The sequence below is a fragment of the Portunus trituberculatus genome, chromosome 47 (assembly GCF_017591435.1).
Source record: "Portunus trituberculatus isolate SZX2019 chromosome 47, ASM1759143v1, whole genome shotgun sequence".
NCBI lineage: Eukaryota > Metazoa > Arthropoda > Malacostraca > Decapoda > Portunidae > Portunus > Portunus trituberculatus.
The window spans coordinates 20,017,120-20,089,208 of NC_059301.1; the positions used below are offsets into that span (position 1 = coordinate 20,017,120).

A 72,089-nucleotide genomic window follows, 5' to 3' on the forward strand; every position below is an offset into this window, starting at 1 on the left:
AACAAAAGAAGAAACACACGCACCAAATTTGTTTGGAAGAGTCTTCCTAAACATTTTTTTTCTTTATTGGTACGATCACGAAGAACTAATTTCTAAAGCAAACATACATTGACTGGTCATCATAACAACCTAATACTAACAAAGACATTATTTTAATCCATCTTTCTCTCCCTTCACATTGCGCCTCACATTTTACTGTAGTTTCACCCAGCTCACATTATTATTATTATTATTATTATTATTATTATTATTATTATCTGCTATTACTATTGATTATTATTATTATTATTATTATTATTATTATTATTATTATTATTATTATTATTATTATTGTTATCACTGCTTTTACTATTGCTATTGTTATTATTATTACTATTACTATTATTTTTATTATTATTATTATTATTATTATTATTATTATTATTATTATTATTATTATTATTATTATTATTATTATTATTTATTGTACTGAATTCGGAGAGAATCAGATATAGAATATTGAAGAAGTATACCTCTAATTATACAATACTTTCTTAATACTAAATTTTCTTTTTATTTTGAGAGGTAACTTAAAAAAACAGTGCAGACAGACCGTTCTGTAGCGTCTCTCTCTCTCTCTCTCTCTCTCTCTCTCTCTCTCTCTCTCTCTCTCTCTCTCTCTCTCTCTCTCTCTCTCTCTCATACTTAGAATAGGAGAGACTATACATGAATTTAGGGGAGGGAGGTATAAGACAAGACGAAACAGAAATAAGGGGAGGAAAGGAAAAGGGGGAGGAAGAAACGTATTATGAAGTAGAATCAGGAGCTAATAACGTTAGAAGGAGACTACATGAGGCAAAGAAGTGAGGAAGGGTGAAAGAGGATAGAAATACTGAGGAAAGGTATAGAGAATGAAATAGTAGCAAGGATATGAATGCGTGAAAGATTATAATTTTACTGTGTATCTTAATATTACTATAAGACCCACGAAAGTTGAAAATCTCGCAGGTTCACTTCACTTGAAGGCCTTGACGACTGCTGGTATAGCAGCTGTAGAGTTCCATTTGTCTGTGCTGTCTGTAGCGTTGGAGGTAACTACAGTTCGCCATCTTTGCAGAAAAGTTTGTCAAGTAGGCATTGTATGTAGTATATGTGGTTAATGCGCATTATTTAAAACACTGAGTTTGGAACAGTCACATATAGTTTAGAAGCATGTTCCACAGCCTAACACTTCGCGGAACATAAGTGTTAGCAGGTAAATTACATAGACAGTGACTCTCTTGGACTCTTACACGAGGACCCATGCACGTTGAAGTTTGTATACTCGTGAATAGTAGAATTTACTTCATATTCTTTCAGAATGCTTCATCGACTTGTGTAGTTGCCTTGGATTCTTTTCATGCATTTGAATTATCTCTCTCTGTGTAGTCCTTATAGAGAATACGATTATATTTGTTTTGTACTTGTTTTATAGTGTGTTGCCTGTTACAGCAGGGTACAGGGTTCTATCCTGTCACCCACTCTCTTCCTATTATTCGTTAATGATCTTCCTAATCACATTTCTTGCTCTATCGACTCCTACACTGATGATACCACCCTACACCTTTCCACGTCTTTTCATAGACGTCCAGCCCTTCAGGAAGTTAACAGTTCTCGCAGGAACGCCACAGATCGCTTAACTTCTGCTTCTAAAATTGCTGATTGTGGCAGAGAAAACTAAAAATTCAACTTTTCCATCTATCAACTCGACACAACCTTCCAGACAACTATCTTCTCTTCAATGACACTCAACTGCCCTTCTCTTCTACGCTGAATATCCTCGGTCTGTCCTTTACTCATAATCTAAACTGGAAACTTCACAATTCATCTATGAAGGCGTTCTAAGGCGTCTCCACCAGTTTTGTCACCCCCCCCCCAGGCCCCAACTGCTAACTCTGTACAAAGGCCTTATCCGCCCATGTAGGGGTAATTTTCGCGTCTTTGGGAGGTTCCACTCACACAGTTTTATTAGTTATGGTGGAATCAAGTGCTTTTCATCTTATCAACTCCCCGATCCTCTGACTGACTGTCTTCAGCCTCTTTCTCACCGCCGGAATGTTGCATCTCTTGCTTTCTTCTAACGCTATTTCCATGCTAACTGCTCTTCTATCTTGCTAACTGCATGCCTCCCCTCCCCATGCGGCCTCACTGCACAAGGGTTTCTTCTTCCTCTCACAGCTATTCTGTTCAACATGCTTATGCAAGAGTTAACCAGTACTCTCAATCATTCATACCTTTCTCTGGTAAACTATGGAATTCCCTGCCTGCTTCTGTATTTTCAGCTTTCTTATGACGATTTAATTTAAGAGGGAGGTTTCAAGACATTTAGCCATTTATTTCGGTCAACTCTTTCAGACCTGCAAAGGGACTGGCAACTTTTTTTTTTCCTCCCTCTTACATATAGCTAATTAGCTGGAAAATTTCAAGTGGAATAGAGAAGCTGGAGAAGTATACCTATATCAGGAATTAATATTGTATAACCGGAAATTAAAACTACTTACAGGACTAATGGAAGCATCTGTGGAGAAATTAAATGAGATGAGGATGGAGATAAAGGCTGATATCATGGGATGTGAGACATGACCTCTAGAGGCAATCAAGATTTATACGACACGGGTACCTTGTGAAGAGTGATAGAGGAAAAGTAACGAGAAAAGACCACTCAAAATGGAGATAGAGAGAAGAAAAATGAGAGGAGAACCCAAGATGAAAGGATTGCTTATCAGTGAATATGAGAAAAATAGGTGCGAGTTGCTCGATTAACAGATCCCATACCTGTATATAAACACTAATTATAATAATGTAAATATCAAAGAAGATAATGCACAAAACTTCCAGTATCTAGAGCATATTTAAAGTAATAGAAATATGGCGCCAAGATATTTGAGAATGTAGCACTCAATTTAAAAGTAGCCCAGCGAGATTGAAGGGGTCATGGTGTAGGCAAGGTCGAGGTCCCCCCTGGCAGCAGGTGCTCTGTTAAGCCAGCCGTGGCCCACCAGATGGCAGTGGCAGCAGTTCCACCTTGCCGGAAACACACAGATGACTAAACTCTGGCAGATGCCTGAGTAAACCTTTATATTCTACGCCTCAGGTGATTCCAGGTAGGGCATAGGGTCGTGTGTGGTGAGGGTAAGGGCTGAAGCGTGTTGGTGACTGAGGAATGCTGCTCGAAAACGAACAAGAGTTCTTACTGACGGGCTATACTGGGGAGAGGATTGGAGCTGCCATTTTGGCCAGTCAGACGATGTCAACATTGTCCTATTACTTGTCGTTTCAAACATTTTCTGACACACCCAAGTATGCTATTGTAACAAGCTAGAGCCACATGAACAAAGCGAGAGATAGGTAAGTCGCCGCACTGGTGTTTAGATGTTGCAATCCGGTGTGTTCCAGTACTGGCCTGGATCACCCCATGCAAAGAGTTGACGTAATGTATGGACATCATGTCATTACTGATGCCCCAAACTTTCCAGGGCTTATCCAGCTTCGAGCTGTGCGTGTATTCATAACTGTGTTTTTGGCAGATATGAGGTAGACTTCCTTATAGGCAGTAATGATCTTGTACACTTGTTCTGGAGGGTTTACGTGGGTGTAAAGAAGGAGAACTGTGCAATGTCATTCATCTCAATTTTTTCTAATGATTTTATCCAAGATAACTTGCCTTAAAACTTAGATTTTACGAAAACTTGAATTAAAAACTGCCTGAGAGAAGTTTGACCTCCTTTGACATCTCTTTGGAAGAAACTAGCTTGCCATGATGTAACCATTTTTTGACAAGGGGCATGGCTATTATTTTAGAAGAGTATCATAATGCTCTGCACATAAAGAAGTCTTGTTTTTTATTACTTTCTTGAAGTTTTGTCACAAATTATTGCTATTCGTTGAGAATTTTTGTTAGGTGATGTGTGTAGTTTAGGTTAGTTTAAGTAAGGTTAGGGTATATTAAGTTAGGTTAGGCAGGGTTAGATTAGGATTGCTTTTCCACCCATAAGTCTCTCTGTGAGGAATTCCTGACGTTTTAGTGAGAAGAAGCAAAATAAAGTATGACGTGTTATGTGCATAACCGTATATGACAAAAAAAAAATAAGTAAATAATTTAAATGAACAAAAAGAAATAATGAGTATCTTAGGTACTCAAAGCAAATTTTGGTTAGTCCTTTTATAAAAAATTTACTGGAGCATGATAACCACAACTTAACATGTATGATTTAACAGAGGCTGTAGCTATTCCTCTGACTCAACCTTGTTAGTGCCATTGCTACCATATTGATGTTACTTTTATGAATATATATATATATATATATATATATATATATATATATATATATATATATATATATATATATATATATATATATGTAATTATTCATCATAAATTCATGCTGTTGATAAGATTAGTATGTTGCACTAACCATGGCTGATATTTGATTATTATCTGGCAGTGGTACTAAGGATGGATAGAAATTTGTTTCTGGTTAGTGAAATTTTTATTTCCAATCTTTGTTTTGTATATTCTCAAATTGGATTTTGGTTAGTGGGGATTCACAAGTTCCAAGGACAAACACAAAAGAGCATTCACAGCCTGCCCTCTAGAGATATTTCTTTTCATTCATGCATCTCTACTTGCATTTAACAAAGTTTTATGTGAGAAAAATTCACACGTGAGTAGCAGAGCTGGTGTAATTGGTTGGTTAGCGACTTGCACTAGAGGCCAGAGGGTGGGGGGTGCAAATGTCTTCCCACACTTTCCTTGCCTGTAATTAACCTTTTCTTCCATCTGATTCTAAAGTTGATCATGAGGTGGCTAATTATCAGCTTAAATCATAGACTTTGGGTGTGTGTCTGAGAAGCAGTGAGCATGTTTAGGTTGACAGACTCAGAGAAGCTCTAGCCTTAATGGTGTACATATAACCTTGTGTATAATATCTATCTCCTGGTTTCCCTTCAGTAAGATTCAAAACAGATGAATATACAGTATCTGATATAGTAGAAAAAACATTTACATTTAAACTTAACATTCAAGATTCCATAATTTTACGTCTTTGTGCTTGATATTCGTATTCCACATCATCATGCTGACAGCCGTATAATTGCTGCCAGACACAAGACTCATTCCCCTTCTTCCTCTACTGAGACGAAAATATATTTTATTCACAAATACAAAAAAATTCAGAGACCAATGTTGTAAAAGGAGGAAATTCTTTAAAAATGCTTTTGGCTTTTTTCACTGTTATTAATCCTTACTGAGGAATGAGTCAAACAGGACTGTGCAGATACACTGCCACTTCACATCAGTTTGGCATTCATTCTTTTTTTGTGTGTAGTCTGGTGACTAAACATGAAAAAAATAAATAGAAATACTGTGATATGTTCGACAGCTATAGGTATTCATAAACCAAGAAATCTGGTTGTGGAGAATATATATATATATATATATATATATATATATATATATATATATATATATATATATATATATATATATATATATATATATATATATATATATATATATATATATATATATATATATATATATATATATATATATATATATATATATATATATATATATATATATATATATATATATGTGTGTGTGTGTGTGTGTGTGTGTGTGTGTGTGTGTGTGTGTGTGTGTGTGTGTGTGTGTGTGGAGGTAAACCATGATAAGAGGTAAAAGTTTTTCTTAGATTCATTTCTGCATTTTTTGATAATATTGCTTATATTGAATGTTGACCTTTGTTAGCTATTTACTTGTCAAAGTTTATAGATTTATTAATTTATATCTTTCTGCTCTTAGTCTCGGCACAATGTCGAGCATAAAACAGGTGATCAACGATGCGGTGGAGAAAGGTAAGGAGGTATATGAAAAAGGTATGTAATCCCCTTATTTTGGATGCCTCGCAAGCCACGCACATTTGTACCAGTTTATTACTGCCTTGCCAACATTCTCAGACCAGCTTCCTCTCTCAGCTGTGATAAGTGAGTAGTAATGGTTGAGAAACCCTTGAATTATGGAATTTTTTAGTAAGGTATTTACCTTGTAATCCTTAGCTTTTTGGCATTTGAAATGGTATCAATAGTATAATTGAGAATTTTTGGTAATGTATTTTCTTGGGCAGGCTTTAGGCTATAATTTTGAGAGAATCTATTCAATATTAGAAAAGGATAGCATTTATTATTGATTCCTATTGTTGATAAGTCTGTACATTAGAAAGAGAAACATTGAAAGAAAAATGAAAAAGAAATAACGAGATATCTAGTATAAGGCAAACCCAGTTTTGAAGTTTTTATCTGATGATAATGATCAGGTAATGCTTCCAAAAGAAAAAATCTACAAAGATGATGTTAGAAAAAACTAATTATACATAGGAACACATTTAGACTCTTAATTTTTCTAGTTCATGAGAATACAATTTGTTCAGTTATCATCAGCTGTGTGTTAGAGAGACAAAAGCAGACTGAGAGGATGCCCCGTCTGTCTGAAAAGAGGGAAAGGAGCTGAGGAGGAGTCTGTGGCATGGCAGTGGCAAAAATTTTCCTCCTTTATTGCTAATAAGCACTGTGGCCACTACACAGGATATCCATGCTGCTCACTTGTGTGAGGGAAACGAGGCAGGTGTGCATTACTAACAGATTTGACAACAGATGTGCTTAGCATTTTTACCAAAAGGCTGAAGACCTGTCTCATATAGTTTTTTTTTTTTTCCCAATTTATTTTTATCTATCATAGATACTTTACCATTCATTTATGACCTCCATTACTCTCTCTCTCTCTCTCTCTCTCTCTCTCTCTCTCTCTCTCTCTCTCTCTCTCTCTCTCTCTCTCTCTCTCTCTCTCTCTCTCACACACACACACACACACACACACACACACACACACACACACACACACACACACACGGTAGCTCAGTGGTTAGAGCGCTGGCTTCACAAGCCAGAGGATCGGGGTTCAATTCCCCGGCTGAGTGGAGATATTTGGGTGTGTCTCCTTTCACGTGTAGCCCTTTTTACCTAGCAGTGAGTAGGTACGGGATGTAAATTGAGGAGTTGTGACCTTGTTGTCCCGGTGTGTGGTGTGGGCCTGGTCTCAGGCCTATCCAAATATCGGAAATAATGAGCTCTGAGCTCGCTCCGTAGTGTAACGTCTGGCTGTTTCGTCATAGACTGCAGCAGATCAAACAGTGAAACACACACACATTTATGTTTCTGCACAGAAAATGGGTGAATGAGAAGTGTGACAAATTTAGAGAGCAATAAGAAGGACCATATTAGCATAAAGCTCTGGCCCTATAAACTACAACTAGGTAAATACACACTGCGTAGTGTAGTGGTTAGCACGCTCGACTCACAATCGAGAGGGCCGGGTTTGAATCGGCTAGGCAAATGGTCAAACCTCTTAATGTGTGGCCCCTGTTCACTTAGCAGTAAATAGGTACGAGATGTAACTCGAAGGGTTGTGGCCTCGCTTTCCTGGTGTATGTTGTGTGTTGATGTGGTTTCAGTCCTACCCGAAGATCGGTCTATGAGCTCTGAGCTCGCTCCATAATGGGGAAGACTGGCTGGATGACCAGCAGGTGACCAAGGTGAATTACACACACACACACACACACACACACACACACACACACACACACACACACACACACACACACACACACACACACACACACACACACACACACTGCTTGCAACTTGAGTGATAACTTCATAGCCTGTCACTAATGAGTGTTAGTCTTGCTCCCTATTGAAAATGTGAAAATTTTTACTGATGTGTACCTGGTTATTGTCTTCTTTGAGCAAGAGGATGGCATGTGTGGTATATGAAAGATCACAATCTTTCTCATATATTGAATAATTTCAGCTCATAAGTATCACTAGGAGTGTGAAGCTGACAGTCACTAACCGAGCATATGATTTTCTATACAAGCATACACACCATACCAAACCTTTTATTTACACCATTTTTTAAATTAATTTCTAAGGAATCTTGGAAAAATGGGAGGTACCAATTGTAAACTGATAGGCGAGCCAAGGAAATGAATAATTAGTATTGATATATTAGGTGAACCAAGCAAATGAATATTAGTTAGTTATAAATCACATATTGATGCTTGATTTCAGTTATTTGTGGACTTGATGCATGCAGGGGATATGTATGATTTTTTTTTTAATAAAATGGACAAAAGCATGTATATTTAGAGACAAGACATAAGCATGACTCAAGTTTTGCACATTACAACTAGGTAAACACACACACACACACACACACACACACACACACACACACACACACACACACCTGTGCATACATATACAAGTAGGCAACATGAGTAGCAGGACAGTCAAAACTTTCCTTTGGTCTTACATACTGCAGGAAATAAAAGGAATTGAGTATCTGCAAGCACTTAATATTGAAAGCAGTATTTGTTTAACACACACACACACACACATTAAATTAATTCCACCCCAGCTGACTACCTTCACTGCTTGCCTTCGTACCTGATAGGTGTGGCTGTTGTGGGTTTAATGGAGGCCCACCCTGGTGTCCCCTTATCAGGAGTCGTCAGCCAAGGTGCCCAGTGATGCCATGCTTTTGCCACAAACTATACTGCGTCATTTGAATGGAAATAATTGTGTTTTTCATGCCTCTTGTGTGTTTTATACTAACATGATAAAATTGCATGCTGAAATTGTGGAGGTTGTGAATGTTTGAGAGAGAGAGAAAAATTTGAAGGGTGTGTGTGTGTGTGTGTGTGTGTGTGTGTGTGTGTGTGTGTGTGAGAAGAGAGAGAGAGAGAGAGAGATGATGATGATGGTGATTTTTTTAACACATGCAGTATACTCTTGACATGACAGAAAAGGTTGCTCTAATCATTGCCATACATTATGTCTCTCTCTCTCTCTCTCTCTCTCTCTCTCTCTCTCTCTCTCTCTCTCTCTCTCTCTCTCTCTCTCTCTCTCTCTCTCTCTCTCTCTCTCCAGTATTTTTCTCCTGCTCCAAAAATGGGAAAGAAAACAGTGTAGCTTAAAGATTCATAGTTTCCTCATTAATCATGCTTTCACATCCATATTATGTTTGCAACTCTTCATTCCTATCATGTGGGTTGTATGTCCTTAGGATATACTTTGTGGATAAGAATATAGTTGGTAGCTAATATTCTGGAGTAGAAGGATTGTATCTATGATAAAGTAGTGCTATGACTATTCAGAAAATAGAGCAAAATGCATAGACCTCTCTTGTGTAGTGTGTGCTGTGTGCTCTTAATGTCCTGATGGGTATTATTTTGAAAAGAAAGAAAAAATAAATGTATGAATTATGATGATATAACTTAGTCTGGCTTGAATGATGGTATGTATTCCATCAAAAGTAACACCTAAGTATATATTGGTAACCAGACTCCCATATTCTGCATTGTGGTTTTGGTGTGGTTGTACTAATATGCGTGGGTTGATGTAGGTTGTCCATTGTTGGTAGAATTGATATCTTTATAACCATATAGTACTTGTAAGTTGATGAATCCTTCTCAATAGTGACATAGAATAAGTAATAAGTGATTCCTTTTAATGTGTCTTTCATTTCCCAGTACGTCAGCCTAACCCTATAAGGCTGCGGGACCTAATACGACAGATCCGGTCAGCCAAAACTGCAGCAGAGGAGCGAGCAGTGGTAAACAGAGAGTGTGCATACATTCGGCTTACTTTCAGGGAAGAGGATTCTGTGTGGAGATGTCGCAATGTTGCCAAACTTCTGTATATACACATGCTGGGGTGAGTTGATCCATTCAAGCTTTAACTTGTGTGAAGGAATTCAGGTATATAATTTAGTGTGAAATTTTATAATATTAAATGAATAAAAAGCTAGTGCTAAACATATTTATTAGAAAATGTTTGATCATATGCAAAAATTTCACTTTTTCACTGATGGTCATCATCTTCGTCTTCCTCTTCGGCTCACTAGAGGAAGCTTTTACAGGGGCACAGGGCTTAGGCGGCATTGTAAGATCTAAACGAATCACTACTTAAACAAAAAAGTTATTGCGAACATAACACTAAGATACAGTATGCGAGACAGTCAACAGCATGGACGAGACTGGCAAGATACAACCCAGACCCATGGAATAGAATGTCGACCTATGAGGCATTCAAAATGGGTCTGATATGCGCATCCGTGGCGTCAGCAGGTTCACAAGTAGTCAGAGTGGGGACGTTGGTTCAGTTAGCAAACTGATTGGTAGGTATTCATGTGCTTCTCTCTCTCTCATTCTCTCTCTGTTTCACAACTCACAATGCTGAGTTGTGCAGTGCGTGACTGTTTTAATTATCAGTAGTATATAATATGTAGTATGTGATAAATGAAAACCACCATTTTTTTTTTTTTTTTTTTTTTTTTTTTTTTTCCTGGTAATTTTGCACCTTAAGACATTAGTAAATTTCTGATGTTTAGTTATTGAGAAGTAAATTTCTGATGTCTAATTATTGAGAGGTCCCTGTTCAGTTACTTGTGTAGATATAAATTGCCTCTGTTATATATATATATATATATATATATATATATATATATATATATATATATATATATATATATATATATATAATGTAAAAATTAAATGATAATAATGATAATAGTAATAATAATAATAATGAAGACAGCAACACTATATTAATAATAATAATAATAAGAGCAAAAGTTTAATATTAGTAATAATGATAATAATAATAATAATTAATAACAGCAAGTGTTGAGATCATTAAATATGATAATGATACAATGGTCAAAGAAAGAAAGAGAGTGCTCTTACAATTGAGAGAGAGAGAGAGAGAGAGAGAGAGAGAGAGAGAGAGAGAGAGAGAGACTTGCTGGCAAGTAGAAAATGTGGGGCAGTAATAGGAGGCAGAGAAGCCTTCACAAAACTTGTCTCCTGTGCCAGATAAGTATGATTTGCTCAGTGGGGAGAGGGAGAGCGTGAGGTTTCCGTGCAAGAAAGACAGGTCCTGGGAGGAAGCTCCCCTGTTGGTGAACCCCCTGACGTCACTAGCCCCAGCTCTTTTCCCCTTAGAGCTGCACATAGCTTGACCTTCTATTCTATGGGCCATGGATACAACAAGGGAATTGGGTGAGGCTGCATATGTATACGAACAATACATGTATAGTGCTTTACGTACATTGTCGTCGTTATAACACACCAACTTTCCGAATTACTGTACATACAGCATTAATAAGTGATGCCACAGACCCCGTGATATAGCAAAAAATCCACAGAACATATCTACGAGTATGTATAAAAACAGCAAAATAGTGAAGCCGCGAAAGTTGAACAGCGAAATAGCGAGGGAACACTGTATATATATATATATATATATATATATATATATATATATATATATATATATATATATATATATATATATATATATATATATGCATTTATGTATGTATGTATGTATATACAGTCAGTACGGAAAGTCAGTTTGTCAAACTGGCGGTGAACAGGCTTTTTGTGTTTTTTACTTTACCTCTAAGGATACCATCAAAATGCAACGCAATATGTTAGTTAGTTTTCTGTGGCAACACTGGTACCTTAGCAACACTGAGAGATTGCATAGTAACACTCAGTGTGCCTATGGCATTTGTAAGGAGAGGTTGTGCACTTGTTGCTCCCGCATGACATCACGTGTTTGTGACTATTTTAGTGTGCTTTGTGCTTATTTTTCTGTTTTATTAATGGCGAGGAGGGTTACTACACATGATGACATGACGGCAGTGATAACCATCTATAAGGCTGACCATCCAGTGAAGGAGATAGCTACACAGACTGGCTGTTCCTTATCTGAATTGTTCCAAGTCTGAAACCATTTCTCCCAAAGGAAACAATATATATAATTTTGATCCATTCCAAGACCATAGATTTTTGCCCTAGTGAATAAGAAGTTAACTTTGTATGATCAATGTTATTTATCTTTTAGTGGCAAGCTACATGGCACACATACAGTACAGTCAGCACCCAACGTCTTGGTGCCTGAGAGACCATGCCATCACTTTGGGTGTGAAACAAAACACCCTCAAAAATAAGGGATCGAATTCACCAGTACTCATGGCGGGAAAAATTGTTATGAGGATTCTGAAGGTCCTGAAGCATTAAGTGGATAATGAACCTTGCATCATTATTACAGAATTAAAAGAAAAGAACCCAAGTATCCCTCAGGATGTCTCATTGTGTACCATTCAGAAACACCTTCAAGATAACCTAAAATTCAAGTATTGTGCACCACCAAGGAAGCTTATTTTAACAGTTTCACAAGAGAAGAAAAGCCATTTATTTTGCCACAAATACTGGCATCTGGAGAAGTGGAAAACTTTCTTGTGGTCAGATGAGGCAACATTCATGGTGACTGGTAACCAAGGATGGAAAATGAGATTATTTCCTGACTCAGATGCTTACTTCCCTAAGTACACGTAGGGAACAGTAAAACACCAAAGTAGTGTGATGGTGTGTGGGGCATTTGGGTATCATAGGACTAGGACTTTAGTAGTACTGCCAAAGAATCTCTCTATTAACAAGGAATGGTATCTAGAGCTTGCTGACCATCAGGAGAATTGTTTCACTAAATGCTAAAGTTAAATATTCATGCAGGATGGTGCACCGGCTCTCACTGCCAAACTAATTAAAAACTGATTAGAATGGGTTGACATTGACTACATCAAAGACTGCACAGGAAATGGTCTGGATCTTAATCCAATTGAGGACATCTGGAGCTTGATGAAATGTCAATTACGGGGCTGTGATACCTCTACAGTGGATAAGCTCATCACCCATATCCATGACATCTGTAGGAACCTGGAATCTTTTCTCCTAGAAAACCTAGATTTATGAGTTCCAAAACATCTTCAGAGCTACCTTAAGAGGAAAAGCAACCCAGCAAAGTATTGGAGTTGATATAAGTACCATAAAAATGGATATTTTCAAGACTTCAAACATTATGAAACAAAAACAAAACCATGCCATCACTTTCGATGCTAACTGTAGATGATGGTGTGGGAGGTTAAGGGAGGCTTGGCATTATGTAGGTACTAATACAGATGCTTATTTCTGGGTGGATTTTGTATTTGAGGCTGTTACAGGTATGGGCACCTGACTAACACACAGCAGTCCAGAAGGTTTACAATAGAAGTTACAAACACTGTGTGGGCAACACAGTGTATTATTAGTCCACCCAGATGCAGAATAACAAGGATGGAGTGTACGAGAGTGTAGCAGTGCAAGACACTACCATCAACTGAGAGAGATGCTGAGGCGAGCAGGAAAACATAGAGTGCAGGCACAAGGCACATACATAAACATAATAGTCCCAATATAACAATTTTAATAATAATAATACTGATAATAATAATGAAGATATGTGATTGGGTACCATCCCAAGGCTTCACCAGCAATGTAAATAATTTCAATCCGTTCCAAGACCTCAAATTTTTACCTAAGTGAATAAGAATTGAACTAAGTAAAATCAGTATTATTTACCTTTAGGTGGCGAGCTTCATAGCAAGTGTCACTTAACCAGGCATTAAGGATATACTGGGTTTTGGCAGCACTATCACTAGCATAGTCACTTAGTCCTGTGTGGATTATGAATTTATATGCCAGGAGTATTATCCCATATTATTATAAAATGCTTTTAACGAAATAAACCATGAGTATAATTTGGTGGTGGTTGGTAACAGTGTTTGTTTACCATCACATCAGCTGATTGAACTACACAATTCAGACCACGCAGCCTCATCATTCCACCACAGGCAACATGGAGAATTTTACAAAGAAAACTAGCCCTATTACTTCTGCAGAGCATGATTTATTGGTAGACTTGGTGAGCCAGGAAAAGTGTCTCTAAATAAAAAGCACAGATGGCTATATAGTGGCTTTAACACAGGAGAGAATCACCACCTTCTGAAAATGTGCAGGTTATGGAAAGGGGACAGTGGAGCATTTATCTACATAAATGGGTACTTATCAAGCAATAAAGACATACAACTGATTGTAAGCTAAGTAATATTCTGACAGAAAACTTGGGAGATGGAGATGCAGTGATTGAAGCTTGGCAGCGGCAATTTTGTTGACAGTTGTTGTTTCTCAGACCTGTTCTTTTGCTGAGGCTTTGTTATTATCGATGCACCACTGACAAGTTTCGTGGATTCCACCCCCTGGATTTGGTTCCGATCACAATTTTTGTAAAGTAGGCTATTTGAATGCTAACCTATATATTTTTATGTTTCTAGAGTCAATTAGTTCACAAAAAAAACCCTACTAATAATGAGTATTTAGGCAAAATTTATGTAGAGGTAATGACAAAGACACCTTCACAACAAAGATAAATTCTGCTTGATCGTTGCCTTCCCAAGCTGTGAGAAGGCAGCATTCACTCTTAAGAATATTAATTTCTCCTGGACGGTACCCTTCAACTGACAAAGGTGGAAGGTATTACTTAAGAATCCAGCCGAGAGCATATCAGTGTGGTTCCCCCCAGAAGCAGCGTGGGTGTGCTCGACGATATCAAGTCTAGTTAACCCCCGTTAAATTGAATAAATTGCGTTATTTAATTTTCTCTCCTTAAAAATCAAGTCATGTTAAATTGAAATCACATTATTCAAATTTGCGTTAATCTAGAGTTGACTGTGCTTATATATATAAAATATTACTCAACCAACCTACCTGGTCAAGTGACTATGGTCAAATGTCGTAACCCCACCTGGGAATAAGAGCAAGGCCACAATGCAGAATTAAAACAATATGGCAACTGATGTTTATCTCTTGCCAGTGGTGCTAGTGTCATCCGGATTTGCCAGATTCAGCCACTTATAGGGAGGCAGTGGCATAGTGGATAAGATGGTGAGTATGGGATCAGGCAGACATCCATGCCTAGCTTCGAATCCCACCACATACAGCTTAGAAACTTTGCCATTTATTGAGTGGTTTAAAGTTACCTACACGTCGCCATGATGCCCAGGTTGTAGGTGGTTACACCAAAGATGCATTTGGGTAGTGATATGGGCCCTAATATGGGTACCACTGTAAATAAAATTGTCTGCACCACTAATGGGTGAAAATTGAACAGCTCTTCCTATACATACTTTTTAGATAAACCTACGGGTGCTGTAGGCCATAGCATTAAAATAATAAATAATAATAACAATAAATTAATAAAAAAATTGGTGGTTCTTCCAAGTCTGAAATTTGCTTCAACACTGAGGGTAAAAATGATTTTAATTTTTGTTCCAAGTGCAAATTGTTCCAAGTCCAAGGGTTCACTGTATTATATACAGGTAACTCTCGATTTACACGATAGATGCATTCCAAGAGGCATTGTGTATTTCAAAATTCGCATAAAATAAACCTGTAATTCTCATAAGAAACAATAGATAATAGGGGGGATGTGGGATGTGGTCCAAATCGTGTATAAGCAAACCGATTGTGCAAATTTAATTAATTATAATATTTTTTCAGTCGCGTATTAACAAAAATGCATAAATTAAACACGCGTAAATCAAGAGTTACCTGTATATATGTATATATATATATATATATATATATATATATATATATATATATATATATATATATATATATATATATATGTATATAGTCCTTAGAAATATTCCTGTACCACAGTGACTTTTGCTGGTTTCTTTCTTTCTTCCTTGAGATATTTTCCATTTCATTTATTATCCTACAGTGGTGACATACTCTGCTATATGTTAAACCAAATGTTTGTGTTGCAGGAATATAATAGAGAGCCAGAATGTGAGTGGCAAAATGAGCAGGTCTGTTTTATATATATATATATATATATATATATATATATATATATATATATATATATATATATATATATATATATATATATATATATATATATATATATATATATATATATATATTATATATATATATATATATATATATATATATATATATATATATATATATTTTGGGTGAATGTCAAAGTCTTCAGCTATGAATGGAAGGTATCAAGATATTATGTCAAGGGGATCTCTCAAGCATTCTGTCTGCTGATGCCTCTGTACTCAGCTGTTGTCCTGAAAAGAGCTAATTGCTTTAACTTTCCTATGTTTATGCAAGAAGCTCTTTATCAAAGTATTAGCATGCATATCTGTTTATATAAGTTAGAAATTTTTAGAGGCATGCAAGACTTGTTTTGAGGTACATTTTGTATACCATAGAAAAAATATTGGTGTTCAGCAAGGTGTTGAACAGTTTGGCTTGGTTTTCAAGAAATTACAATAACAATGGTTGTCTCCTACACTTTTGCTGCCAAGTTTATTGACTACATTAATTGTGTGTTAATAGATTGACAAATTACGTCCTGCAAAATGTAATAAAATCAAGGTAATAAGGGACTTTTCAGCTCAGTCGCATAGTGACGTGTGGGACGTCTCGCAGAAGACTGCACAGAAGTTGTACTTATTCATTAATGCATTCATCTATGGATATATGCATTTATTGTTATTTTTTATTAATCATAGGTAACTGTTACTGTTATGTATTGAGTGCATGACATTTCCTGCCCTTGTTGACTTGTTTCTTTTGATTGTACCAAGATATCTTCAGCTGTGTTGTACTGCCTAATATTTGCTTAGCTAATTTCTATGTAAATATTGAGTTAGTGAAGGAGTTATTTTATCCGACACAGGTACCCAGCTCACTTTGGCCAGATGGAGTGCCTCAAGCTGATAGCCTCACCACGGTTCACAGACAAGCGTATCGGTTACCTAGGGGCCATGCTGTTGCTGGATGAAAGGCAGGATGTCCATCTTCTCATTACCAATTCCTTGAAGAAGTAAGTGGTGTAGATTAAGGTCTATTCTATTTCAGATGTGACTGAAACTGCAATATACCGTGTAGGAATTTGTTCAAGTGTTAGCATTCATGTCTTACTCTATGGAAATTTCCAGTTTTTTTTTTTTTTTTTTTTTTTTTTTTTTTTTGTCCAAGGTAAATTGATTATCCTTAAGTACCATTACATCACTTACACAGTTTGAGGTGTTTATTTGCATAAATTTTTATATCATGCTCATCTATTCCAGGATATTTGTAATGAACTATATACAGTAAGTCCTCATTATACGGTACTTCTTTATCTGGTAAATTCAGTTACAGTATTTGGAAATTACTATCCACGATTCGATATACGGTAAGAAAAATTCACAGATACGGTACCTGCTCATGTCATCCGAGAGGGCCCAGCGCAGGGGAGCAGGGGTGATGACGTCATCCACACCACACCTCCCCGCCACTTACAGTACTGACTTTAACTTCACCACCCTTGGAGCCTGTTATCTCTTCCCCTCCTTTTTTTTTTTTTTAACTGTATTACATATTACTTAAATGCATTACTAATTAGATGAATAGGTAAATGGAATATTAAAGAGTCTATTGTAAGCACAAATATATTCATAATAATTATGGCAAACAGTAGTCATAATACAAAGAAAAATTAAGTTCACACCATTCATAATGTTAGCCTAAATATTCAATATTTGTCATTGAATATAATCCACTTAATCATAACATAAACAACAAAAGAAAACAGGAAATATAGTCCTAGTGAAAAATAAACTACATATCATTCATGTGGTCAGTTTCATTAGTTTTGTTTTGACCTTTGCATGATTTATGTTTTTCTTATTTGTCTTAATGTTATTATTTAGATTCTTAATTCTAAATTACACATATTTTGGCAAAAATGATATGACATCATCAGTGAAAATGAGTTGGGGCTGAAACTGAAGTAGGGTTATACCTAAATAACACTGGTAATGCTTTCACTTCACAGGTAGGCTATATAGCACTGTAAGCAGTACAGAGGCATACAATAATTGTTTAGAAAATTCATCAATTTAACCTACCTTGAGGCAAATTAAGGGATGGAACTTTAGTATCTGTCAGTGGCCTGTAACTCTTGGATGCCTCATTGCCTAAGAGGGAATGTTTTAAATCATCCTTGTAGTCAGAACTTGTAAAATGCATGGAACATATCACTGCATTGTCTACATTGAACACATCACCTCAGGAACAAGCTTGAATCCACTGCTGTCTGCAATGTTTTTCCTTGGGGAAACTTGAAATACTTAATGCCTAAACCTGCAGTTTTTCTGTTCGTGTTATTGCATCCAAACACTGAGCAATTGTTCGACATATTTAGTTGCTTAGAGCACTGTGGAGAGTTTGATGAACACTCCAGCTAGCCCAGTGTCCACAAACAATATGTAAACAACAGGAAACCTCAGGCATCAGGCCAAAGTGCCCGAATGTCCCTCCAAAAGTCAGCTGTCAGTGAGCACTGAGTTCGGGTGGTGTAGGAAGTGTGACATGGATGACGTCACAACAACAATCAGTCTCTTCCAGCGTTTCCCATTGAACACAAGTGTAATCCTTACGTGTGTTTTTTGTGGATATTATCACGACTCACAATGACGCACCCATAATGGCCCCAAAACTTTACAATTTTTTTTATATGACTATTTTCATGTATTTTGATGTGCTGGAACGCATTCCCTATAATTACATGTTATAATGGGTTCGGTATACGGTAATTTTGATTTGCGGTAAGGTTTTCAGGAACGCATATGTACCGTATAACGAGGACTTACTGTATATATATATATATATATATATATATATATATATATATATATATATATATATATATATATATATATATACTTACAAATGACTATTTTCATGTATATAGGTCTTTTATTTATTCTTACATAATGCTGCAATTTTGATTTACTGCTCTCTTTCACACATTTCATCCACTCAGACAAGATCTTTCTCTTAACATTCCACCATGTACATCTGACCTTATTTTTCTCATTGCTAATTTTTTAGAAAAAGAATTTTAGAAAGGCCAACTTAATATTACTAATGATAACAACATTGTTGATTTCCAGTGACCTGAATTCTTCAACTCAGTTTGTACAAGGGCTGGCACTCTGCACCCTTGGGGCCATAGCTTCTCCAGAGATGTCTCGGGATCTGGCAGGAGAGGTGGAGAGGCTTCTAAAGTCCTCCAATGCTTACATAAGGAAAAAGGCTGCTGTATGTGCCTTGAGAATTATATTGAAGGTGCCAGAGCTGATGGAAATGTTCCTTCCAGCCACACGCTCACTCCTGTCTGAAAAGAATCATGGTAAGTTACCTCGTCAGGAAGCTGTTACTGTCCAGTTAATAGAATGGAAGTGGACATTAAAAGTTTACTTCATCATATATAATACGAGTAATAGGGAAAAAATATTGAGGTTGTTGGGAATTTTCTTATAATAGGTGACTGGTGTGCATCATTACATTTGCACAATCTGGTTTAAGTAAATTTTAAGATCAGTGGCTGAAGAGCTGGCTAGATTGTGTAAATGATATACAAGATATACATATGTCTTAGTGTGCTTCAACTCAGACTAATATGATAGTTTGTTGAAGGTGACAGGTTAGTTTTTCCTGTCACTATCCTAGGATGGATGCAGTTTCATAGTTTTTTTTTCTTTTGCCTATCACAGGTGTGCTCATAACAGGGGTCACGCTGATCACAGAGATGTGCCTCCAGTCTCCTGATATGCTAGCTCACTTCAAAAAGGTTGGTGTTGGGTTCCTTATCTCTCTCCTGCTTAGCAATCCCAAGAACTCCCCTACACACCCTCCTGTTGGGTTCTGTTCTGCAATGAGCCAGGTCTTCATGTAGTTATTGTTTCACATGTCATTGTTTTGATGTGATTCCTTTAAGCAGGAAATGTGAATGTTGACTGCATCTTGTGTGTTTTTGTAATTCCTAACATTCATTTGGTGTTTTCTCAGCTGAATGGGAAGGCATAATACAAAATGCAGAATGATAGAAAAAATATCTACAAACCTAAACTTTACACAATTCACAACAATGATTTACAGTTTTTAAAAAGATAGTATACTAGCACATTCAATAATTTCCAACATTTTCTTTTATTCATTATTTGAACTACTGTTTTTAAGGTTTTTGATGCTTCATTGTTGTCTTTTGAGATATATATATATATATATATATATATATATATATATATATATATATATATATATATATATATATATATATATATATATATATATATATATATATATATATATATATATATATATATATATATATATATATATATATATATATATATATATATATATATATATATATATATATATATATATATATATATATATATATATATATATATATATATATATATATATATATATATATATATATATATATATATATATATATATATATATATATATATATATATATATATATATATATATATATACACACACACACACACACACACACACACACACACACACACACACACACACACACACAATGAGCTCTGAGCTCGCTCCGTAGGGTAACGTCTGGCTGTCTCGTCAGAGACTGCAGCAGATCAAACAGGGAAGTGAAACACACACACGAGCACACACACACACACACACACACACACACACACACACACACACACACACACACACACACACACACACACACACACACACACACACACACACACACACACACACACATACACACACTAGACTGGTTTGTTGTAAAACACTACAAAGTATGGAGAAATGATAGAAAAAATAAAGGAGGTGGTGGTATAATGGTTCTTACTAAGGAAGATCTGATAGTGAAGGAGGTGAACTATAGTAAGAGAAATGAGGAAGTGATAAGTATGCTTATAACAGATGGCAAGAGGGACATTAATATTATAACAGTATACATACCACCCAGAACCAGTGCTTGGGAATATGAACAGTACCAAATGGTGATGAGAAATACTCTAGACAGAATGAAGCAAGAACTCATCAGAAAGGATAGAGTGATGATAGTTGGAGACTTTAATTGCAAAGAAATAGTGTGGGAAGACTACAAAGTGGTGAATGGTGGTGAGTGGGCAGAAGAATTGTTAAAGGTAGCAACAAATAACTTGATGACACAGTGGGTGAGATCACCAACAAGGTGCAGGGGACAAGATGTTGCAGCAAGGTTGGATTTGGTATTTACCAGGGGAATCTCTCCAAAAGAGGAAATTGAACATGAAAGTCCCTTGGGGAAAAGCGATCATGATGTCCTAAGCTTTGAGCTGGATACAGAATTAAGCACAAATAAGATTGTGGAACGCAGGGAGGAAAAATTAAATTATACTAGGGCAAATTATAACCATATAAGGGAATTCTTTAATGAAATTGACTGGTCCGTGGTATACCAGGAAAGAGATATGCAATTGAAGTACGATAAATTTATGGATTTGTATAACTCTGCTGTGAAAAAGTTTGTGCCATATTACAGGAAGGAAATTGTGAAGAAGCAAAAAAGAACAAAGAAAAGGCATGGAAGAAACTTAAGAAAAACAGTGATGTATTATCAAGGGAAGGCTACAAAACAGCAAGGAATAGATATGTTGAAGTAAGGAGAACAGCACAGAAGGAATATGAACAGAGGGTGGTGGAAAACTGTGATAGTGACCCAAAAATGTTTTACAAATTCATAAATGGAAAACTAAATAAAAGGGAGGCAATAGAAAAGGTAAAAACGGGAAGAAGTATATGAAGATGCTGGAGAGATAGCTGAAATTTTGAATGACAACTTTTGCAAAGTGTTTACAAAGGAGGAGCATTTTATGGGAGGAAGGCCTACGGAAATAAAGCAAATGCAGGACATCATGGTTACTAAGGAAGATGTAAGGAAAATTATAAGCAATCTGGATATTAATAAATCAATGGGGCCTGATGGCATATCTGGGAGGTTGCTAAAAGAATGTAAGGATCAATTGTTGAACCCTATATTTGATATTGTGGAAACCTCCATACGAACAGGATTAGTCCCGAAAGAGTGGAAAAGAGCTGACATTGTGCCTATATATAAGAATGGTAGTAGAATGGAACCGCTAAATTATAGACCAGTATCGTTGACTAGTATATTGTGCAAGGTATGTGAAGAAGTAATTAAAGCTAAGTGGAGTGAGTATCTAGAAAGTGAAAACATTCTGAGTGAAAGGCAGTTTGGTTTCAGAAAAGGAAGATCGTGTGTATCCAATTTATTATGTTTTTATTCAAGAGTGACTGACATACTACAACATAGAGAGGGATGGGTGGATGCTATCTACCTGGACTTGAGAAAGGCCTTTGATAAAGTACCACACAATAGACTGATGTGGAAACTAAAGATGATTGGAGGAGTAAATGATAAACTAGCAAAATGGATGGAAAATTACTTAATGGGAAGAGAAATGAGAACAGTGGTGAGAGGAAGGAAGTCCGAGTGGAAGAAGGTAACCAGTGGAGTTCCACAAGGGTCAGTGCTGGGTCCCATCATGTTTTTGATTTATGTTAATGATATGCCAGTAGGAATTGACAGTTATATGAACATGTTTGCGGACGATACTAAAATTATGAGGAGAGTAAAGAATGTGGAAGATTGTAACAAGTTACAGGAAGATCTTGATAAAATATATGAGTGGAGTAAAGAGTGGCAGATGGAATTTAATATAGACAAGACCCATGTTATGAAAATGGGAAGAAGTAGATACAGACCAAACTGGGATTACAGGCTGGGTGATGAGAAAATTAAAGAGACCAATGAGGAGAAAGACTTAGGAGTAACTGCAAAACACTTTGTCACCGGAGAAACACATTAACAAGATTTTTTGGAAAACATACAACATGCTTCAAAATATTGGCCTTGCATTCCACTACCTAGATGAAGGAATGATGAAGAAGATATTATGTACCTTAATAAGACCCCAGTTAGAATATGCAGCATGTGTCTGGTCACCGCATATGAAGAAAAATGTGAAGAAGGTAGAAAGGGTACAGAGGCTGGCAACAAGGATGGTACCAGGACTCAGGGAGTTAGACTATGAGGAAAGACTGAGGAAGCTGGGGCTGACCACATTAGAAGAGAGAAGAACAAGAGGAGACATGATAACTATGTATAAATTGGTGAACAAGATTGACATACTGGATAGAGAGTTGATAAAGGTGACCACAAGTAATCATCTCCGAGGACATGGAAAAAGCTAATAAAGGACATCTGTCTAAATGACGTGAGAAAATACAGTTTCCGCATCGTAGCATTGATAAGTGGAATAAACTGAGCAGTGATGTCGTTGACGTGTGTGTGTCAATCAGATGAAAGAGAGATATGACAGGAATGGACAAGGAGACAGGACACAGAGAGCTTAGCTCGGGCCCTGTAATACACAAATAGGTAAATACACACACACACACACACACACACACACACACACACACACACACACACACACACACACACACACACACACACACACACACACACACACACACACACACACACACTCAACCCTCTGCTATCACTCCTAATTGGTGCATCTATCACTGCGCAATAGCCAAAATCATGATAGTTGAAGTAAGGAACTTGTGGTAATAATTCAAATTGACACTAGGATGCCTAAGATTCTCTCTCTCTCTCTCTCTCTCTCTCTCTCTCTCTCTCTCTCTCTCTCTCTCTCTCTCTCTCTCTCTCTCTCTCTCTCTCTCTCCACTTTTTGTCCAATTATTGTGCCATATAATAGTATAAAATGAAGAACTAATACTGCATCAAAACTTAATCAAGAATCATAATAACAACATACATTTTGTTTTGCTTATTTAATTCCATAAAGGACACACAGTTATATAAGACATGCACACCCATTTCAACAAGGCAAATTCAGGAAAAGTTTAAAGTGTGTTCAAGTATATACTGTTGAAAGCAATTTAGCAGCACATTACACAAACAGAAAACATTTATTTTTCCTTGTGCTCTTCAGTTGATCTTGCTGTCACCAGACACTTATTTTTTTTTCCGTAAGCGGTAGCCTTAAAGTCCTTGCTGCTGCTCTATTGCCATGCTCCTTGGCATAATCTACTATTGGTAGTTTGTAGTAGATTGTATAACTTGATCTTATCTCTTCTGCTGCATTAACAGTGAGGGTGTTGATGTGTTTTATTATGATGATGAACTTGCTGTTACTCCTCACCACTAGATGGCATTAAGTCATAGTGCCGATCAACTGATACTTATAAACATGCATCACATCCTCACAGGTTAGGTTTCTTTTATTTTTACAATAATTTGTTTTTAAAGTGATAATGCTGGTAATGATAAGAATACCAGCAATAAAGTGATGATGCTTGCAGTTAGAGCAGGTAAAAGTACAGCGGAGACTCAATACTTGAACATCTAAATACTCGAGCTTTTCAATACTCGAATGCAAAAGTTCAGTTTAATACTTGAAAAAATACCTGATAGTCGAACGTCCACACACGTGGTTGTAAACAAAGGCCTTCTCCTCCGTTTGCCAGTTGTGAATTGTGCTGCCACAGTCATCAGGATAACATTTTCCTGCATTCTATCTGTAGTTTTTCATTTATAAATTTACATTAACACCAAAGGCTTATTAGTTGTGAAAATATCTGGTAATCAAACAGCCGCACACTTGGTCATATATAAAGCTCTGTCATCTCCCTTTTTGTGGTCATCACTGTACCATTCTGGTACCGTATTAATGGTAATACCGTAATATCGGTATACTGGATGCTGGTGCGCATCCCTTGTCCTGCCGCAGTGTTGAGAAAACAACATTCTTCTGCGTTCTGTCGGTAGTTTTTCATTTAGAAACTTACAATGGCACCAAAGAGGCTTATTAGTGATGAAAATATGAAATCTGGTGAGAGTGCAAGTGTTAGTGAGCCACAGCACTCCACTAGTGGATTCACAGGAATCACACTAGAAACTTTACAAAGACATTTTCATGGCTGGTTACTCATCCTCCAGCGACCTCCATCCTCCTACCCACCCTTCTCCCTCCTCTTCTAAGTTATCCATCTCCAGCCTTCACTTACGGTATGTACAAAACAAAATTGTATGTACATATATATATAATATATATATATATATATATATATATATATATATATATATATGTAAATATATATATATATATATATATATATATATATATATATATATATATATATATATATATATATATATATATATATATATATATATATATATATATATATATATATATATATATATATATATATATATATATATATATATATATATATATATATATATATATATATATATATACATATAATATATATATATATATATATATATAGAAACTAAGACGTTCACACAACAAAATTTCGCTACAATGAACATTTCCTTTTACTGCCATCTGCTCATATAATGAACACCAAACTCGCTTTAATGAAATTTTATCCAGGTAATTTTTTCCAAGTTTGAAAGCCCCACCGTATCACGCAAGCCAACAGGCTTTTGAATACACCAGCGCCTCTTGTGGACAACATGTGCACCACTCACTCCCCTACACTTCCTCGCTCTTAGTTCAAAACAAAAACAGGGTCCAGCACCAGCTCGTCATCTCACACTCAACATGCCACCAAAACGCCCTGCAACCAGTCCTGCAATGTTGCCTAGCGTTGCTAAGAAGACCAGGAAGTCTCTTACTCTTGAAGTGAAGCTGGACATTATTCACAGACACAAGAGAGGCAAGAAAACTAGTAGCATTGCTTGCCATCATGGCTTGACTCCATCTACTGTCTGTGCTATTTTCAAGTCAGCAGACTCTATTAAGAAGGCTGGTGAGACCGTATCTTCCTTGCAAGCTAAAAGAACCACCTGAACTCGTGACTGCAATGGATAAAATGGAAAGCCTTGTGGAAATGTAGTACACAAGTTTTGTATGCAGTACAATGATGTGCCCTTTGTTTACATTCCACAGGTTGCCTGCTAGTGTCTTTCCCGCTCCACTCTCCCTCTGTTCATAAATTTATGATCATCAACATTATAAAGTTACTTGCATACATACATTATTGTACATTGTAATGACTTAGTCTTAAATTAAACTGCTTAAATGTTTAACTTCATAATTTTTACTTTTATTAAACCTTTTACTGTACTGTGATGCACTTTCACTTGGTTTATTCTCAATGCAAGTTCAAGTCAGGAGTTAAACTTGTTATAATTGGTTTGCTTAACGAAAATTTGCGCAATGAACGTTTTTTTTAGGAACGTAACCCATTCGTTAAGTGGGGGTTGCCTGTACAGTAATACTCCGCTTAATGAACGTTCGTCTAACGAATTTCCGGTTTAAGGTACTATATAAAGTTACACCAAAAAGTCCGCATAATGTACAACCACATCCGTTTTAGCAAATTTTCTAGGTTTGAATTTGCCAGGTGAGGGACGGAACGCGGCAACTTCGCTGTGATTAGCTGGCTCCCCGCCTCTGTCTCTAGCACTCCTGGGGCTAGATCCAAGAAGCTGATTGTTGTCTATGTTGGTACAGACAACCTCCATAGCAACCTCCTGTTCACATACCAACCTTCGTAAAATAGCATCCACAAAGATACATTGCTGTTGGCGGGTGGAGGTTGGTAGCCCGCCTAAAAGTGCTCATTGGCTGCCAGGAGCTGGATCCAAGAAACTTTATCAATGTCAGAGCAACCTTCTGCCGCGAAATGGCATCCATGAACGCTTGGAGGGACGGTAAGGAGGTTGCTCTGAGGTTGCTGGGAACACCACCTCTCGAGGTGGTGTTACTGTCTTATATATGCATTTATGTTCACAAAACATTTCTATTAGCTTTTTACAAACCTTGCCTCCAAGAAAGGATTGTTTTGTAATACATAAAGTGAAATCTTACATGGAATACCAAAAAATAAAGCAGAGATGAGATCAGCCACAGACGAGGTGGAGACTTGCGACGACTCGGCCTCTTCTTCTTCTTCTTGTGACCCTTTTAGCTTGCATGTTGCTTTCACCACAATATTAAATTTGTCTCTGCCTCGTCTGTGGCCAATCTCATCTCTGCTTTGTTTTTTGGTATTCCATGTAAGATTTCACTTTATGCATTACAAAACAATTCTTTCTTGGGGGCAAGGTTTATAAAAAGCTAATAGAAATGTTGTTTTGTGAACATAAATGCATATATAAGACAGCAACCTCAGAGCAACTTGATAGCAACCTCATCACTGTCCCTCCAAGCATTCATGGATGCCATTTCGCGGCAGGAGGTTGCTCTGACATTGTTAAAGAATCTTGGATCCAGCTCCTGGTGTTGGTATTGGCTGCCTCTGTCACACTCTCTCCAGCTCCGCAGTACAAAGAGGTTGACCTGTATTTCTGCTCCGCTTAACAACGTGTTTTCACTGCTTAACACGTTACCCGCGTTAGTGCAATACGCTAGACTCTGCCTCACCGCGGCGAACTTTGATCCACTCGTGCACGAATTACAGTGAGAGAATTTGTACGTAGCTCCTCTAACTTCCAATGATTCATATGACATCATAAAAGTAGTGGTACACCAGTGGCCCAATACGCTGCGAAACGTATATATAATTTTTTTTTACCCATGTGGTATGTTGGGGACCAGCCCAGAACGCATCCCCCCTATTTCCATTATTTCCTATGGGAAAATTACGTCCACTTAACGAATTTTTGCTCTACGAACAGCTTTGACACCCCTTGTCCTGTTTGTTAAGCGGAGTATTGCTGTATATATATATATATATATATATATATATATATATATATATATATATATATATATATATATATATATATATATATACAGGCAACCCCTGCTTAACAAAGGGGTTATGTTCCCTAAAAAACCCTTCGTTAAGCGAAATTTCGTTAAACGAACTGATTATAACAAGTTTAACCCTTGACTTGAACTTCCATTGAGAGTAAACAAAGCGAGAGTGCATCATAGTAAAGTGAAAGGTTTAATAAAAGTAAAAATTATGAAGTTAAACATTTAGGCAGTTTGATTTAAGTCATTATAATGTACACTAATGTATGTATGTACGTAACTTTATAATGTTGATGATCTTAAATTTATGAAGGGAGGGAGAGTGAAACGGGAAAGACACTAACCGGCAACCTGTGGAATGTAAACAAAGGGCGCATCATTGTATCACATACAAAACTTATGTACAACATTTCCACAAGGCTTTCCATTTTATCCATTAGAGAGTCATGAGTTCAGGTGATTCTTTTAGTTTGCAAGGAAGATACGGTCTCACCAGCCTTCTTAATAGAGTCTGCTGACTTGAAAATAGTAGAGACAGTAGATGAAATCATGATGGTGGCGAGCAATGCTATTAGTTTTCTTGCCTCGTGTCTGTGAATAGTATCCAGCTTCACTTCGAGAGTAAGAGACTTCCTGGTCTTCTTAGCAACGCTAGGCGACATTGCAGGGTGTTTTGGTGGTAAGTTGAAGCGAGGGAAGACGAGCTGTTGCTGACGTTGGTATTGTTTTGAACAGGGGGAGTGAGTGGTGCGCATTTTGTCCATGAGAGGCGCTGGTGTATTCAAAAGCCTGTCAACTTGCGTGATATGGCGGGGCTTTCAAACTTGGAAAAAATTACCAGGATAAAACTTCGATAAAGCGAGTTTGGTGTTCGTTAAACGAGCAGATGGGTGTAAAATTAAACTTTTGTTGTAGCGAAATTTCGTTGTGTGAACCTTCGTTAAGCGGGAGTTGCCTGTGTATATATATATATATATATATATATATATATATATATATATATATATATATATATATATATATATATATAAACTTGAGGTTTGCTAAGATCAGAACGAATTACCTGATTTATAGGTATCAATAGTCAAACATTTTAATACTTAAACAGCCATTTGGAACAAATTAAGTTAGAGCATTGAGTCTCCACTGTACTGTCATTGTGGATGATTAGGAGCTAAGGTGGATGTGTAGATTGGGGAAATAAGTGAAGAACTATTTCTCAATAAAAGTATAAAGAGAAACTCAACTACCATGTGACGTTATAACCCGGGAATTTTTGAATGACAGGCGCATGATAATGGTAATTTCATGGGCAATACAGACATGTGCAGCTTTTTAAGTATGTGTGATAGCAATGAAACGTGATAGTGGAGGGCGCAATAGCAGAGGATAAATTGTGTGTGTGTGTGTGTGTGTGTGTGTGTGTGTGTATATATATATATATATATATATATATATATATATATATATATATATATATATATATATATATATATATATATATATATATATATATATATATATATATATATATATATATATATATATATATATATATATATATATATATATATATATATATATATATATATATATATATATATATATATATATATATATATATATATATATATATATATATTATATGCATATATATTATATGCATACATACATACATACATACAACTGTATTTCATGGCTTATAAGATGCACCTTTTTAAGCTGTGACCCTTCACTCTCCAGGGATGCAGTCCTTATACTATTCATTCAGTATTGAAAACCTTCGGTTACCAGAGAGACAAAGCTGACTTTACCAAGTGACAAGTGTGTGTGTGTGTGTGTGTGTGTGTGTGTGTGTGTGTGTGTGTGTGTGTGTGTGTGTGTGTGTGTTTACCGAGTTGTATTGTTTAGGGTTCAAGTGGGCTCATAGTGTCTTGTCTCCATGTCTCCATTTATTCAATTTTTCTTTAAAGTTATGCACATTATGTGCTGTAACAAATTCATCACTCAGTGCATTCCAGTGCATTCCACTTTTTCATTGTTCTATGTGGAAAATTGTATTTTCCAATGTTCTTCACACATTGCCTCATCCTAATTTTCTCTACATGTCCTCTTGTCCTTCTAGCTCCAGTCACCAGCACCAGGTCTTCCTTGTCTATCTTTTTAATGCCATTGACTATTTTATACGTTGTGATTAGGTCTCCTCGTTTTCTTCTATCTTGTAAGGTTGGCAGTCCCATTTTCTTCAGCCTTTCTTCATATGTTAGGTCCTTTAGTTCTGGCACCATCTTTGTAGCTATCTTCTGAATCCGTTTCAATCTTCTTATATCTTTTTTTAAAGCTCAGTGACCACACCACTGCTGCATATTCCAGCTTAAGACGTATCATGCTTGTGGTAATTTTTTTCATCATATCTTTGTCCATGAAATGAAATGCCACTATTGTTTGTATTAATCAACATTTTATATGCTAATCCAAATATCTTATGTATGTGTTTTTCGGGGTTCAGATTTTCTTGTATAATCACTCCCAGATCTTTTTCCTCTTTAGTCTTCATTATTTGTTCCTCTCCCATCAGATAGTTCCATACCGGTCGTCTCTTACTCTTTCCTAGTTCCATTACGTGACATTTCTTGGCATTGAACTCCAATTTTCACTTCTTACTCCACTCATAGATTTTGTTTATATCTTCCTGCAACAACGAACAGTCCTCTTGATTGCTCTTTGATTACTCTTAGCAGCTTTGCATCATCAGCAAACAAATTAATATAACTGTTTACTTCATTGTTAACCCCGGTGTTTACATATATCTGGAAGATAATGGGGGCTAACACTGACCCTTGTGGCACTCCACATATTACTCTACCCCAAGATGAGTATGTATCTCTGATCACAGTTCTCATCTCCCTTTTCTTCAAATAATCCCTTATCCAGTTTGACAAAGTTCCTCACAGTCCTCCTATGCTCTCTAGTTTCCAAAGTAGTGTCCACCCATCCATATCTGCTTTCCAGTCCTTCTATTACTCTTGAGTACAAAATTAATATGTTCGACGCACATGATCATCCTGTCTTGAACCTAAATTGTCCATTCGATATAACTTCTTCCAGATGTTTAACCCATTTTCTTTGATAACTGTTTGACATAACTTCCCCACAACACTTGTAAGTGACACCAGTCTGTAATTTAATAGTTCAGTTGGCTTTCCTTCATTAAATATCGGTATTTTGTTGGCTCTTCCATTCTAGTAGTACTCTCCTTTCATTTAATTAACTTGTAATCATTTCCCAAATTGGATCTAACAGCTGCTCTTTACATTCTTTTAGCATCCAGCCTGATACACCATATGGCCCCATTGCTTTTCTGACATCCAAATTATCTAAAAATCTTCAAATATCCTCTTTGTGTACTATGATTTCCTGCATTCCTCGGCAATGCAATGTCCTATTTGTTTCTGCAAAATCCTCTTCAATGAACACAGTTTTGAAGCTCTCGTTCATTATTTCGCTCATTTCTTTTGCTGTTTGGCATGTCTTCCCTCCTTTAATTACTTTTTTCTATTGTTTTTTTATTCGTCATCTTACCATTTATACATTTGTAGAAAAGCTTGGGTTCATCTTCGCTTTTTTCACCACATCTTTCTCAAAGTTTCTTTCTTCCTCTCTCCTTACTCTAATATATTAATTTCTTACATCCTTATACTGTTGTCTGTTATTGTCATTTCTCTGCTTTTTTAGTTTCTCCCAAGCTTTATCTTTTTAGCTTCGGTACATCTGGCATTGAACCAAACGTGTATACTTTTCTTAACTCTACGTGTTTATTTACTCCTTCGTTATATTTCTGTAGGAATGTTTCATATTTCACTTGTATTGTCTTTCCATTAATTTCTCCATTCAATAGCAGCAAAAAATTTTCCTAATTATTCAGAATTTGCTCTTGCATAATCTCTCTTTTTTTGTAGTCCTCTCTGTATCTTATCCCATCCTCCTCCTGCATTTCCAACTCTGTCACATGATCACTTGTGTGTGTGTGTGTGTGTGTGTGTGTGTGTTTGTGTGTTTGTAAGCATATTTGTGTGCATGTTTGTATGTAAGCATGTGTGTGTTCATATGTGTGTCTGCCTTTGGTTGCTTAGATATCTTTACTAAATCCTGTATATTATGCATTTTGTATGCCATAAATCATGACTAGTTAGCTTTATGTTTAAGTTTCTGTATATTTCTAAGAAGTTTGGCTGGTAATTTTTGTACATCTTCAGAGTGCCTTTATTTTTTTTACTCACTAAAGAAACCTTGGTGTTCAATAGTTTTGTTGTGTGATAGCTCATACCATTTAAATTTCATGTCATCCTTTGCATTATCATATGAATTCAGTTAGTTACTCGTGGTTGAGGATTTGTATAGCTTCTTTACTCATGTTTGACGATTTGCATAGCTTCTTTACGCATGGTTGACGATTTGCGTAGCTTATGTAATTCAACTGATGAGACCAGTATCTCTTTTATTCTAACTCAAAAAAAAAGAAAATTTCTATGCATCTGTTATTGTTGGGGAAAGCTGCTGTCATCCTTTACCTTGATTTGTAGAAAATCATAATATTTTATAATATACAACTGCATGGCTTAGTGAATTGTTTTTTATTTGGGGATGGAAGAACAACTCCATCTGTTATTTGGTATACTTAGTAACACAGACAGGTTGTGTGATGTTGCTGCCCTGGTTTCCTTGGTACATGACTGTCCCCAGGCCACACCCAGCGGGCCTGCTTTAGGCTCAGGTCAGATCTGAGTTAGTCCATAGTCATGGCAAATACTGCAGCTTCCTACTCATGCTCTGCACAGCCAAGCAGAAGTCTTACAATGTAAATAGATATTTTAGGGAAGAAAAGGGCAACAGAGGACCCTTAGTCTAGAAGAACTATAATCTTTTTTATCTAACAGCTAACAGTGAGTAAATACTGGGTGTAAATCAAGAAGACTAGTAATCGTTCATTCTTGTGGATTTGCATGTATGGTGTGTGTGTGTGTGTGTGTGTGTGTGTGTGTGTGTGTGTGTGTGTGTGTGTGTGTGTGTGTGTGAAGACCAGAAATGGTTTGTGTCATCCTGAGGGTTAGGCAAGGTGAAGTGTAGGATAGAAAGTCTTATTCCATTTCAAATGTCCACATGTTTGTTTTAAGAATTGTATTTCTTGACTTACCTGCTCTACTATATAGTACTTTTTTTCAGTTCTGGTGTTCCCTCTTGAGTCTCACAGTTCCCTCTGACTGCTCAATCTGGTCTCTTCTGTCTACTTCACTTGTATTCTTTATTGTGTGTGTGTGTGTGTGTGTGTGTGTGTGTGTGTGTCTGTGTGTGTGGATAGATAAGGTAAGTGTGGTTCTGGGTTATAGGTAATTTGTTTATTGTAAGCCTCACTTTTTTGCTGTAGTAATGTCAGTTTATTTTCTTTCTCATTGTTTACTGTTAGGCTTTTAGCAGATTAATGGATAAGCATCAGCAAAGTGTGTTCCTTCTAGTAGTTTACATTAATATCACAGTATATATATTTCCAGGATGCACTCTCTCTCTCTCTCTCTCTCTCTCTCTCTCTCTCTCTCTCTCTCTCTCTCTCTCTCTCTCTCTCTCTCTTTAATTGTAAACCATTCATATGTGTAAAAGACCGAATTTGCTAGTAGTCATGGTGTATTTGAATTAGTGTTATTTTACTCTAGGTAACTTAAGGTTGCTGGTGTTTACTGTTAGAAATGTTCTGGTATTAGGTGCAAGTTTTTTAGTGGTAGTGGACATTTACTTTGTGTACTTTTATGTTGTGAAGTAGAATTGTGGCTTCTCTCCTCATTCACAAAGGTCAGATGAGGAATAGATTTTTTTTATAGAATAGTGTCTTGTGTTTTTTGTCTTCATTGTTACATTACTTCTGGCAAGAGCAGTGAGTTGCCATACTAATAGTGGCATGTGTTTTTTCCCCCTCCTGCCCATCGCTCCTCTTTATGCCCTAGGACCCAGAGCACTCCGAGGTAAAGCAATAACAATTACTCTGCCTCAGTACCTTCCGTGGTGATGGCTCAAGCCTCACTCTGCACCTCACACATGGAAACCAGCTAGCATGACCTTTGCTCCTATTCACTTTCCAATTCTTCATCCTATGTGTGTGTGTGTGTGTGTGTGTGTGTGTGTGTGTGTGTGTGTGTGTGTGTGTGTGTGTGTGTGTGTGTGTGTGTGTGTGTGTGTGTGTGTGTATGATCTTTGCCTCTATCACCTTAGTCTGGGTGCAGCTTTTATTTATTTATTTGTTCTTTTAATTGTTTATTTATTTATTATTTTCTTATTTGAATTGATGCATAACATGCGCTAATGATTATTACATTGTATTTCCATGCATTTTTCTTCTCTCTTACTAAGAATCTGAAACATACTATTATTGTTTCTTACCTGATGGGGCAGTCTTTGGTCAATTTGTGAATGCCATGAAACATTGATTAATAACACCAACACAGTTTTAAATTTATCAATGCCGCCGTGGTACAGTGGAACCATGCGTGCTTTGGGATCCGAGGGGTCTCCAAGCGCACGGGTTCGAATCCTGTCCATGGTCCGAGTGCAGGTTGGGCTTCCTCACTCGGGGCAACGGTTTCCTAGCGGGTGGGCTTTGAGATAGGGGGTACCCAAAAAGTATCCCCTTTAGCCCATAAATTCCCATGAAAACCCCACATGGTATAAAAAAATAAAAATAAAAAAATCAGTGTGCAAACAATTTTTAACCAATATTGTTTTGTTTGCTTGTTTTGGTTCTTGCCTCTCTCTCTCTCTCTCTCTCTCTCTCTCTCTCTCTCTCTCTCTCTCTCTCTCTCTCTCTCTCTCTCTCTCTCTCTCTCTCTCTCTCTCTCTCTCTCTCTCTCTCTCTCTCTCTCTCTCTCTCTCTCTCTCGCCATTCTCTGCATGGGCTTTGTTTCTCTATGGAGGAACTCTGGAAGGTAATTTTTATTCCTAGATTTTGCATTGAATTACCAGTTCATTTGCTACTTTACACCTGCATACATCATCAGAGAAACGAATGTTGTTGGTATAACCATAACTATGTTGTACACATCACACTGAAACTAAAGCTGTTGCAGCTCATGCAAATTTTGAGCACAGTCTATGTAAGCCCAAAGCATAAGTATTGCTTATCACATTTTATTACCATAAACTAAAAGGCAGTGGACCCATTTAATACAACTCTGTGTGCACAAGTTGTCTGGAAGTGACAAGACATTGTGTATGTATATGTATGCATGTGCGTGTGTTCATATGAATATATGTGCCTTCAGTGACTTGAAAACATGTGACAGCGTCAATGCTCAGTTACTTTCTGAAAAATTGCAACAGGTAATTTGATGTTCATGAAAAAGTTACACTCCTGTATTGAAAATTAAATTTGAAAATTATAAACAATATTTTTTAGTAATTTGATATTTTTCCCTATAATGACTATTCTATTGAGATATTAAAACTATTAATGCAATTTCTTTAATTTATCACCAAAAATTCATGAATCAAATATTTGTAAATTTCTATTTCCCACTATGTAATAAATACAATTGTTTACATGGTGTTAAGGTTAATATGGTCAAAACAACAACCCAATTATGATCTCACTAAAAGCCCATTATAATGAAAGTAGTTTATACATTTTGATGGCGGCTGGTGGTGAACAGTGCTTCTTTAATTTGTGCAGTATGAACTTCATGGTGTTTGCTAGAAATTCCTTCTATATGATACTGGAAATAAAAAGAAAGAGAGGGATGGTAATGAAGTGAATAGATAATCTCAAGTTGTTAGCAATGACATGCTTATACATACCCATAAACTTGGCATTAAGAGAGAAAACTAAGTCATGGTTTGAGGGACCTTTCTTAAGATTCATAATTTCTTATTATTCAATGCATGATGCAGGCTTCAAAATACAAAGTCAGAATTTTTGTATCACTGATGACCATTTAAAACAGATATCATAATTAGTTTGGTGTATTTTTGTATTGTCTACTGTTTCATCACTGCTTACTGACCATTTTATATTCCCAAAAAGTTACTACTGTCAGTGAGAGCTCAGTATGCAAGAGTATTTTGGCATAGTCATCAAGTTGGTTTATGAGGAGTAGGAATTTTCTATTTGCATGATTTAACTTAAATGTATTTAAGTTTTTATATGATGTTTTACATCATGACACAATGAAAGTGCATAATATGAGGATTGCATATTACTTATTTTTTGTATATCAATGTAGTACAGTTGGTATATATTTCCTGATGTATCATTATTGTGAGTAAGGGAAATTTTCCTTGTGCATGAATTTCTTGGAATTTTGTTATGTACAGAGGCCTAGCCTGAATCACATGCATGCTTAGTTTACACTTGTTGCCGTGTTGCCACTTCATGCTTATACGTATATGGTGCTTCTCATTGAACCAAGTCATTAGAACCACTAAGCTACTTCTAGATACAGAAGAGTCTAGAAAGTCAGCCATGATTAAAAGGATAGACTCATATTTACATTAAGATTTGAGTTATTTCCAAGGTCAGCTGAAAGTGTGTAACATAGTTGTAAATACTACAGTGGTGGAAGTCTTACCCCAGTAACATTAGTCTCTTTGGAAAATGGGAAAATTATACTGAGTGACTCAGGAACCTCAATGCATATTCATTATCCAGAAAAGGAAGATGAAGTCCTCCATTTATTCCCCATCTCTCCCCAATGCCAAAAAATAAAGGAGAAAGGGCAGTAAATTTCACCATGACATTGTTTCTTACAGTGCTTTTGTACTTCTAGATCCAATTCATGCTATGAAACTATTCTTCTTGTGTCTCCAGATTGTACCCAACTTGGTGCGCATCCTCAAGAACCTCATCATGGCCGGCTACTCTCCTGAGCATGATGTGCAGGGTGTGTCTGATCCATTCCTGCAGGTTAGTTCATTCCTTTGCCAGACTAAAAAAGAAACATGGCTTACATCAAGATTTGTTTTGATAAATTTACTTGTCAGATAATAGATGGGGTATTAATGTAATATGATTGTTTATAATGAAATAGAAATGTTCTGTAAGAAGTTGAACAAATGCTTAGGTCGTGTTTGGAAGTAAAAGATTTTGTCTTGAATAGAGATGTGGATGTAGATGAAGATAACAAATATATAAATAATTAGGCATTCTGAGGCGTCTCGCCCCTCCAAGTGCTAACTCTGTACAAGGACCTATCTGGCCTTGTATGGAGTACTCTTTGCATGTTTAGTGTGAATTCCACTCTCACAGTTTTATCAGATATGGTGGAATCAAAAGCTTTTCATCTCAACTCCCCTCCTCTGACTGACTGTCATCAGCCTCTTTCCCACTGCTGAAATGTTGCATCTCTTTCTATCTTTTATCACTGTTTTCATGCTTACTGCTTTACTGATCTTGCTAACTGCATGCGTCACCTCCTCCTGCGGCCTCGCTGCACAAGGCTTTCTTCCTCCTCTCACCCCTATTCTGTCCAACTCTCTAATATAAGAGTTAATCAGTACTCTCAGTCATTCATACCTTTCTCTGGTAAACTCTGGAACTCCCTGCCTGCTTCTGTATTTTCACCTTCTTACGACTTGATTTCTTTTAAGAGGGAAGTTTCAAGACATTTGTCCCTGAATTTTGGCTAATTATTCATCAATCTTTAAGGGAAATAGCATTTTAAGTTTTTATTTATTTATTTATTTATTTATTTATTTATTTTATTTATTTATTTTTTTTTTTTTTTTATTCGCGTAAAAAAATAAATAATTAAAATAAATGTACGTAGCTACTAGCTAGCAATAAGATGAATCCTTTTTAAAGTATATAGGTAGATGATATTTTTTTTTTTTTTTACCTCTTTAAGGAAGTTCTTCATCCTTTAATTACCAACTCTATCTAACAGGTGAAGATCTTGAAATTACTGAGGATTCTTGGATGTGGTGACAGTGATGCTTCAGAGACCATGAATGACATCTTGGCTCAAGTAGCAACTAATACAGAATCCTCTAAAAATGTGGGCAATGCCATCCTGTATGAGACAGTCCTCTCCATCATGGACATCAAGAGTGAAAGTGGACTCAGGGTAAAGATAACAAATGCTGCTATCATCTGTTTTGCTATTGTTTCTGATCACTGCAGTATTTTTTTCCTTTTTAACCGAGTGGATGTATCAAATTCAATTTAGATCACTGTGTAATGACAAATTCTGTCCAAAGTATGTCAGTATTTTAAGCTTCATTTTCTTTTTGACCATGAAGTAGAATGTAAATTTCCATTGTGTTGGATTACAAGTATATAGTACTAGGATTAAGTTCTGATTTGAAACTTAGTTATGTAACCAACATGGAAAGATGTGCAAATATAAGGTAACTTAGAGTTATTTGTGAATTTTGATGAGTCTGATTATTGAGTGTCCAGTTATTGGAGTGATTACTGTATGTGGAAATTAGTAGTTTAGAGCTTGGACATGAATGTAATAAGGACTTGTATCAGGATGCATGAGATCATGAAGACAGGAAAGGTATTGCTGAAGAATCACTGTTTGTACTTAGGTAAGTACTGTATTGATAAGGAAATAGAATATGTTTTCAATTCTCACTCACACATACAGTATTTCTATTACCCATCAGGTTCTAGCTATCAACATCCTTGGTCGGTTCTTGCTTAATGCAGACAAGAATATTCGTTATGTAGCACTCAACACTCTGCTGAGAGTTGTCCATGCTGACAACTCTGCCGTCCAGCGTCACCGCTCCACCATCCTTGAATGTCTAAAGGTTAGTGGTTTAGGGAGGTAAGGAGAAACTAGACATATCATTAATGATTAAGAAACAATTTTAGATGGGAAAGAATTAGGAAAGGGTTTCATAAGTGAAGGAAGACATAATGGTGATGTTTGATAAAAGCATGAAGAAGTTAGCACTAATAAAATGAAGGTAGGAGGAACTACTATGTTAAAAAAAAAAGACAGGAAAGTTCAAGATAGTGATTGATTTCTTAGGAAAACTGTTTGAGCCTCGAAATATAAGATGCAAATCCCAATCCTTACCAACTAAATATCATATTCATTCTTTTCTCCCTTCTAGGATGCAGATATCTCCATCAGGAAACGTGCTATGGAACTATGTTTTGCACTTATCAATGGCAATAATATTCGCACCATGATGAAAGAACTGCTCACCTTCCTTGAGAATGCCGAGCCAGAGTTTAAAGCCACTTGTTCTTCAAAGTGTGTTCTTGCAGCAGAGAAGTATTCACCCAATGTTAGGTGGCACATTGACACCCTTCTGAAGGTGGTGGAAGCGGTGAGTTGTGTTGATTTCCGTATAAAGTGTAATGATGTTATAAGAAGGGACATCGTTTGAAAGCATATGAAGAAAATAGAGGTTTGCTAATATGAAGGATTTACTTAGGAGAATGAGCAGCATATATTTTAATAATGTTGGAACATATATAATGAGGAATGCAAAACACTGAAAATAATCTGTTGACAGAAGGGCAAAAGGCAGATTTGGTCTGTTGTTTGCTTGTGTTTTGTATGAGCATGTTCTGGATCCTTTTATTTTTGTCCATAACTTTATACCTGTCAAAATTGTTTGAAGTCAAATTTTATTAGTAAGTTGATATTATAACAAAAAAGCAATGCTCTGACACTCTTTTATCTCGTGTCAATATTTCAGGCTGGGAACCATGTGCCAGACGATGTGGTATCCTCCACCATACAGCTTATCTCTGAGACTCGAGCTGAGCAGGCATATGCTGTAGGGGAGTTGTGGCGACATCTTTCTGTGGCACAACTTGAGTTCCAGCCGATGATTCAGGTGTCCACATGGTGTATAGGGGAATTTGGTGACCTGTTACTAAATGGTGAGTATTACAGTGATTGGTGAGTGCATATCAATGGAGAGATGATGGTTGATTGTTGTGCAATAATTTGTATTAGGTGTGGCAAATAGCTAAAGCATTGCTGACCAAGGTGCTGTCATATAGAGAGATACTAGGTGTTGCCTCACCTTTAGTAGGAATATATTTATGCATATTATTTTGTGCTATTATTTATGGGTACTTTCATTATGATTTTTGTTCCTGGTAAAAATACTCAGTGGAAGAAAAGATTTCATATATTATTTTGAAGAAACCAGAATATCTAGTTACTAATGTATCCTCCTTACCTGTGGTCCTCTGCCCTCCTATGTAATATATACTATATTTTAGGGAGGCATTGGCATAGTGGATAAGGTGGTGAGCATGGGATCAGGCAGACATCCTTGCATATGTTCGAATCCCACCATGTACCGTCTTGAAACTTTGTCATTTGTCAAGTAGTTTAAAGCTACCTACATGTCACCATGATACCCAGGTTCTAGATGGAGATGTAATTGCCTTACACCAAAGTGGTGATATGGGCTCTAATATGGGTACCACTATAAATAAAATTGCCTGTGCCACTAACGGGTGGAAGCTGGACAGCGCTTCCCGTACTCTTTAAGTAGACCTACAGGGGCTATAACAAAAAATAAATAAATAAATAAAATGCACATGCCTATTAGACAGAAGTTTTGGATGAGGATAGTAGGTGGACATCAGTGTAGATAGATATGCTTTTTACAGGAACTGCTATGTATAGATGTATTGGTTTCAGGCAGTGTTCTTTATTTTCCTATTGTTAGTATGATATGAGTTTTGTAGTCATATTTTTTTTCATAACTTATTGTATCTATAATTGTCATATTATAAACACAACAAGTTATATGTGTTTTGTTCCAGGTCAAGCTGATGTTACTGTAGAAGAAACTCAAATCATAGAAATTTATCAAAAAATTTTATGGGCCTCACAATGTTCTATAACAACTAAAGAATATGCTCTGACTTCCCTCATGAAGCTTTCTGCACGTCTCAATCAAGAAGTGGGGTGAGTGTCATGCAGGGATGTGTGTGTGTGTGTGTGTGTGTGTGTGTGTGTGTAATAATAATAATAATAATAATAATAATAATAATACGGTTTATTAGGAGTTGCAGTACATACATACTGAAAATCTACATAGTGGGGGGGTGGGGGCTTATGTCTAGTATTCTATCCTAGTGGTTTATGGCTCATACTATGGTGGGTATGGCACTGTTTTAATAGCGGTCGGTTCTAGTGGCTCTCGTGGGTATAAGGACGTTGTGACTGGGGTGTGGACAGGGCGAGGGGTGGCAGGGGGGAGAAGGTGGCGGAGCCTCAGGTGACGTAGCAGGCTTCTGCCCAGTTTCAACAGGGCTTCTTGGTGTTTGTTAGACAGTCTGGGAAGATTCAAAGTGGTCAGGGCGTGGTTGTAGTTAGTGCAAGCAGGGCCGAGGATGATTCTGCATGCCCTTTTTTGTACATTCTCGAGCTGCTGTGTTTGTGTGTGTGTGTGTGTGTGTTTTTTTTTTTTTTTTTTTTTTGTGTGTGTGTGTGTGTGTTTGTGTGTGTGTGTTAAGGATTGATCAACGGGGCACTGCTCTGTGATTTTACAAACTCAACAAATTCTTGATATCCTATTAAGGTAGTGAATTTCTAGTCTCACATTTAAGGGAGGATGTTGATGTTTAATGGGATGTAACTTCAAAGACTATGTTGATTAGTTAATTGAGTTACATTAAGAAAAGCCCAATAATTACATATAACAGCTGTTAGAGGTAAAAAATTTCTAGCCTTATTTGGAATATATTCATGTTATTTCTATTTATTTTAATTTTTATTTATTTTATTTATGTATTCATATTTTTAGAATGTATAATACTCCAACATGGCCATATATGGAAAATTCAAGTAGCACAATATAATAGTTGTTTGTAGGAGTAATGGAGACAAGTGTAAAGTGAACCTTCTGTTAAGTCTAGTGGGCAACCAAACTGCCCTAAAAAAGTGTAAGAAAGTTATTCTGATGTTTTTTTTTTTTTTTTTTTTTTTTCTCAAAATCCATCATGAATCATAGTTTATAACTGTTCTCATAAGTATTTTTTTTTTCAGGTCAATACAACAAGTTGTTAGTGCATTTGGATCTCATCTTAATATAGAGCTACAACAAAGAGGAATAGAATATAGTCAACTATTCACAAGACACAAGTAAGCATTGGATGTCATGTTTTCTTATTTAGAAATATGTCAAGAAATGGGTGTGCTTCCTTCTACATACCCTGCCTTTATTGTATCAGCTTTCAACTTTCTATTTGTTTGCTGTACATTTTTGTTAACCCTATCTCAAAGGAGAATATTATGATATTTCTCATTACTTTCCTATCTTGGCCTTTTAGCATAAAAAAAAAATGTGGAAAAAAAAATTGGTGTCACAGAATAACATTTAAAAAAAAAAAAAGCTCTACTGTACTCCACTAAGACTGCATTGCTGAAATGATTCCAGCAAGGGCAGGACTGCTTATAGAAATCTGCTAGTGACTTTATATGTTGCCGGTCATTTGGCAAATTGGCACTATCCTTTCTTTATATGTATTTTCATCTCATTTTTTTTTCTTTTCTGTCTGAACTTTACTTGTTCTCTGCAGCCACATGAGGGGTCCCTTGCTGGAACGAATGCCACCCTTTGAAGGAGTGCGGGGAAATGGAACAGAAGGAGAAAAGGGAGGGATAGCCATTACCAATGGCCTTGACAACTCTCCTGATAACCAAAGTCTCCTCAATGACCTTTCCTCTCCAAACAACAACAATAACATCAACAGTACTCATGAAAATAATGAATCGGTAAGAAGAATATAAGGTTGTTAGTAGAGCAACAGTAACTCTTTGAGTTGTAGTTATTTTCTTGATCATTGAAAGTATTCACACATTGCTTTCCAGATTAGGGCACTACAGCTGAAGTTATATACCCATCAATTATTTTCATAGCTGCAAATCTGTAAACTCAGATATTTGCAACTGTAAACTCAGTGAAATTCTCCTCAATAACTCAGCTGCAATCAATTTTATTCAGGTTACCATTGTAGGGTCTAAAGCAGTGGTTGTACAAGACATGGTAGCCAGTGCAATGGTACCGTATATTTACCATGAGGAAGCAAAACATATATTGTCCTAATTTTTCTCTTAGTATAATTGTCTCAATTTTTTAAGTTAGTGTTAATGTGTTGGCATATTATGTAGTATTACTCATAATTACTGTTATAATTTGCATTCATTGAATCTTACTATAGTCTTTCCACTCTATGAAGTCCGTTCAGGGTGGGGTAGGTATGGTCGTTTACAACTAGCCATGCTGCCAAATCAAACTTCGTACATGCGTCTCTCTCTTATTTATCACCCATGTGCTGTTTGAAAGTGATATTTTATGTATTGCGTGTATAGTAAAGGAAGTTACATAGTACAATGAGTGTCTATGTTTACGATGATAACGACGATTTGTATAAATTCTATGGCATGTGGCAGCGTTTTTTTCCCATGTTGCCTCGTTGGTGGTGGTGGTGTCCCCTTTCATCTCTACTGGGTCAAGTCAGGCCAGGCCAGAGTTGCCAGGTTGGCGGGTTTCCTGCCAATATATATATATATATATATATATATATATATATATATATATATATATATATATATATATATATATATATATATATATATATATATATATATATATATATATATATATATATATATATATATATATATATATATATATATATATATATATATATATATATATATATATATATATATATATATATATATATATATATATATATATATATATATATATATATATATATATATATATATATATATATATATATATATATATATATATACATATATATATACACACACACACACACACACAAAAGGGGTTTTCTGAAAGTTTGAGAGAAAATAGACCAAAAACTAAGGCGCCGGAGTATTATTTATTATTATTCATTTCGACTTATTTCCACACTACCTATATAATAATAATAATAATAATAATGATAATAATTAAAGAGAAAGAGAGAGAGAGAGAGATTAACAGATGGGTGGTGGGTCGGTACTTAATCTGATAATTGGGAGTCGAACTGGCAACATCGCACTCATGGGAATTCCAGAATGTGCCTTACCCTAAACGGACTTCATAGAGTGGACACACTATAATTGACACTTTTCATTTGAAATATAAAAAAAGTACCTTTGTTCAGTAATTAAAAAATCTAATAATTTCTCAGCAAGGTTTTTATCACTAATCCTTTTCATATCTTTGTATAATATTTATATTGGAGGAGGTATGAGAAATTTTTTTGAAATATCAAGGGGTACGGGCACTGAAAAATGATAAGAACCACTGGTCTAAAGACTGTAGTGAAGTATAGATTATTTTTATTGATAAAAAGGTTAAAGACCCTCTAGTTTCTTATTTAGTACAATTTTATCACCATTAGGCTAATGATGTTTTTCTCTCATGTACAGAATGCACTATTGCTGTTGCTGGGTGGCATTGAACCTGGGGAAGGAGATACAGTGCAGGCAGTCACCTCTCCTGCTACCTCCACCATTAATGCCACTCCAGCCCCTCGCTCCACAGTTAATGCAGATATATTAGACCTCTTGGGTGAGTCTCTTTTGCAGCCTGAGTTCTTATATTTTTATGGATAATTTAGACATTACTATTGTTATCATATATGAAATATGTAAAGGCATTAATTGAGAATTTCCCATATTTTAAGAACATTCTTTTCTTTTTGTGTGTGTTGGACCTGAACAGTTGCTTTCACCAGAGAACTTTCTTAAATTACATTTAATCATATATTGCCATGCAAACTCCAGATCCCCCTGGGCTAAGCTGATTAAGAAGATATACTCTCTCTCTCTCTCTCTCTCTCTCTCTCTCTCTCTCTCTCTCTCTCTCTCTCTCTCTCTCTCTCTCTCTCTCTCTCTCTCTCTCTCTCTCTCTCTCTCTCTCTCTCTCTCTCTCTCTCTCTCTCTCATTTTGCCAGAGAAATAAGAACTCTCCTTATTGATTTAATTCCTTTATAAAGGAACATAGTCATTTGCAAATTATCATCAAATTCCAAGCAGTATTTAGTAATGTCTATCCTTTGTTCCTAGGCCTGGAACCTGGTCCAACTGCCCCCTCCAACACTACCACCAGTACCAGCCCAGCCCAACTCTCCCATACCAATAACAGCAGTAGCCCAGCCCTCCTGCTTGATGGTCTGCTGAACAACACATCATCCACTACTACAACTACCACCGCTGGGATTGCCTCCCTTAGTACCCCAACTGCAAACTCTACAACTCTACCCACCAATAATTTCATAATTCCTCAGAGTCTATCACAACCCAGTAAGTACTATTGTTTCTATTAGTTTGGGCATTGATTTTTGGCATCCTACTGTATTTCTTTAATTTATACTTGCAGTAGTGATTGTATTAAGAATTAATAAATATATGTGAATCTTGTAACACAAATAACTTTTTTGTAACTTTTTTGTAAATGTGAATCTTGTGATTTCCTCAGGTGTGCCTGGTATTGTTGCTTATGACAAGAATGGCATGAAATTGGACATGACATTTGAGATTCAAGACAGTGTGACAACCATCAACATGTTAGCCACCAATACTTCTCTGGCCCAAGTGACAGACTTCCTCTTTCAGGCTGCTGTTCCCAAGGTTGACAATTATTGTGTTTTCTCTTGGTTTGTTCTTTCTTTTTAAGATACCTTATTTGAATATAAAGAAATTAGAAAAATCCTCAATTTATATAAAAATCTGTTACAGGTAAATGCTGAGTTGATATTTATTGAAGGAATGGAAATAGAGAATGGATAAAAACATATATTTGAATCAAAGGACAGATGAATGAGAATATGTGATTTGTATGCCTTTGAATTCCTTTTATGAATCAATTTGAGACTAAAAGCAGGAAGAAAAAAAATTCTGGTTCAATCTTCACTGTGGTCTTACTCTTTGTGTGCATTTTCAGTCACTCCAGCTACAGATGATGACTCCAAGCAGTACCAGCATGGCTCCTTCTGCTACACTGACCCAGGTTATTAAAGTCAACAACCCAAGTAAGGTAACTATCACAACCAAATTTTCTATCTCAAAGTATTACTAAAAGTATGAGTATGGATTTCAAATAAGCCCTGACCCTGCTTTCCTTTATCCATAGGATAGGCTAGCTACTATAGAAAGAGAAACAAGGAAAAAAGGTTTACTGTTCTGTCTATTCTTTATTGCCCTATCCTCAAAGAAATTGGCAACCTTTTTTATAGAAAGGGTAGTAAGGAAAGAGGCAGATCAAACAAGTTTTTCATATTTAGAACAGCTGCATCATTGTATCTCATATAAGTCAGCCTAATTGATTATGACATATCTTTTTGTTAATTCTGCATGTCTTCTTTTAGGAAGAAATGTAGATAGCAGGGTTTTTTTTATTTACATTTTGATTTAGTGAAATTTGGTGGCATACTTCTCAGCCAACAATTAAACAGCTTCATTGTGTACAGGTACCACTGAGGATGAGAATGCGGTTATCATGGCAAGCAAATGGTTCGGTAGTACAGGACCAGGGAGAAATAAGTCACTTCCCTCCAGCTCTGTGGCAGTGACACCACCTGTGGCCTCTATGTCTAGCAACCACAACCCTCATCTCCTGCTCCTCCTTCATCCCCAGTCTACCATACCTGACACCTAGCCCTCTCTTCATGCTAAGGACTTGCCATCCTCACAATATTCAGAACATTCTTTCATCAATCCTTCCACAACTTCTATTTTATATAAATTAACCTTCACTAGAGGATTTCAAAATCTTGTGTATTAAGTGATGAATGATATATATTTTATAAATCTATTCCTTAACATAGTCAATAAAATATTTATTTGTTTGTGGGCAGTTCTTCTGAGTCTCATTGCTTTTTCCACCACTAGCCAGCAGCCTACCACCCTGAAGGTTCTCATCTCCTGGTTGCCAAAATTATTTTTGTGTATTTTTCATTAATTATCTTATTTTGTTATTACTATTTATTTATTTTATTTATTTTTTTATTATTATTTATTGTTATTTTTTCCCTCTGGAGCAGGATAGTCAGTCACATATTAATACTTTCATATTGAATAACATGGGGTTAAAGTGTCATCATTACATCTAATGTTTCATCTTGATCTCCCTCTCCCTTGTCCTTTACTACACAGTTCATCAAACTTGTAACACACTGCATTTTAGGTTGGATGGCAGAGATGCTGATGTGAAAACTCTTATTGTAAGACTTTTTTAAGTTACTTATTAGACTAACTGAGTTTTGGATCAGCAGTATTTTTGATTCACTGAAGTTGCTTGAATTTCTTAAAAGTTGATATTTCTTCCATGAACACTTTTCGTACCACATTAACCTAGAACTGTTATGTGAGCAGCACTTTGTATTTTCTTGACATCTTTTCCCTCTATGTATATTATTTTTATTTAGAATATTTGTACAAGTGACATGACACAAAGTTTGTCCTGGCCACTGACAAGAGTGAATATTATTTTCCAGTACTTTTTGTTCTTATCTTATTGACAGCATAATATTTATTGACACCAAGTCTTCAGTTTTTGTTGTTAATTACAAATGAAAAAATTTGTTCCAAAATGGATAGTACAGTGCCAGGAAGGTGAACCAAGCACAAGATGGTTATATGTACTTATGTCATAAACCACCCATTGGTCATTTGCTAATTTGTACCATATTGTGGTGGATCAAAATTAATAAATAGATGACTGGAACCTGAATAAACTCAAATTAATTCATTCCACTTTGATGCAAAATATATGGATGGAAAGTTTATTAAATGCCTTTCAAGATGTCAAGACCTAAATTCAGAAAAATTAACATTTCTCCAGAATTTTAGAGAACATTTTATATATATATATATATATATATATATATATATATATATATATATATATATATATATATATTTTTTTTTTTTTTTTTTTTTTTTTTTTTTTTTTTATTATTATTATTACTATTATTATTAATGACTTTATTATTTTCTGAAGATGAATCACCTCCATTAATCATTATCAAACAGGCTACAACATACCAGTGGAAGTGGAAGTAGGAGAAAATGGTCCAGTATCTTGATAAAGAAGTAACATCAAGAAGTCTATAGTAATGTTTGTCCAGAAAGAAAATCTCAATTATTGAACCATATGATGAGAATAAATACTGAATATATGGCCTTTACTTGCATATATGTATATATATATATATATATATATATATATATATATATATATATATATATATATATATATATATATATATATATATATATATATCAGAGAATTATGAATTCAGCATTAAGAGTGTGTGTTTTGAAGATTTTCAAATACACTCCATGGACCTATTAATGCAGTGATATTGATCTATTATTTCCCCAAAAAAATATCAAGGCTATATTTCAGATTGATGGAATTCTTGTAAATAAAGAAGAAGAAAAATTGGTAGTTCTTATGCAGAGACTTGCTATATTTTCTTATTGCAGTATGTCCCACTGGTGACAAAAGATTTTAGTGGATCTGACAGATTTGGGTGTTCTAATCAGAATCATGTCTTTCTTTTTCATAAATAAAACTTCACTGATAGAGAATATGAAGACTGCCTCTTGCATTAGCATAAAAGCTACCACTTGAAACAGACAAACACTTGCTCCACCTTACATTGATATAATTTGGTACTTTACCCCAAGAATAAAACCACCTCTGGGTGACACTAGACATTTTGCATTTTTGTACTTATATTTTCTTGCTATAGTAGAAATTTGAGTTTGTTCATAATTTCCATGTATGTAGAATTTACTTTGTGATTTGTTTACATATGATTTTATCATTAAGCCATCATCAAGTAATTTAAACAAATGCATAGGAGTGTACTTAGTGCTGCTGAGCTATGTTGTTTGTATGTGTGTGTGTGTGTGTGTGTGTGTGTGTGTGTGAAAGGGTGAGAAAGATTGAGAGCATGTGTAATCACATTTGTGTCTGCAGATGTGCATGTAAGCTTTCATATTTTATTTTTTGTTTTTCCAATACCCTGTTGCTTCTGCCAAATACTATTTAGCTATATCTTCTGTTCATTCTTATGTGAATTATGGATGATATATGTCAACTCTACAGTCCCATCACTCTTCAGCCCCTTTTCCATGATAATTTGGCTGAACATTTGTGATTATTTTTTTAAGGGTTTCCCAAATAGTAAAATATAATTTGCAGTTATATACTTGCTGGTTTCAGTGACATGCTCTAGATAAGACTCCTGTTGTTTGACATTAATACACCATATTTTATATCAGCAAAAAAACAAAATTTATGTAAATACATGAGAACAGAAGTTGAGGTAGATGTTGAATCATTGTTGTAAATATTTGTTATACACTGATGCACAGTAAGGGGGGATTTAAAGAACAACAAAAGCTCAGCTGTTATTTTTTGGCTGTATTTGCAGAACAATCCATCCACACCAATATTTTGCCAAGTGTTTTATGTATTTTATTAATGAAAAATATTATTTGTTAACTTAATTTATCTAAATTAATCCCAAGACAACCTGTGACAATGTTTGTGATATAAAGAAGTCAGGGGAGTGGTTCACTGGTCTTGTGAAGCATTACTTTGTTTCACAACAGAATCCTCAGACCCAAGATGTGTATATTTTCTGCAACTTTTCTTAATATCTTACTTTAAATATTGTTTGTATATTTTGTCATTTAGAAATTGATGTATCTATATATTATTTGTTAAAGCGATTGATTTACAAACTGTATATAAACTTCAAGGGCTGCTTTCTAAGAATTATTAAGACAGTGTCAATCCCAGACCAGCAGAGAGACCGGTGTGGTAGGTGAAGGTTTATGGTTTTACAGCCTTATATTCAAAGTGAGGAAAATTCATGGCCTATGAGGGCAGATGTATGTCTAACAACATTTATTATATGTTTGTGAGTTTGACATGTCATCTTGGAATTATTCATCCCTGAAAAGCAGGCAGTTTAAAATATCATCATATACCAGAAAATATGCTCTTATCAGTTATTAGTTTTCCTTTATTGAGACAGTTTGTAAGTAAAAAATAATTATGAAATTTTTAAACCTCTAATTAACAATGCTGTTAATGATTTGTCAGTTTGCATTTGAGTGATAGAACTTAAGCTAGATATGTTTAATCTTGTATTAATTTTATTATACTTGAGAACTGTCTTGAGATACTTTGGTTACTATATATCTCACCTTATTTGGCCATGTACTAGTACTTGGTGTCTGAGGAGTCAGGAGAGCCATGCACTGATCTTAAGTTACTGTGTGGCTGCTGGCATCCCTCTCAGCTGAGTCTTGGGTGCTGGCACACCCCACCTCTTATTTGATAGTTGGCCAGGTCCACAAAGCCATTCCATGTTCTCTGGTGATGTAAATTAGCCCTCTGGCATCATGTCTTATTGATCATTTGGGGAAAATAAATTTATCAAAGAATTTTTACATTGTTGTTTCCCTTACAATGAAGTTTTATATAAAACTTGAACCTGGACATTATCCATCATAATGATATACATAGTAAGATTTTTGTTTGAGTAGCTTCATTCATCATACACTAAAAACTGCTCATTCATCAGGAATTTCAAAGATAGGTTTAGTGCTGACCCAGTGACAGCTTTCCAATATTTTTTTTTTTTATTGTAAAGGCTTTAAAGTGTCTCCTTCCATATGGCATGGAATGAAGTTAAAGTAGTGCCAGTACCTACACTGTAATGACACGATTTTTTTTACTTTAAACTTTTTCACATTTAACATACTTGTGAAAATACTTTATTTTTTTTCATTTACATACCAACATTGACTAATATATTGGCAACTCAAACATTTAGTCCCCAGCAATGTGGTTATATTTGCTTCAAATCTTTACAAATGCCAGGCACTGTAAGTAACTCAAGAATGCATTTCTCTTTTTAATAAAAACCATATTCACAAGCACTCACATGTCTCATAAATAATAAGTTTTGGTTACATCAGTTCTTTTACTACATCATACATTACTTCTAGAGTCCACCAACAAGGCCATTTCCTCTCTTTACACCTATTCTTCCATTCACCTGTCAAGTTCAGATTTCTCCCTTTTGTATTTATAATATCCATTTTATATCGCACAAACACTCACTTTTGTAACATCGGCCAACATTAACTGGTCAGTCCATTAGGGTTTAACACAGAATGAAATTCCTCCCATCTCACTGTTCACCTCTCAACATAGGAACTCCTATAAAAGCTTGATTCCAATCCACTCAATATTTATTTTTTACATCACTTTCCAGGAAACCACTGGCATTTGGTGTACACAGGTATAATTTTCAACTAAAAAAAAATTATTCAGAGGGATTTCCTTTATTTGGAGGGAATAACTTACAGGTGCATAAAAAATACCCATAGGAAAATTAAAAGCATAGCTTACAGGTGAAAATGTTATAATGGAAGGCATTCAATAAGGCTATGGGTAACATTCTCAATAAAAAAAGTTCTACAACCATATTTCTTAATTAATCATAGCTTTTACGAATGGGAAAAAGTAATGAGATAAATATTTGCAAGGGTGAGAATGAAGGGCAGTTTTATGGGACTGCTCTTCCTGTAGTGACAGTTAGACTGAGACTAACTGAGCTATTAGAAATTACTCATGGCTTGGTGGGTTGTGTTTGGATCTCATGTCTACCATAACAAAGGTCTTCATTCCACCTTTCATGGTCTGCTCTGGATTGCTTTCTTATGTTTCTACCCATGCTACATGTAGTATAGTTTCTAAAACACAGAAAAACAGCAAGTTAGAGATATGTTAGTGGCCAGTATTTGAATGCTTGACATAATAAGCACAATGAGTAGGAGCTACAAGTGCTACAAGAGACTAGAATGCAAAAGGGGTGAGGTGCAAGAACAGATGGTGCTAATGGGGACTTCTGTCATGACACACCTCTTGGGCCAAAGAATAGGCATCAGCATAAACTATACTATGCTAAATGAGTACCTAGTATTACCAACTTAGCCATAAGTGATTACCAATAGTGTAGTAGTTTGTTGGCCTAGTGCCTGCTGTACCATTATACCTCTCTCCCTCCCTCTTTCCAGGACACTGTCAAAAAAGATTTTTCAATGTGTATAAGTTTCATTTTATTACACATTCTACAAATCACTACTGTTTACTTATAAGTCTCCTGATATTCCCTGATTGCTATACAATTGATACTGATATACATTTATTTGTGCGCATGATTAGCCACTTGTGAATACACTGTATTGCATAAAAATGTTGGCTTGAGTAGAAGTTCCTGCAGAATGAAGACATTTTGCCATTCATATCTGAAGGAGTTCATCTGAAATTTTTAGGAAAAGTACTGAATATTTCTTGCATACACATGTGGCATACTTGATAAGATAGGAATCCCCCCTCCTTGACTAGAAGGGCCCATGAGCAATTCTCTGAGCACCCGGCAATTCTTGCATAACAGCGTTGACTATATTGTCCAGTTCAGCCATGGCTCCAGGCCCAATATCTCCACACATCAGCCTCTTGGACACTACACACACCTCAATATATCCAAGATCCTGTAGCAAAGACAAAAACAGAAATATATATGAATACATCCAAGATATTTCAAAATTTCTCAACATATGATTGGCATTCTTATTAATATATTAATAGTTAATGATAATAATCTTTGTCAATCACTTAACCTAAACATTTAAGAAAGCTGTTGCAAACAGAGCATTTAAAACATTTGATAGTCATACAATTCTATCAAGTAGAGGGCTTTTCAACAGCTGAAGGAAACATTAAATGTCATAGTGAGAAAAGGATGTCAAAGTCATTATTATATAAAAATTAGGACAGGAAAAGTGAGAGAATTATGCTGAAGTGTTTAGCTGAGTGAAGAGAACAGCGAGTGCCTTGCAGCCTGTTAGTCCAAGTTAGCTGTTGCCAATCCTTTCATTTTTTAAGTAACCATCTAACAAGCTTCCTGATGAGAACATGAGTAAAGGAAATTTTTTTTTTCTACAAATCACTTATTTAGTTAATTTGATGTACCAAGTGCTATATATAAGACTTTAAAAAGAAAAAGAAAGAGAAACATCAATGATTGTCAGAATCACATTATTTATTACTTTTGTAACAATGCTGCAATCAAGTGGAACAGTTTGGTGGGTTGGTGGTGTAAGGAAACTTGGGAGTTGCAGGAGTACTTTATTTCTCCAACATTTTGCCTACAAGGCTTCTTCAGAGAGAATGATCATTCTCTCTGAAGAAACCTTGTAGGCAAAACGTTGGAGAAATAAAGTACTCCTGCAACTCCCAAGTTTCCTTACACCACCAACCCACCATTTTGTAGCAATGTTAACTTTCTTTGTGACTGTTTTGATACCAATGAGTTGGTAAGTAACAGGTTGCACTGTACTGACTAACTATGTGTAAAACTTATGCTTCACAAATATCACTGTTGCCACCAAACTCACCTTGAGCATTGCTGTGTGTCGCATGGTGAGCGGGTGTTTGTACATGTGTGTGTTCATGGCAGGACAGAATATCAGGGGCCGCATCACATCCCATGCACGAACAATACAAGTCAACAGGTTGTCACAGAGTCCCTGGGCCATCTTGGCCATGGTGTTAGCATCCAAGGGTGCAATGACCATCACTTGTGCCCAGTCCCTCAGTTGGATGTGAAGTACTGGATCTCCACGACCATTCCAAGCAGACCACTCGTCTTGGTCCAGGATAAACTTGAGGTCAGGGTAGAGGGATCTCAGAGTACTGTCATCTCCCCCACCTGCTGCCATTACTCCCACGGGACTTCGGCTCCCACATTGGCTGCAAGGATCACTGCTGCTGTTCTGCTCCTCACTGTCACTGCACCTTAGCTCACCATTATTGGAAGTTTTCCTTTCCTGACTAGAAAAGCTACCGCCACCACTAGCTGTTCTCCTTCGAGGACCAGTATCTACTTTAGCCTGCATTTTCAAGAAGTGGCAAGCATTCTTGGTGGGCACAATGACTACACTTGCCCCACGCTCCTGCAACCGCCGTGCCAATTCAGGCACCTTGATGGTTGCCACACTGCCTGTGCAACCAAGCAGGACCCGTGGGCCAGTACCAAGGGGAGGCAGATGGGACATGGCCTAAAATGGGAGATGATTTCCACTGTTAAAAGATTTAAAAAATGAGCCATGTCCTCACATTATCATTCAAAGTCCAGTAACCAAATCTTTTCATCATAATGAAGCCAATTTTTTTTGTTTTTTTTTGCCATGAATAAAACTTACCTTTCTTTAAGTGTGGTGGTTAGGTGTGTTCAGGTGGAATGATTCTTGGGTGCTTCCAGGTCAGAATATCCTAGTTTGCTCCATTCTTCCTGAGCCATTAGACCTTTTTCCATGCGACAAGCCAGGTAATCTCGTGACTGCTCACGACACTCAGAGTTTTTATTTTTGTTCTCATGCAGGCACAGCATGTATCTGTTGAGGGTTACAACATGGTTAAATGTATTAGGCTCAGCCACCTTATGTGTGTCAATGCAAACTTGTTCAAATTCATGTCACAAGATCAATACACTTGTGCAACTGTAACAAGAATACAAATAAAAGGATTTTTTTCCTTTAATGTCTCATGAATTCATTATAAGCTTGTAACAATTTAAATGCAATAAAAAAATGCTATTCCAATTTAGGCAGTAGTGTATCATTGTTGAATTATGAATACTCACTACATATACATACATGAAAATGAAACTCATGCCTCCGTATTATACATGGAACATAATTAACATCTCTCAACAGTGATAGGAACATACATATTTCTAAAATAAAATGTATCATATGAGCAATTAATAACAACCAAAAGTCAATACATTTGAAAATACAACAGTAAGCCTAAATGAAAACTAATGTATTCATCCAAAAATAACTATTTTATGATTCATATGTAGATCTGTTCATTAAAGTTAAATGATTAGGAAATCAAGGTTTACTTAAGTAAATTCTCCATTCATCATTGATTAAAAACAAAACATGAAAATTGGTTTAATGATTTCAGATTGTTTGAGGCATCACAACATTTATGAAAATACTTATAGAATTTCCAAGAGAGAGAGAGAGAGAGAGAGAGAGAGAGAGAGAGAGAGAGAGAGAGAGAGAGAGATCACAGCGTCATGCATGGTACCAGCCTTACTTGAGCATGAACTTTTTACACTCGCCCTGGTGATCGAGAGGAAAACTGCCTTTCTGCGGCGGGGTGGGCGTGAAAGTCTTTTGGCCGAATGTCATGGACGCCATCCCTCCCGGCTACACATTGGCCCACCGCTCAGCCACAGCCGCCCTGCTGCTTCGGTGCCCTGGCTTGGCGAGACAGCTGCTTGGTGGGTGTATTGACTAAATGGCTTGCTCTGCTGATGCTAAGCTCAGTGTTTGGGGGGCGTGTGGACGTTATGTTCGTGTAGCAGGCTGAGGGGCGTAGTGCTCCGTCAGATGATTGGATGATGTTTTGGGGAAAGGGGAGTATGTGTTTGCAACAGCACTCCGATATAAGTAATGCTAGTATAGTTTATTTTATTTGTGGGAGTAAAAGGGAAAAACGAAGAAAAGGTGCAGGGTGTATGTGCTCTTACTACTGTACCCTCTTTTGAGTTGTGTTTTTGACTTGCGTTAAACATTTCTCACAACTACATAGAAAAGAAGGCGTCAGCGAAAGAACTTACGGACAGAGGCAGAAAAGAAACAATATCATAACAAGAGAAGCGCAGGTATAAAAACTAAGCTTCCAGAGCTACACCTGATCTGACAATGAAACAACCATCCTATATAGCTGCATCTGAGGAGAGAGTGATGGTAACTCTTCGCCGCAGCTGTGGTTCGCTGTCTCATCCCGCCCCGGCCCTTGCTGGGGAACGGAGACGACAGAGAACTCCAGACACACAGAGGTGGAGGTGGAGCGAAGGGCATGCCACCTTATGAAACGTTTTCTTCCTCACTACGACTACCGTATTCACAGTGGTGCTGTCAACATCCCAATCTCTAGACTAGAAAGATAAAAAGAACACTGGCTAGAGGAAGTAACCCTGACCATCACATATACAAACAACAAAGTACACGGATTAACGCGTACCATAACATAAGAACATAAGAAAGATGGAAGCTGCAAGAGAAGGTCAGCAAGCCTACACGTGGCATAACTGTATGAGCAATGCTACCTAATTCCATCTATGATCCCCATCCATAAATGTATCTAATATTCTTTTAAAGCTCCATATTAACTCAGCACTAAGAACTTAATTGATCACTGGGTCCCGTTTCATCCACTCATCAACCTACTTTCTGCCTATTTCTTTCCTAATTTCCTAAACCTGAATTTCTCAAGCTTAAACCCATTATTTCTGGTTCTATTCCCGTTACTGACCCAAGAACTTCGTTCATGTCCCCTTTGTTATAACCCCAATACCACTTCAGTACTTCCATCAGCTAAGGGGTGCAAATTTAGTTTCTTCAGTCTCGCTTCATAGGGAATGTCCCTTATCTCTTGTATCATTTTAGATCTTCTTTGCATTGACTCTGATATATCTAAATCCTTCCTATAATGTGGAGACCAGAATTGTGCTGCATAATTCACATGTGGTCTGACCAGCGCCACCTACCCAAGTGCCTGTAGAAGACACTGAGTTCTCCATACATCAGGACAGCGACAATTGTTTTTAGGGATTATCAAAGTCAAGACTTAAGGCTCAAGACTATTTCTGTTCGTAAATACCACAGAAGTAATTAGCCAGTTTTTAAAGGATGTTCCTCGATCCTGTTCATTATGTATAATTGTTGCTAATGTGACACTAGACCCAATGAAAAAAAGTATATGAACAAAATCAATAAAAAAAAAAAAGAATTTCAACTCGAACCTTTAGAAAGTAGCCCAAGAATGCTGCCAGAATTATTTTAGAATACTGGTCTTACAACCACATTTCGTACTTCATTTCATTCAATCTGATCTATTCATTTACTTGTTTTTGTGATTAATGAAAGAATTAATGTAGACGTAAACGCAAGTACCCCCTGACACCGTATGTGTTGAGTTATATATTCGTCATGGCTTTCCTTGGCAAGTGGCCCGCCGTGCAGGCCTCCTCTGTCCCAAGCTGCTTGTCTTGACCGTTCCGTAACTTTAAGTAAACTCACCTACATGCACGAGAAAAGATGACAGTGACCTGATATGATTTTAATTCTCGCGTGTCTATTCTCATACATTAGATTCTCAAACAACCATTTGCCATCTTAGATTTGGGCGTCCATCACGGTATCACCATCCAATAACTTTCGTAAGATCTTAATATGACACTTATCCTTGCTTTCCTGTAGGCGCAAAAGAGTCACAATCCTGTTCCCATTCTTTGTGTAGCCATACGAATAATATATGACGTGGAGGTCGGAAGCTTGTCCTTTGAATCATTACCGGTATAAACTTTTCCTTATGTTGCTTATGATATATTTGCTAATCACGATGATTTATGTGTTGGATATCTGTTGTATCTGCAAAGTTTTGGTTTAAAAGAAAGGTTAGTCACATTTCTTTCTCACTATTCTCCACTGTTACTATTTGTATTTTCCGTTAGAGGCTTCATAAAGTTCAAATGTTCTAATTCCCCACTTCTTTCATAATGACTAACTTCTTGTAGGTGTAAAGGAGCATACAGCAATCCTGTCCTCATTCTCCTTCCCTTGTATGTGTGTGTGTGTGTGTGTGTGTGTGTGTGTGTGTGTGTGTGTGTGTGTGTGTGTGTGTAAATGTTGCGATATACCATATTATTTAATCGGCAATCATATCTAAAGGTACTCCCACTGTCAAAAGATAGCAAGGGGACATGTGCTTATCTGTCTCACTGGGGCCTGCCACCTACCGCAGAACACTGTAACTTTGACTTAACTTATTATAGACATTTATAGCTGATTATTATAGACATTCATAGCAGAGAGAGAGAGAGAGAGAGAGAGAGAGAAAGAGAAAGAGAGAGAGATCAACGAAGTGAGTGAGGAAGCAGTTGACAACGCATGGTGTGGTCGGGAGCTTAACAATGGCGCTTGGTGATCCCGGGCAAAGAGTGGGAGTAATGGTGTTATGCAATGTGAAGGGAGAGTGCAAAGTGCAGAAGTAATGCGTTGTATATAGTGCAGCGGAAGGGAAAAACAAAATGACAAAATGATGTATCTTGCAGAGGCGACCGATTAACCCATTATGTTAGAGGAGTTGTGCCTTTTACCATCTCAGAACATTTCGTCACTTTGCACAAATGAATCGTCCATGTATTTATAAAGAACTGTCTCTCTTTCTTATTTTTTTTTTTTTCATTCTAAAAGACATAAAAATTAAGATACACTTTAAACTATTCATATTCTGAGTGTGACACAACCTAGCCCTGATGTCAACACGTTCCATCCTGCTCTATGTGTGTGTGTGTGTGTGTGTGTGTGTGTGTGTGTGTGTGTGTGTGAGAGAGAGAGAGAGAGAGAGAGAGAGAGAGAGAGGCATTTCATTTGTCGTTGAGTAGATTTTTTTTTTTTTCATCTTGTTTTATTTAGTGGAGCGTTCTTGTCCATTACCACTCTTCGAAAAAACCACGAATAAGTATAAAATTAATAGACCAGATAGATAAATCTCTCTCTCTCTCTCTCTCTCTCTCTCTCTCTCTCTCTCTCTCTCTCTTATTTATACTGATCAAATGTACAGGGAAAACAACTTCTACTTTACATAAGAGCGTTGTTTTTACAGACTAAAGGTTACAGGGTTAGTGCAATCTATCTTAAAATCTGTTCCCTGGTGATGTATATTGCATTCTTTTTTTATGTACTATATCACCGTGACCACCACGTCACGGCGATGCTGGAGGGTGTGAAGTCGTGGCTGCTGCCCGGCAGCAGCTCTCTCTCTCTCTCTCTCTCTCTCTCTCTCTCTCTCTCTCTCTCTCTCTCTCTCTCTCTCTCTCTCTCTCTCTCTCTCATAACGATCAGGAAGTGGGGCCGTAGCGCAGATGTGCCCCCGTTGTTGGAATGCCAATGCCTTCCTACCTTCGATTCCAAACCGGCAAAAGTTACACAAAAGTGGTGATAAGGCTTTGCAATATGACGAGTTTTGTATGGTAAAGATTGGACGATAGTAGAGTAATAAAAAATAATAAGAATAAGAATAGACACTCAACCTACATGTCCATTCGCTAGTCCTTTTTATCTAACATTTACTTCATTACTTTTTGGCAGGACAGATTTTTAAGTGAAATAAGAAGAGGATGGGGTACTGATACCACAATGAAGATGATTGATGACAGATAGAGGAGATGGCTGGGATAAAGAGAGAACGCTAGCGGCTAGAAGACTCAACGCTTCGTAGGATGGTGGCAGGTCAGTCAGTATTCAAACCCTTTGCTCTCTCACCATGTCTTTCTTCTTTTTTTTTTTTCAAACTCCACATAGATTATCAGTCCTGGTTTTCAAGAGTGTTTCCTCCTGATGAAAATGTAGGAATCTTGTTAATATGCCACTAGAACACAAGAACACCTTTAAAACTAGTCTTGATGGAAAACAGAACACTTAAGAATTTGGGCCGTCATTTCTCCATAAGGACATAAAGACAAAGGGAAAGCTGCATGAAGGACAATTTCTGTATACAACATACTTATTTATTTCCGCCTATCATCCTCGTTCATAAACTTGTCAAATCTTCTGTAGTGACTCAACACTAACAGCCACTAATTATTAAGTCTTTAACATTTGTCAGCCGCTCTAACAACTCTTTTTTTTTCATCATTCATTTTTTAGCAATCTGATTTTGTTTCACTTGCCTTGCCTTGTTTTGCCTCTAATGACTCGGCACTTAAAATCACTAATTACTAAGTCTTTAAACATTTATCAGCCGCCCTAACAACTTTTTTTTATCTATTTACCCTTTTTTTTATTTATCACTCATTTTTAGCAATCTGATTTTGTTTCCCTTGCCTTGCCTTGTCTTGTCTCTAGTGACTCAGCACTCACAACCTCTGAATACTGAGTCCGTTCCATTCATCTACTACTCTATATCAGAACAGATTTTTCCTTCTTTTTTTTTAACAAATTGTTTTTAGTAACAGATTTTATATTCTCCTTCTCTTCTCTTACTTTATCACCTCATTATTTTTACTTATTGGTATACTTATTTATTTACTTGTCTTTTTTTTTTTAGTAAGCACGTCTTCTAAGAGAATCGTATCTATTACTTCATTACCTTCCTGCCTTCATTTCCTCACTGCCATCTCCATTACTGATCCCCACAAAAGAATTGATTTCCTAGCGATTAAATTTCCAGTGAACAAAATTAATACTAGCTGATATCATTCCATCCAGGCTTGCCACGTGATCACTCTACGGTACAAGCTTGCCATATCTCTCTCTCTCTCTCTCTCTCTCTCTCTCTCTCTCTCTCTCTCTCTCTCTCTCTCTCTCTCTCTCTCTCTCTCTCTCTCTCTCTCTCTCTCTCTCTCTCTCTCTCTCTCTCTCTCTCTCTCTCTCTCTCTCTCTCTCTCTCTCTCTCTCTCTCTCTCTCTCTCTCTCTCTCTCTCTCTCTCTCTCTCTCTCTCTCTCTCTCTCTCTCTCTCTCTCTCTCTCTCTCTCTCTCTCTCTCTCTCTCTCTCTCTCTCTCTCTCTCTCTCTCTCTCTCTCTCTCTCTCTCTCTCTCTCTCTCTCTCTCTCTCTCTCTCTCTCTCTCTCTCTCTCTCTCTCTCTCTCTCTCTCTCTCTCTCTCTCTCTCTCTCTCTCTCTCTCTCTCTCTCTCTCTCTCTCTCTCTCTCTCTCTCTCTCTCTCTCTCTCTCTCTCTCTCTCTCTCTCTCTCTCTCTCTCTCTCTCTCTCTCTCTCTCTCTCTCTCTCTCTCTCTCTCTCTCTCTCTCTCTCTCTCTCTCTCTCTCTCTCTCTCTCTCTCTCTCTCTCTCTCTCTCTCTCTCTCTCTCTCTCTCTCTCTCTCTCTCTCTCTCTCTCTCTCTCTCTCTCTCTCTCTCTCTCTCTCTCTCTCTCTCTCTCTCTCTCTCTCTCTCTCTCTCTCTCTCTCTCTCTCTCTCTCTCTCTCTCTCTCTCTCTCTCTCTCTCTCTCTCTCTCTCTCTCTCTCTCTCTCTCTCTCTCTCTCTCTCTCTCTCTCTCTCTCTCTCTCTCTCTCTCTCTCTCTCTCTCTCTCTCTCTCTCTCTCTCTCTCTCTCTCTCTCTCTCTCTCTCTCTCTCTCTCTCTCTCTCTCTCTCTCTCTCTCTCTCTCTCTCTCTCTCTCTCTCTCTCTCTCTCTCTCTCTCTCTCTCTCTCTCTCTCTCTCTCTCTCTCTCTCTCTCTCTCTCTCTCTCTCTCTCTCTCTCTCTCTCTCTCTCTCTCTCTCTCTCTCTCTCTCTCTCTCTCTCTCTCTCTCTCTCTCTCTCTCTCTCTCTCTCTCTCTCTCTCTCTCTCTCTCTCTCTCTCTCTCTCTCTCTCTCTCTCTCTCTCTCTATTTACAAGACTTAAAATAGATAATATACACAGATGGTCAGCATGTAAATGGAGCACTATTCTCTTCACTTCACTAGCACTATTCACGCACTGCACTACACTGAGTGTCACGTCACAAAGAGTGTCAGAGGAGTTGGCAGTGTCTGTCTCCACTTATGTGCCATCAGTTTGACACTGTGTGTGTTCATCTCCTGGACGTGAGGCACCGCGGCCGTGAACAAGTTCCACATCCTGGAGACGCGTCCTGCGAAGGTGCGTTGATGCTGACACCCGTGGGATCGCGGCACCTCTACGGCGTCACCACCATTGAGCACCGTTCTCGTGCTCTCTCTCTCTCTCTCTCTCTCTCTCTCTCTCTCTCTCTCTCTCTCTCTCTCTCTCTCTCTCTCTCTCTCTCTCTCTCTCTCTCTCTCTCTCTCTCTCTCTCTCTCTCTCTCTCTCTCTCTCTCTCTCTCTCTCTCTCTCTCTCTCTCTCTCTCTCTCTCTCTCTCTCTCTCTCTCTCTCTCTCTCTCTCTCTCTCTCTCTCTCTCTCTCTCTCTCTCTCTCTCTCTCTCTCTCTCTCTCTCTCTCTCTCTCTCTCTCTCTCTCTCTCTCTCTCTCTCTCTCTCTCTCTCTCTCTCTCTCTCTCTCTCTCTCTCTCTCTCTCTCTCTCTCTCTCTCTCTCTCTCTCTCTCTCTCTCTCTCTCTCTCTCTCTCTCTCTCTCTCTCTCTCTCTCTCTCTCTCTCTCTCTCTCTCTCTCTCTCTCTCTCTCTCTCTCTCTCTCTCTCTCTCTCTCTCTCTCTCTCTCTCTCTCTCTCTCTCTCTCTCTCTCTCTCTCTCTCTCTCTCTCTCTCTCTCTCTCTCTCTCTCTCTCTCTCTCTCTCTCTCTCTCTCTCTCTCTCTCTCTCTCTCTCTCTCTCTCTCTCTCTCTCTCTCTCTCTCTCTCTCTCTCTCTCTCTCTCTCTCTCTCTCTCTCTCTCTCTCTCTCTCTCTCTCTCTCTCTCTCTCTCTCTCTCTCTCTCTCTCTCTCTCTCTCTCTCTCTCTCTCTCTGCCAATCTCTCTGTCTCTCTGTCTATGTATATCAGTCTGCCTGTTTAGCTGTCTGTCAATCTGTGTAACTACCAGTTTTCTTATCCCTATATCTATCTATCTATCTATCTGATACACTTACTTGCTATGTATCTACCTATATATCTACCTACCTACGTACCTGCTTAATCTTTATTTTACTTGTCTTATATTGTCAAAGAAAAAAGGAAAAAGAAAAAAAACAGTATATAAAACATAATGTGTTAAAGACTAATCCTTCTGATGCACAAGTGTTATGATAACCACTACATGTAAGTATTGGGAACCTGCATCACACACATCTGTCAGAATTGGCATGTAATGTGTGGCTACGATGACACACTTGTTTTTTTGTGCCACCTTTTAGTCCGTGACACGATGTTTTTTTTTTTTTTTGTGTGTGTGTGGAGATTTGATAAAAAGAAGAAGAGAAGGAAAAAAAAAAAAATGGAGTCTCTGCTTCCTGTCCCGATCAAATCAATAAGCTTTCCCTTCTGTTGGTCTATCTAGGACATGCGAACGATTGAGGTGACGCACGCAGGGACGTACACACACACACACACACACACACACACACACACACACGAAGTAATGATAGTCGGTTTATTTCTGTATAGGCAACCCAAAAGCTGAAAATATACAAACAGGACTAACAGTGTGTGTGTGTGTGTGTGTGTGTGTGTGTGTGTGTGTGTGTGTGTGTGTGTGTGTGTATATCCATTTATTCATTCGTATTTTTACAGGATTGACTCAAACTTTTTTCATGCCCATATTTTTTTATCAGAATTATTAGATTAAAAGTCATCTATACTGTTTTATGCACGCACGCACACACACACACACACACACACACACACACACACACACACTCTGTATTCTCTGGCAGTGTATTTCCTTTGATGTGCTGCTGTATTTTGGAAGACTGTATTCGCGCACAGCCTTGTTTTCTCCGGTCGAGTTAAGTTTCTTTTTTTTTTTTCTGGTGTTCTTTGGTTATTAGGTTTATGGTTGACTTCTTGAGTGTGTGTGTGTGTGTGTGTGTGTGTGTGTGTGTGTGTGTGTGTGTGTGTGTGTGTGTGTGTGTGTGTGTGTGTGTGTGTCTCCTTCATTCTACCTTATTGTACTAATTTACGTGCAGGACAAGATACAAATTTGTTCATGATGTTTTCACTGTTTTCGCTGTAGAGATGAAACTCTTTTATTTATTTATCTATTGATGTGCTTCTCTTGTGTATCCATTTATCTATAGTAATAGTGAGAGTGGCTCCTCAAATAAGATGAACAAAAGAATGAATTAGAATTATAGAACCCCAAAAAATAAAATAATAAAAAACTTGCATAATCATCTCTAAAGACACTGAAAATTTTCCGAATAAGGACAGGAAGCTTTCTAAAATAATATGTCCTGGAAAATCACATCTAGTTATTATGATCCTGATGCTACGATGAAAAAAAATAACAATAATAATGATAATAATAATAATAATAATAATAATAATAATAATAATAATAATAATAATAATAATAATGATAATGATAATAATAGTAATAATAAACGTGTACATGTTCAAATAATAAGTAAACGCCCAGTGTGGATTTAAAGCGGTGTTGCTCTTCTGTGCGTGGGTCTTTTTAGCATGACAAGGCAGCTTTGAGATGGCTGACTGGCTGCCCCCACACGACGTACATACACCAACACTCCTTCTGTACTATACCACGGTGTCAGCCCTCAGTGTAGCTATTCATTTTGGTCAGGTTCAGTACATTTGAGAGAGAAAGAGAGAGAGAGAGAGAGAGAGAGAGAGAGAGAGAGAGAGAGAGAGAGAGAGAGAGAGAGAGAGAAGGGTTTAATTAGGTATGTGAAAATTATTATGTTAACTTCGGTATGTGATATCTCTCTCTCTCTCTCTCTCTCTCTCTCTCTCTCTCTCTCTCTCTCTCATTTTTTCTCTTGTTTCTTTTACTCGTATGGTTTTTCCCTCATTTCTCATCTGTGTATGGTTTCACGTCAGACACACACACACACACACACACACACACACACACACACACACACACACACACACACACACAGTTGTATATTCAATAAAACTTATATAACTCACAATTCTCTTTTGTTATTATTTATAAGATACACATTATTCTAGAAATGCCAAATCCCTATAGAATTTAAGAAGCGCATTTAACCCTTTCAGTACTATGACTCATTTTCATATTCATTCTGCTTAATATTTGGTGATTTTATACAGCTTCAAAAACTTATGTGGGGGATTAAGATAGTGAAGACTGTGGCCATTAGTCTTCCGACCTCCATAGACCCTTCCAAATGTCAATAAAATGGTCTAATCATACACAAATCTCAAGGTAAAAATGTGTCCTCGTATTGAAGGGGGTTAAAGTATTAGCTTAGATTAGGGTAGGAGAGGTTAAGATAGGTTATTTGTAAACTGACACTTATCTTTCAATAATGAGCAATTTATTTGGTGTTTTCAGTGGAAAACTACACCTCTGTAGGCCTTTTTTATTCTTTTGTATTTTTTTTATGCTACACTAGTGCTTACATATTAAAATGAACGAAAATACAGTATCGTCTGGTATCCTCTAGACCAGAGTAACATTTGCACTACGAACTCATTAGTCCAAACAATTATATATCACTGCTACAGCGCCCTCAGCCAGCTGTAGTATAGGGTGGAGGTGTACTGGACAAGGCCAATGCGTGTGACAAACCTTGTACTGCGAGCTAACAATCACCTCTCATCAGTGAACCCCGCAACCTTGTGGTCACTGGGGGAAGTATAAGTGTATCATGGCCATAACACTGAACACCTCCATACCGGCAAACCCATTCGATCTCTATTTCCGGTGCATATTTCCCTTTGCCTGTCTTTCGTGTCCATGTATAGCTGTCACTGAAGCGCCATATAAAAGGTTGCCCGTAAATTACACGTGAGCCGTGCTATAGATGCCCTATGATGGCACGCGCGCGCGTGTGTGTGTGTGTGTGTGTGTGTGTGTGTGTCCATAGAATGTTAAGCCAAGACTGATTGGTTGGGTGTGTTCATGACACGAGATTAATGAAAAAGATGAATGGTTGGAGAGAGAGAGAGAGAGAGAGAGAGAGAGAGAGAGAGAGAGAGAGAGAGAGAGAGAGAGAGAGAGAGAATAAAAAAAAGGTAAATAAACACGTTCAGAAGCTTCACAGGGAACACACCAGCCAGGTCTATGAAGTAGGTGTACTCTGCGACCTTGACATCAAGCCATCATCCTCTCTGCAGTACTAGTGTCTTCTTTTCTAACGCCATCTACTGTTTTCTTGGTGTAAGTTCTTTGTTTTAATGTGTTTCTGATTCTTAACCCCCTTGAGTACTATGAAGCCTTTCCATATTCATTCTACTTACTATTACGTGATTTTATACAAATTCAGAAACTTGTGTGGAGGATTAGAATAGTGAAGACTGTGGCCATTAATCTTCTGACCTCCATTGATCCTTCCTCATGTCAATAAAATGGTCTAATCGTACATGCGTCCAAGAATTGAATGGGATAAATGGAAGGTAAAATATCTTTAATCACAGCAAATATTTAATTTCGTGACTTGACCTAACCTCACTTGATCTGACCTGACCTGAAGTTCCTGGGTCACCTATCATTTCAACCGAGACACATGTTCTTCCGCTCGCTTCTGTTATGTTTTGTTAGTCTATAATAAACTCAATCCCTGTGTAAAGATTGTGTCCAGCATGTAAGCTTCCGCATCACCGTTAACAGCAGGATAACGGCTTAAAATCGTTACCAAGCAGTAAGGGATGAGAGAGCAGGAGCCGATTCGATTTCCTGTTCCCATACCAATCTAACCTAGCTTGTTGCGGGGGAGAGATAGGAAGTGTCGCATGATACTTCTCCATCTCACTAGTTCAGGTTGAGCGGACGGTAATGAAAGCACCGGTTACCTTCTGAGAAGTATAGCGGGTGGAAAAAAAAATAGATAGTAGTGACGCTTGTTGAGTGTGTGGCAGGATTGCAGCGAGACACCCAAGCAACGGAGGCTTATGTAACCTAATTGGCTGGGTCAAGCATATTGATGATCCGTGCGTAGGCCTTCCGACAGGTATCATGACACACACACACACACACACACACACACACACACACACACACACACATGCTGGTAGCTAACGTTCTCGCCCGTCACTTGGTAGACCTTCATGTTGCGAAAGGTCATTGTGCTCCTTGAGCCAGAGGATGCGGTGAGCGGTGTGTGAAAGATCACGCTTCACCCATACACCAGACTATACACGGGGTCACGTATGGCGGGGGAGAGATAACAGTCACGAGTCTGGCGGGTAGATTCTCAAGACTATGGAAATATTACACACACACACACACACACACACACACACACACACACACACACTCTCTCTCTCTCTCTCTCTCTCTGCTTAGATCTAGCGGAAGTTGCGTCATGAGAACCAAGTCAGGCAACACTAAGCTGGCGTGCCTATTTTCTGATGTTTATGTGTTACTTGCATTAATATTTGTCAAAGGAAAAATGGTAATTGTTGCATTTATATTAATTATCGTGTTCGTGTCAATAATGGAAAATAATGTGACAGAAGTTCAGTGGTTGAGTTGCCTTCCCCTCACGTCAGGGAGTAGTGCTGTGGCTTCGCGTGCAGTATAAACACGACACGTTTTCCTATCACCAAACATTTAAACTCATGAAAAAAAAAAGGAAAAAAAGCCGTAGTTTACACCAGTGGTTCACAAATGTATTAAGAAACCAAAGTCCACATCCCTGACTTGTAAGGTGCGGGTTGTCACTGTTTCTAATACTTTAATGTCAGTCTAAATTAAGCTCTTACGTAACATACAATTTCCTTCCTAAAATATTTTCTTTCTCTTCAGTGCTCTATTACATCCACGTACATACATATTTCGAGCCACACAATTACTTTCTCAAAATATCTTTTCCTACTGTGCATTCTTATATACGAGTATTCTGGCCATGTCATGCACCCTCCATGCACCTCAGTGCTTCCAAGTATCCAATGATAATATTGATGCATTCTGGAGTGCACCATGCACTCGGGCCAACTATCACTGTCCATTATCTTGTTAGGTTTATTCATTTATTCACCTTATTAGTGCATGTAAATGTGTGTATTTCGATAAAATCTGAATAAGCTCTAAATATCTGTTACAGTTTCAAACTCGCTCATGTAAAGTTCTTGCTTGTAGTAAGTTAAGTTCCCAAGCAGGCTGCTGAGGGCGCTTCGCAACGATCGCCATGCCTGTCACAGGACGGTCAATGCTCCTCCAAGCATTATTGCATTATTCCGTCACAAGGATTTCTCATCTATTTTTTTTATTCCTTCGCGCTTTACTACTGCTCTTGTGAAAATGAAATTGTGATTGTTTACTATTAATTTATATCACATAAAGCTAATCTAGTATAATTTCATCATCCGGATCTGTTCTGTCTGTCGCTCCTCCGTCACCACAAGCAAAGACAATGGATAAAAGAAGTAAATTTTCACGACTACAGAGCTGCGCCTGTGTGAGAATGTGGAAAAACATTTTAAGAGATTACGTAACAGGAGAAAGGTGGAATAAGCTGGCACGAATAATGACGCAATCACATACAGGTACTTAAAAGCATTTAGAATAACGCTGGAGACATAGAGTACTGAAAATAACTGTAGAAGTAATCAGTGGCACTCGGGCGATGTCCAATATTGAAGGACCTGATAAGGCAGCATCGCCACTACTGATCCCCGGGAAGATTGCCGAAGGATTTCAAAGAGGTGAGCGGCAGCGGCGCTCGCTGTGCCATCTATCGGTGACCAGTGAAACTTACCAGTGGCCAGGCGGTGGGATAGGCTCTGCGCGCTCTGTAAATAATGTGTTAAAACCTCATTACTCTAGCCACCACCTGCCCCAGTTTGGGATGGTAGGTCCAGCAGTATTTTGTTGAGCCGCTGAGTGTATATGGAGGGATGTTAGTCCATGTGGGATGGCTAAGACGTGAGTGAAAGTTAAGTCGTCTGCTGGAGAGCGAGTGAGGGAGGGAGGGAGAGGGATGCTGCTGCACCAAAGCAACCACCACCACCACTGCCGCCACCACTTCGTCTGCCCACTCGTCAAGGTAAACTCATGTGCCTTGTTCATGTTGTTTATGTAGTGAATAGGGAAGCAGTGTTCGGAACAGGAGTGGGGGAGGTGGTTAGTGTGCGGGCGTGGATGTGTGACGGTGTGGCAGCGGCTGGTTTGATTGTGAGCGGCTGTTGTGGTGAGAGCTTTCTTTAATGTGACAGTGTTAGTGCATGGTGGTGGTGATGATCCGTGGTGATGAGGTAATGATAGCCGCTCCATGGCAAGCACTGGCAGGGATGAATAGCACCATAGCTCACCTCGCCTTGAAAACACTCGCTTGCCTCTCTACTCTTTAATGATATACTCTGCACGCCTTTGTCATGACAGCCACTCTAAGGATAATGATACGTGGAGAATTATGATGGATTAATTGCAGATGGTGTAGTGACAGAAAGCTTAAGAGAAGAATATAGTGTAGGAAATATTGAAAACCCAGTGTCGGCATTGATAATTTAAAAAAATATAGGTATATATTTTTTCCCGACTTGTATTCGTGAGACAACAACTGGTTTGACCACTTATTTTTTTTTGTTCCTACGTGTGTGTGTGTGTGTGTGTGTGTGTGTGTGTGTGTGTGTGTGTGTGTGTGTGAGAGAGAGAGAGAGAGAGAGAGAGAGAGAGAGAGGAGGTTGGGAAACGATAAAGGAGAGCCCAGTATCTATTTTTCTCTGACCCAGATAACAATTGTGTACTTTACTAAGGTGGCTGAAGGGAGGGTGGATGGATACTTTGGCTAGCTAGAGGCGTGGACTGACTGAACTGACTGACTGGTTGACTGACTGACTGACTGACTGGACACCCCGCTATCCACTCCCTCCTCCGTCTGCCGCCTGCCACCTGACATCACCACCTTAGATACTGTGTGAGGCGTGCATTCCTACTTGGTGTTTGTTTGCCTGTAATATCTTCTGTCACCGTCTACCTGTCCTACTTTTACTACTACTACTACTACTACTACTACTACTACTCCTGCTGGTGCTGCTGCTGCTGTTGCTTGTTGTTGTTGTTGTTGTTGACGTTCTATTCTCTTTTCTTCCTCTTCTTTTCTTTTCTTTTCTTCTCTTCTCTATTTTCCTCTCCTCTCCTCTCCTCTCCTCTCCACTCCTTTTTTCTTCTTCTCTCCTCTTCTCTCCTCTCCTCTCCTCCTTCTCCTTCTCCTTCTTTTTTCTTTTTTTTTCTTTCTTCTTTCTACTACTACTACTACTACTACTACTACTACTACTACTACTACTACTACTACTACTAGTGTGTGTGTGTGTGTGTGTGTGTGTGTGTGTTTATATAATTTACGAAAGGACATAAAGGTAAAGTGCAAGAAGCCATTAGATTAGGCCTACACACACACACACACACACACACACACACACACACACCTACCATGTCTGTCCTCCCATCTATTATCTCTGTCCATGATAAATTTGTCTAATCTTCCTCTGTCTGGAAATATTTACACAGAAGTGGGAGGAGGTTAAGGAAAGTAAGCAAACATTCACTTCTACATGGGTCTAGTCACAAAAATCCATTATGTTCTGGTTTTATTATTATCATTATGTGTTATTTTAACCCCTTCAGTACTGAGACGTATTTTTACTATGACTTTTGAGTATGATTAGACATTTTTATTTATATTAGGAAGGGTCTATGGAGGTCAGACGATTAATGGCCAGACTCTTCACTATTTTAATTCCCACATAGATTTCTGAAGCTGGATCAAAATCACCAAATAGTAAGCAAAATAAGTATAAAAACGTGTCATTGTATTGAAGGAGTTAAATGGTCGTTGCCGGGAGAAGGCGGGTTTCCTTTTCTTTTCCTATTTTTGTGTGTGTATCTCTCACAGTATTATTTTTTTTTATCGTGCTCTCCGTCTGTCCCTCTTGGTGTTCAGTCATCGCCTCACACAGATCCTCGCGGTACATTCCATTCAGTCCATTTACTGCTGCATTCAACGTCGTGATTTAATCTCCCCCGCATCATCTGCTCTCTCTCTCTCTCTCTCTCTCTCTCTCTCTCTCTCTCTCTCTCTCTCTCTCTCTCTCTCTCTCTCTCTCTCTCTCTCTCTCTCTCTCTCTCTCTCTCTCTCTCTCTCTCTCTCTCTCTCTCTCTCTCTCTCTCTCTCTCTCTCTCTCTCTCTCTCTCTCTCTCTCTCTCTCTCTCTCTCTCCTAGTAGTATTGTAATAGTAGTTGTTGTTGTAATAGTACTAGTTTTATTGACCACTAAGACTAATAAATGTTGTCTTTGCATGTTTCAATCCTTATACTCTTTCTCTCGCCCTTATTTCTGTCCTAACCTGCGTATTTTATGGTTCAGGTGACTACGATAGCTCTGTTTGTATGTGTGTGTGTATGTGTGTGTGTGTGTGTGTGTGTGTGTGTGTGTGTGTGTGTGTGTGTGTGTGTGTCTAGGTGGGCGTGTCTCCTGCGCAGGCGAGGTCGTGTAGTACTGTAGTCGCCGCCTGGCTGATCAACAGTGGTAAGGCAGTGCGAAGTTTTCAATGCGACCCATACTAAGTGGGAGTGGAGGTGATGGTATGAGTCGGGGCAATGAACCAGTCACACGTGTTCCAGAGAAGCGCGCGCGCACACACACACACACACACACACACACACACACACACACACACACCGCGTAGTGTAGTGGTTAGCACGCTCGACTCACAATCGAGAGGCCCGGGTTCGAGTCCCGGTAAGTGGCGAGGCAAATGGGCAAGCCTCTTAATGTGTAGCCCCTGTTCACTTATCAGTAAATAGGTACGGGATGTAACTCGAGGGGTTGTGGCCTCGCTTTCCCGGTGTGTGTTGTGTTAATGTGGTCTCAGTCCTACCCGAAGATCGGTCTATGAGCTCTGAGCTCGCTCCGTAATGGGGAAGACTTTCTGGGTGACCAGCAGACGATCGAGGTGAATTACACACACACCCACACGTTAACTTGTAGTAGATGATTGAGAGAGAGAGAGAGAGAGAGAGAGAGAGAGAGAATTACAACCCCATATGACGCCTCGTTGTATGATATCTGAAATTTTACGGGAAAAAAACGAACAAAATCAAACAAAACGAAAAAAAAAAAAAAAATGAAAAGCAAAAAAAAAAAAAAAAAAAAAGACAAACAAACAAACAAAAACGATGAATTATAATAGAAAACGGTGCGTGACGTGACTCTAAAGAAAACGCACGTATGAGTCATGAAATATAGCTACAATCATGGAGAACGCCTGTGTGATCTAGAGAAGCACTTAACTCATATCCCTGGAGAGAGAGAGAGGCGGAAAATTCCTCTTCTAAAGACTTGAGAGAGAGAGAGAGAGAGAGAGAGAGAGAGAGAGAGAGAGAGAGAGAGAGAGAGAGAGAGATCCAGTCAATCAACCAGACAGACAGACACATGCACTCACAGACAGACAAACAGACACAGACACGGATAAACAGGCAGACAGACAGACAGACAGACAGACAGACACTGGAGAAAGGAGCGATTGATAGGTTGAAAAATTTAAGTCCACAGCGAGGGAATAAAGCAATGAGAGAGAGAGAGAGAGAGAGAGAGAGAGAGAGAGAGAGAGAGAGAGAGAGAGGGGGGGGGGGTTGTGGACATCTTAATAAATATCCTTTCATCAGAGTGTTTGGCCTCAGAGTGACAGCGTGGGTGTAGCTTGTCATCATTATCTCTTTA

At 37.5% G+C, this 72,089-nt stretch overlaps 3 protein-coding genes across 12 annotated transcripts in view; 2 read left to right on the forward strand and 1 right to left on the reverse strand.

Moving 5' to 3' along the window:
- Positions 1-2,985: 2,985 nt before the first annotated feature.
- Positions 2,986-47,438, forward strand: LOC123520472 (AP-1 complex subunit gamma-1-like). 5 transcript variants are annotated; one of them, XM_045282724.1, is made up of 19 exons: positions 2,986-3,122; positions 5,825-5,898; positions 9,612-9,795; positions 16,729-16,875; positions 18,992-19,230; positions 19,595-19,671; positions 36,567-36,662; positions 37,642-37,821; positions 38,369-38,515; positions 38,825-39,043; positions 39,419-39,605; positions 40,506-40,650; positions 41,734-41,829; positions 42,267-42,462; positions 44,140-44,281; positions 44,779-45,015; positions 45,191-45,342; positions 45,656-45,748; positions 46,182-47,438. In XM_045282724.1, exons 2-19 carry the CDS (start codon positions 5,835-5,837, stop codon positions 46,281-46,283), a joined length of 2,703 nt encoding a protein of 900 aa, XP_045138659.1. In that variant the 5' UTR covers positions 2,986-3,122; positions 5,825-5,834; the 3' UTR covers positions 46,284-47,438. The 5 variants fall into 5 exon arrangements, with proteins under 5 accessions (XP_045138659.1, XP_045138660.1, XP_045138661.1 ...); XM_045282725.1 differs by having other exon boundaries at positions 2,991-3,122; positions 5,825-5,877; XM_045282726.1 differs by having other exon boundaries at positions 3,048-3,112; positions 5,825-5,877.
- A 3,200-nt stretch (positions 47,439-50,638) lies between these two features.
- LOC123520473 (phosphopantothenoylcysteine decarboxylase subunit VHS3-like) lies at positions 50,639-54,160 on the reverse strand. The gene is made up of 3 exons (XM_045282728.1): positions 54,010-54,160; positions 53,203-53,865; positions 50,639-52,296 (listed from the first exon to the last, which is right to left on the reverse strand). Exons 2-3 carry the CDS (start codon positions 53,860-53,862, stop codon positions 52,147-52,149), a joined length of 810 nt encoding a protein of 269 aa, XP_045138663.1. The 5' UTR covers positions 53,863-53,865; positions 54,010-54,160; the 3' UTR covers positions 50,639-52,146.
- Positions 54,161-67,991: 13,831 nt separating this feature from the next.
- The window catches only part of LOC123520474 (beta-1,4-N-acetylgalactosaminyltransferase bre-4-like), a 65,861-nt gene continuing 61,763 nt past the window's right edge, over positions 67,992-72,089 (forward strand). For 4 of the 6 annotated variants that reach the window (XM_045282730.1, XM_045282729.1, XM_045282737.1 and 1 more), the window contains exon 1: positions 67,992-68,414. The gene's annotated coding sequence lies outside the window, so the exon portion shown is untranslated. The remainder of the gene's footprint in view (positions 68,415-72,089) is intronic. The other 2 variants (XM_045282732.1, XM_045282738.1) reach the window with 2 other exon arrangements.

Excerpts from the sequence above, each read along its gene's own strand:
- LOC123520472 (XM_045282722.1), top strand. The coding sequence starts at position 3,347 with ATGAACAAAGCGAGAGATAG. Across the intron at positions 36,663-37,641 it reads TGTCTGATCCATTCCTGCAG|GTGAAGATCTTGAAATTACT; the intron begins GTTAGTTCATTC and ends TCTATCTAACAG. Across the intron at positions 40,651-41,733 it reads CGTCTCAATCAAGAAGTGGG|GTCAATACAACAAGTTGTTA; the intron begins GTGAGTGTCATG and ends TTTTTTTTTCAG.
- LOC123520473 (XM_045282728.1), bottom strand. The coding sequence starts at position 53,862 with ATGTCCCATCTGCCTCCCCTTGGTACTGGCCCACGGGTCCTGCTTGGT. Across the intron at positions 52,297-53,202 it reads GACACACAGCAATGCTCAAG|GATCTTGGATATATTGAGGT; the intron begins GTGAGTTTGGTG and ends TCTTTGCTACAG.